Consider the following 62798-nt stretch of genomic DNA (forward strand, 5'->3'; position numbering starts at 1 on the left):
GAGATGATCAGAGCTAGAGAGAAAGGATGAAGCTTTTCCATGTCAGTTCCATATATACCAAAGGGCAAGCAAGGCAGATAGCAAAAAAAGTCACCTTAAAAAGTCACCACAGGAGCCACTCTCAGCCCCTGACTCATGCAAATGTCCCTGCAGGGATGTCTGTCCTTCCAACCAATAAATGGAGCATGTCTTCATGGAGATGTAAAAGATAAACACTTCTCTGTTTAGATTTGAATATATTTTTATTCAACACATGGATGGTGAATGGATAAAATTCACAATAATCAGCATTAAAAAACCAACAAAGCAACCCTGCAGTCGCACTTAAATTTGGCTGTACCTACTGGTCACTCACATTTTTACATACAAAATTTTGTCAGTCTTGCCCATTTCCAGATTAATAGTTATAGACACTTGATACTAACAAAACACACAGTTTATTCACCATTTGGGGGACATTTAGGGTTTTTTAAAGAAGAAAAACAAATCTTTGTCTTTTTGTCCAACAAATTTGTAGCTTGGAGGAACTGAAATGTAATCTCTCATTACCCCATACCCGAGTCACTGCAGTGCAAAAGCTATTCAAATAAATAAATAAATAACAGCAGCAGCCCCAACAAGTAAAACCCAAAACACACTTAAATATCTTCAGAAATGCAACCAAAAGCATTTTAACCTCAGGCTTCAGCCCACAGGGGACAGCTTCTCAAAATCTGAGCGCAGCAGAGTTTGAACTGTTTCTGTAAACCAGTATAAAGCTCTACACATAATTTTGGGGAAGGGGATTGGAATCCCCAGCTAAAGTGGTCCTCCATCCATCTCTCCCTCCCCACACAGGCACTGAAGTTGTGCCAGCACAGCTCTTCTCAGGTTGCAATGTTATTTTTGCCCCATCAGAGGCTGTTTCAGCAGTGCCCCAGGTTCAGCCTGGTTCAGTGAGGAGCATTTCCCATTCCAGGAGGATGGAAATCCTTTCAAGGAACGTTGCTGCACAATTCTGTCACATTTAACCACAGCCCAAGCACAGCACAGATTTTTGAGTTCGTATGTTGAGCATCCTCCCCGACTTACTCAAAATGTGTGAGGTCAGCCTTCCAGCCAGGTGAGTGCAGGGACAGGACCCTCCTAGAGCTCCCTGCAAGGACCTGGCACCTTCCCTAAGTCCCTGTGGGTCTGAGGTCATCCCTGCACCTCTGCTCAGCAAAACAGTGGAAAAACTCAAAGACTGAGCAGGTACAAAACTGGAAATTAAGTGTTGCCAGCAGCTGATGGGACATTCCTGAATATTTTGCAGGGCTTTTAAAGTGTTTTGCTAATCAAGTGTAAAGACTCTTGCACTGTCTCACAAAACTTAAGAGCATAGAGCAAGACAAAGGCCTAGAGCTTTAATAAATACAGTTAAGGATAACACACAGTTTAAATTACCTTATCTTTGTGATCTAGGTATGAACACCCCATACAAAAAAGATTTCTTTTCACTTTGTACAAAACATTAAAAAAAAAAAAATCACAAAAACATTCTGTTTGCAAAGCAGACAGCTGTACAGAGAAATGATATGTTCTGAAGACATTAAACCATCTATTTTCTGGGTAGCACTAGGTACTCAAATGTTCTCTTACAAACTACCACCCACACAGGTAATTTTTCTTCTCTGATATTTTGGCTCCAAATCTGAAACCCAGAGCCATTTGAGAGAGATTTCTGGATATTAAGGCCCAGATCTGACAATGACTTCCACGTGCACACACCAGCACTGAAACCCTACAGAGACCCCTGTGCCAGCTCCACCTGCTCAGTCCTGTGGTGCAGAAGCACAGGACAGCTCACAGCTCTCTGCCACCCCCCAAAAAAAATCCTCTCATGTCAGCCCAGCCTAGCAGAGCAGCACAATTCCTTGACGTTTGCACAACCGTTTTATAATGCCCTGAAAAATCATTAGAGCCCCCACTGGAAATTCTGACTCATAAACTGCTTTTTGCTGCTTAGAACTCCTTTTTTTTGTATAATCCTAATGGAGGACTAACATCTATCCAGAGGATCCGTGAAGACTGCTAAGTGCAGTACACAGGAAGAGTAAATTTTATTTTATAACCTACCAAAAGGCTGGATGCTGTCCTTGGGAAGTAGAACTGTAGCTAAAAACTAATAATACAGTGGGGTGATTATTGTCTGAGCAGCTTCAAATACTAATAGTAGCACACCTTAATAACCAGCTGATATTGTCCTCTATAAAGTGATGCTCTCAGCATACACAAGATGACATAAGAGACACATACTATGCTCACTGACACTGGGACAGTCACTCATACACTGCTAAAATTTCAACTTCCTCCTGCTCTAGCTTTGCCTTGATTTTTGGCAAATACACAGTTCATAGTTTCGATTAAAAACATCCTATCAAAAGAAATAAAAAAGGCACTTGGTATTTCTCTTTGGCTCAGTTGAGGCATGCTGCTGAAACCTTCCCCAAGTCCCCATTTCTTCATCTGGTGAACAGTTGCCATCCTGAGGTACTTAGTCATGTGCAAAAATCAGAGCTCCAGGGATTTGCCAGCTGCTTCCAGCAAACCTGCAAGGCTCTTCACCACACTGAGACTCTTTAAATACAGGATAAGGTGTTTGGTTTTCAGGGAAGAGCTCCATCCATTGGCACACTCCTCATCCCAGCTCTGGTCTCGTAGCTCAGTGCTCTTTGAACCTGGGGAAGAAGAGCAACCAGGCAGGAAAAGCTGAGCTGTGGGGCAGAACAGACACCAGAAGGCAGGATCCAGCCCCTGCTGTGCATTTTTCTATTCTCTCCATCTTACTTCTCCAAAATTCTACAATCAAGGAGCTCAATTCAGATTTTGTGAATTGATTCAATAGATTTTTTTTTCTCAACTCAAAATAAATTCAGAGTCGCCCTCTTCTTTAAAGAGAACTTTTGGAAAAAGTTACATTTTAAATTATTATTAAACACAGGGCAGGCAATTCCCCACCTGCACAATGAAACCCATGGAGGCTTCAATATTTGGGGAAAAAAATGCCACAAACAAGAGACTGTGACAGAGATGTGTTTTCAGATATTTTTCAAAAGAATATGTTCTAAAGGAAAATGTCCATGGCTTGAAAACATGAAACTGAGGTTACTCTTTTCAAACAGAATTAAATCAGACAGAAATGAATATACATAAACCTTAACATGTCCAGTCTATATTTAGGTATTATGGCACAAAGGTTGGAATTATCTTGGAGGTCTTTTCCAAACTTAATGATCATTTATAGTCATAAATATATGGAAGGCTTAGAAATGTGTTTTCAAAGTGTTTATTAAAGAGCAGCAGCCATACAAAACACTTACAGGCTGTGATCTGCATGACACTGAAGTTCCTTCTGGATAAGACGGAGTAAGAGCTGCAAAAACAATCACAAAATCTCCTTTAGTATCATCCAGATAAACAAGAAGCAGAATTATTTATTGTTATTTGGAGAGTTTGTAATTTAAAACATTACTCTGTAATGCTGAACTCAGTTAAAAAAAAAAAAAGAAGATTTACAGATGCTCAGTAATGTTTGGAAGAGGAGCTTTCACAACAAGAAGGCAAGAGGAAAATAATTTCCTTTTTGCATCAGAGAGGTCAATTTCTTCATAAAATCCACAATGGTTTTCTGGTTCCTTTACCAGCAAATGTGTAAAGAAACCAGCAGAGGGACCTCGAGGCTCCAAAAAAAAAAAACGTGTCAGAAAGAAATTCTGGAGCATGGAAGTATTTTAGCTGCTATTTGCAAAAACAGCTCTGTGTATGAAAAGCTTTAATCCCACAATTAGTCAAGGTGAGCACAGACAGTCACGTTTGCTTGTCTGTGCAGCATCAGGGCTTGGAGGAAAGTGATTTTATAAACACAATTTGATGGTTCTCATACACATGAAAGACAGAATTGGAGCTTTCAGGGTTCTTCACTGTTTCAGGTTATGTTATCATCAGAACCTCACTATTATAAATATAAATTTGCTCACTGTTTTAAGTATGAATGTTTTAAGAGCTTAAATATTTTCAGAGGCACAGAAGTGGCCAAGAATGACAGAACTGAACACCACATAAGAGGCTAAAGCCCCCTCCAATGTTTTTATTTCTTGGAGAAATAACATTTGAACACAGTTATCCATATGCTGCACTGCAAAAACCAGGAAAAGCAGAACAGTTATGCAAAAAAGGATTTATTACAACTGCAGAGTCCAACTTCTCAAAACCAGAGCTTTGCAAAGGCGTTTTAATTGATTTTGCCAAGAAATGTGGCACCTTTTAATTTTAATCCATAACTTGAAGAGAAAAACAATGAGAACTTTATCTAGGAAAAATATGACAACTTCCCAAGCCTCACTCTGCAGCACGAAATACCAAATACTGAAACCAGCACAAACCAGGACTTGTTGATGTGGATAAAACTGCTGACTACCAGTGGCAACACACATCACCTATTAACTTACCTAATTTATTTATTTAATTTCCAGAGAATTACTCCTAAATATGAAAAAAATTACTTTTAAAGTTGCATTAGAAAATTACTTTTAAAGTTGAATTTAGGAAAAAAGCCTCAGTTGTAACTCAAAGGCTTCCTGATTTCCTTGTGTCAGGAAGGGAATGGTCTGACACTCTCAGCTCCTCTGCAGGAGCCCAGAGCTCAGGGCTTTGCACCAAGCCACCACCTGTGTGCTCTTTTTTTCCCCAAACATCTGCTCCTGGTTACTGTCAAAAGCCAGGATTGCCAGCTCTTCATCTAACTTACTACAGCTGTTTCAGGCCCCATCTGGAAAATGTGATGTATTAACTTTCAACAGCTTCATTATCAGGGTGATTTTGGTGATACAATAATGCAGGAAAACATTTTTTATGACTTTGATAAACTGGCTTTGAAAGAGAACAGAAGTGATTTTTCTGAGAGTGGAATCTGAGGCAACTTCTAGGTCTAAATATGAAGGTTTACTTGCAATTATGCCTGCTCTAAGCTGCTCAGCCAGCAATTAACAGCTGGGTATCTGCTCAGGAATTGAAGTGCATCAGAACTGATCTGCACTTTTGATTAAAATTAAATGAGAATTTCAAAACAAGCAAATTTGCTGTTAGACTGAAAACCTCCTACACCACTGGAAGGCTAATACAACACAGAATATTGAAAATATTTGAATAGAATATGGCAAAAGGACAATTTGTATTTTGGGATAGTTTAGCCCAGAGGAAATACACATCATCTAAATTTTTAGACTTACTAGCAAGGCACATGCATCTGCCACCATGAGCATGTAAAACACGTTGTTCCAGCCAGAAGGGGAAATAAGGCCAGCCAGAAGAGGCCCCAAAGCTGCACCTAAAATATAATACTGGCATTATATTTTGGTATTTTATATTATATACAGTCAGAACTGTGCAATGTAAGATTCACTGTACTAAAATTATTAAATGTATTAAATGTAGTTATTCTGAATTAAGAGTATCAAATTTTCCACCTAGTTTACTCAGTACTACCTGATGCATTAAAAAGTCTCAGGAAATGCAAAACATTACTGGTATAGATGGGAAGCTGGAGGACTTAGATGTGTGATAAACATCTGCCTTTGGCTCAGCAAAGTGCTCATCCAGTACTGAGCTGAATTTTACTCTTCTCCCTTCCACATGGAGGGCATAAATAAAACATCCCTGATCCCAGGACAGCCCCGTGCCATCTCCTTTTGCTGTCTGTGCCCAGACTCAGTGATCCCCCCCTTCCTCCCACCCTCAGGTGTGGGACCACTGGAGGTTTCAGGTGAACTCTGTGCTATTCCCCATTTCCAAAACTGCTCTGAGCCCTGGTAAAACGTGACCTGGAGAAGCCACTTTCTCCAGAATGCTTTGTTTGAACCTGTCAGAGCTGGGCCAGGGGGCCTTGGCTTACCCACAGACCCTGTCCCATCGATGATTGCTGTCACTGTGGACAAGGCTCTTGCATTCCCTTTCAGGCTTTTATGGGTTCCCTGCAGGACAGAGATGGATTAGACCCATCCTGAGCTCTGAGAAAGCCCTGAGAGCACCATCCATCTCCCACCCCTGCACATGGGATCAGTGTGCTGGAGATGCCCCAAGCACCTTGCAATGTCAGCCCCCCGGACAAGGCTAAGGGTGAAACGGGCACTGCCTGGTGGCACCTTGGTCCTGCCAACACCTCCAGGCCAGGGACAGGGCTCCAGAGGATGCCTGGAGATTCCTGCCCTGCTCCTTTTCCTGTATTTAAAACATTCCTGCATTTAAGACAATAAGAGAGGACTTTTGCCTCTTGCTTGGTGCCCTAAAGAACGAACACATTACAAAACAAACTTCCAAAGTCTCCCTACTGAGCAATGTTAATGTTTCCACATGGCATTTGTGACCTGGCTGACCTGATCCTGCTGGAAGTGCTGGCAGCTTAAGTACCTGGACTTTTTATTTTCACATACCTTTACTTCTGTAAAGGTCTGTGCCAGATAGAGCTTTCTGATGGGAATTAAATCACCAGCTCATGTCTGTCACAGGTACAGATCCTCCAATAATTTAAAAACGCAAAATATCAAAGGGGACAAGGCACCTGTACAGAGGCCTGGCTTTGCATGCAACCTTCAGCTTCAATCTGGGCTATCACCCAGAGTCTTGTGAGTGGTCAAGAATCATTCAGAAGCCTCTCACAAGCATGGCACTCATTCATACTAAAACACAAACCCTAAAACACATCTCAGTGGCTGAGTTCAGCACTGCCTTTCCAGCTCCTTTCTCCTTGGCTTTGGGACAATGCAGCCCCTTCCCTGGTGACCCTGCACAAGTCAAAGGGCTCTCTCTGGAGCCAAATGTCACAGGGGAAGCCAAACTCACCAAGTCAGCAGAGACAGCAGTGGTGATCAGGGCATAAGGGCCATTCACCAGGGCACCACTGATAAGCAGCATCACTGTTCCAAGTTAAAAAAAACAAACGAAATTGTGAGTTGCATGAAAAACTCTTCACCATAACAGGAAACATCACAGCCTATGTTCCCAAGTGGTTTAATCCTCCCTTGGCTCCCCTGACCCAATACAGAATTGGGAAAGGAAGAAAACCAACATCCCTTCCTCTCTCTTTTCATGCTTAGTCCATGATGTGAATTCTCAAACGTACCAGAAGGTGGGGCTGAGACAAAAAGCATTTCCCAGGGTCTTCAATGATCCTGGTAGGTCACAGAAAGGGGAATATTTGACCAAACTGACCACGAGGGCAGGAGTTATTCACAAAATACACCCACAAGTCCCTTCTGTCCTTCAGAACCCTAAAAGTGAACGAGGCTTTTGGATGGGTGAGACACCACTGCCAGCACTTGTGTTTTCATTTCTGGTTTGATAAGCATAACGTTAATGGTGCTGTCAAAAATACTACAGGCAATATTTAAACATCTCTGACATTTGGCACAAGAGATATAAAAAGCCTGTGCTGACACAACAAGCTCCAGAAAGACTAATGACATTAACTAAATCTGTTCTCTTGCCATCCCTTACTCATTTCCTACCTTCCCACTTCAAACTGCAAAAAGCCTGCAAGACCAAATCTAAGGAATTTGATTCCATACTTCCTCCTCGAAGGAAAAGATAAAATAGAAAACAAAGGAAAAAAAAAAAAAGAAAGAGCATCAAAGGTCATAAATGCAAAGTTCATAGAAAGCTAGGCAGAATAATTTAAAAATACTCACCTACAGTAGCCTCAAGGCCCATTTTACTGACTGCAGAGAACATGTAGAGCTGTAAAGAGAATAAATAAGCACTCAGAAGACCAACATACAGACTAATCCTGGCTCCCCATTTGCCCCACGTTAACTACAAGATATCTCAGTTGGTATTCCATGAAAGTTCCAGGTTTTACTAAACCCTTTTAGGCCACAGTAGAATGATTGTTTAATTGGACACAGAAGGAATATAAGGGGTAGGATCCCATTCCTCTATGTCCTTTCAGAAGGAAGGGCTGTGTTATGAGACCACTCAGTTTTAAACTCTCCAACTGCAGCTTCAATACAGCACAGAATACAACTCATGAAAAAATCAAATAAAAATGTCTCTCTCATGTTCATCTGCTGGTTTGCCAACAGTTACAGCTCAGAAATTTTAGCCTTTGAGCAACTAAAATTCTGGCTAACAGCTGAATACCAAATTTTACAAGGCAGTGAAACTTCCCATATATTCTGTAACAAAAAAATACATTAGACTTGTTTGCTTGTTTAGCAAACAAGCTTGTTAGCTTGTTTACCCCAATACACTTGCTCAACTTTTCATGCCAGTTTTTAATCTGTCCTGAACTCTTTACATCCAGGCTGGGAGATGCTGCCTGCAGAACTGTCCAGGGAATGGTGCCACAGCCTCAGCCATGGCTGAGAGAGGGGCAGGCTCTTACTGTGGGTGCTGCAAGCAGCAACATCATCCCGCAGGTTGATGCTCTCTTCTCCAGCCTGTCTGAAATGAGACCTGCCAAAATCCCACCTGAAACAACACACAGGTGTGAGGAAAACATTCAGTGAGTTTTGCACAAAAGGTATCAGTTTAATTTAATGAAACAGAACCCAATGGCTTTTACTGCTTAGTTACACAATTCACACAGCAACCAGTTTTGATCTGAAGACAACAGAAGCAGACACTCCTCATTATTTATTCCAAATATCTAAGGCAAAAAGCCTTTTACCAGGTGCCACATGGCCCTACTGCTGGAGTTCTGGTATCCACTCACTGGTCTCTTAATTCCTCACATGTAATAGAAAACTTGGCTCTGCCCATGTCCACTGCAGCCAGGGAAACAAACCAAACTGTCTGCACTGGCATGCATTCAAAATGAAATGAAAATTTATTCAGTGGTCACCTTGAAAATTATAGAGGAATAGCCTAGTCCTTATTATTGTTATGATCTCCCAACTTTATCACATACAGTTTTATAAGTTTGATATTTTTTATATCAAGAAATAAACAAACCAAAACACCTGTGGCCATTAACCTTTGTGCCCACGAAACCCACACCACTGAACAAACAGGGACAGCTCTCTTAAGTTAGGCTGACAAAAGGATGTATTTTGATGGGTGGTGACCAAGACTCATGGGTCAGAGCTGACAGAGGTAAAAGATTCCATAATTTGACTATTCCAGTCTGTGCTGGACAGTATCACTGGCTGTGAAGGTATTTTACTAGATTTTCACTTTTCAACACAACTCTTAGCTCAGTACCTTTACTGCTACTCTTCTTCAGTAGAAATAATGCATATGAACTATAAAAGATGTAAGCTGTGAATACCAGAGCCTTTCCTGAACTGGTGTGATCAAGAGTGAAATAACATTAAAACTTACCAAAGATCCCACCCACATCAAACAGTGTAGAAAGGTCTCCAGCTCTTTTGGCATCAAGATGCTCTGATGAGAGAAGCAAAATATTTGCCTTATTTCTTGACTATAAAACATGGAAATCCCAGCAGTCCTGTAAGGCCAGGGCAAAGGCATCTTACAGCAGAATTCTTTATTCAGAATAAGCCACAATAAGGTGATGTAAAAGAAATAACAGAAGTAGGTATTCAGCAACACAAACTTGAATGCAATTACTCTCACTGGGAGACATTTCATCACTTTTATAACCACAGAATTACAGAATGGTCTGGGTTGGAAGGGATTTTTAAAGGCCATCCAGTCCAATCCCTCTGCCATGAGCAGGGACATTTTCAACTTAGATCAGGTTGCTCAGAGCTCCATCCAGCCTGAGCTTGAATGTCTCCAGGGATGGGGCACCCACAGGTCCTATGGGCAGCCTGTTGCAGCATTTCACCATCCTCATTGCAAAATTTTTTTTCTTTATATCTAGTCTAAATCCACCCTCTTTTAGTCTAAAATCATTACCCCTTCTCCTATTGCAACAGACCTTACTAGAAAGTTGGTCCATCTTGCACTCTAAAGTATAAAAAAACCATAACATCAGTACTGAACAGATAAGGAACCTCATTTACATTATTTTCTATGTGTTTTAATAGGACATTTCAACCATGTAAAATATTGTTAGAAAGTAAAACTTTTTTATTTGTTTGCAAGAGCCAAAGACCCAGAATTTATGCCTGGAATTACTGAAGATAAGCCAGACACTTTTGTTTGATTTGAAAATGCCCTCCCATAACACTGGATTCATAAACATGCTTGGTGACTTTTACAACTCTCCTGCTACTGCAGCAGAGAAAGCCTCTTTCAAAAGCAGTAATGTTTATTTTCTTATTTATTCCAAGCTTGTATTTGCAGAGACTTGGTAGCCATAATTCTGTACCCCTTTCCTGTAGTACTCACCTACATTTGTGATGTAGAGGGGAAGCCAGAAGAGGAAAGTGTAGCTCACCAGCTTTGCAAACAGGAGACAAAGGGAGAACTCCACGACTCCCTGAGAGAATAATGAAAACAGGGAGTTACTATCTTGACACAGCTATTTTCTTTCACAGACCATTATGAAAATGGTTTCTAGGAAGCATTTAGGCTTTTCTTTTTCTCTCATGAATTCCCAAGAAGCATTCTTCCCCTGAGAGCACTAAGCTTGCACTCTGAGCAGACTCTGGTATTGCACTTACATGTTTCCTTTCAATTGTACTGAACTGCCTGAAGAGAGAACACTAAAATGGTACTGAATAACCTGAGCAGAGAACACAGAAATGAATGTGAAGGATTTTATACTTTTTGGAACACCTGCATCACTTGTTTCCGTTAAATAAAGTTATTATACAGCATTATAGCAGGTTTGGAGTATGTTCCAGAGAAACTGGTATCTTTTTGTCCTCTTTATCTCCTTCCTTCAGATGGGCTCAAGATTTCTCCCCTATTGTTCAGCTCTGTAAAAAGCCAGTAAACCAGTCTGACACAGTTCAGATCAGAATGTGGTAAGAGCACATCACAGACTGAGCAATGACCTGTCTAAAGCTCTAACTTGCTCCATCCTCTTTCCTGCTGAGCACATAAAAGTGCATTTACTGCACAGAGCTGCAACTGAACTGCCAAACTAACTCATCTTCATTCCCTCCACCATCTGATAGCTTCTTGTTTGAAACCTGATTTCTTAAATCCCTGCTATGGAGGGCTGCAGTTACCTTGAGGAACAGCACATAGACTCCACATACTGCTGTGACCCTTCCCAACAACAGGCAGGACAAATACCACAGGCTTTCAGAAATTCTAGGTGGCAGCAGCAGCAATTTTTCACCCACTGCTTCCACTTTACCACAGGAAAAAGAGTTGAGGAACAGACTAAACACTACATGAAGATACAGGAATACAGTGGATGGGTGCAGGATTTTAAAAATATTCTACACGTGGTCCAAATCAATCTGCAGCTGATCCTACTTCTGCATGGAGGCTTCAAGTTGAGAGGACAATCAAAAATGACAGGTTCCAACCTCGAGGAAACTTCCTTTCCTTTACCAGCAGTCCAAATGTTTGGGCTGCCTGAAACCTCTCAGACAAAAGATTTTAAAAATCAAAGCTTTTTAAAGCAATGCTGAGGAATGCAAGAAGAGGAGCTATAGAAGGAAGTTCTGACACACAGAAGCTTATGGACTCAGTTTGTTACTCCACTCTGAACAACTACATGTCATTTGGTTCAGTCAACTTTTAGAACAGACTTTAGGACAGAATAAACTATTTCAGTCAGAAGGGACCTACAGCAACCCTCCTGCCCAGCTGCCAGACCCCTGCAGGGCTGGCACAAGTTGATAAAGTCATTATCCAAATGCCTCTTGAACATTGTCAGAGAGAGATCAGCAGCTCTCTCTCCACCTTCCCTCCTCAGGAAGCTGCAGGGAGCAATGAGGGCCCCTCTCAGCCTCCTTTCCTCCAAATAAATCAAGCCCAAAGTCCCCTGCATTTCAAGACTGTGCTGCAAAGTTAATACCAACTACTGCTCCACCTCAAACTTCAATGGAAAAATTAATTCTGAGGCAAAACGTAATTCTTAAGAGGAGCAGCACAGGCACTCACAGGTATCCTCAGGGCCCCAAGGAAGCTGATGGCTGATGTCCCATGCCTTCCTTCCCCAGTGGCCACAGTGCTGGAGCTCAGGGACACGCTGCAGTTCTCACTGTCAGTGAGTAAATGCTGCACCTCTGGATCCTGCAACAGATGAGAGAGAGAAAAGAACAAAGAAACAAAATACGTGTCAAGAAATCAAACAGTTCCAGAATAATTTTTAAAAAACAAGTACCTATTTTATCACAGAAAGTTACAGCTTTTAAAAATGTCTTGGTGTGGATATCCAGGGTATACAGAGAGAGCAGAGACTGCATTGAGAATACCAGGTAGGATCTGGTTATTTCTGTCTGAGTGCATACAGTCCATAATAGAACCAAGTTTCTGTTCTATTGAAGAACAATTTCAAGTTGCAAAACTCCTACATATTATTAGTACATTCAGTGGAATAAAACAGCTTCTAATCTTCCCTCAGCCCACTACATAAATGTGGTCTTATTAAAGCTGACAAGCTAATGAGTCCTACAACATTGTGTACAAGAAATTCCTACAAGGATACATTTCTGTATAAAATCATGCATTATTTTCTTTCTGTACAAATATTAAGCTTGTTTTTCAGACTCTGTAACATTATCTTTCTGACTGAACTAAGTACAGGTCATCTTTCCATATGAATTATGGACAGTGAGTGCTTTATGTTAAGTAATCACTTATTTTTTTTCAAATCTATTCCATTTGAGCATCGCAACCCCCAAATTATAAAAGCCTGGAGTTCACCAGCATTGCCTAAGTTGTGAATTCTGAGTTCTTTTCTAGTACTAGGATGGATTTTATTCCAAGAATTCCACTGGCTGCTACGAATACTTGTGGAGCAAGTTACCAGTCCACAAGAACAAGCCATCCCAGTGTAGCCAGGAGGGTTTATGTTATTTTTAATCCTCTACCAGACTGAAGTGAACTCTTAGAATAGAACTGGAAATTTAAATCTTACAGCTGTACACAGAAAAAAAAAATAAATCATGCATAAATAGACCTCAGTACTTATTTTCCAACTTGGAAAAAGGATGGGATGTAGCTATCCTCACTTTCACCTGCTTGCTGAGAGGCTTTACCAAGCTGTGTACTTTTCCTAGTTATGTATTCCACACACTGCTTCCTTTCTCCTAATTCTTTAGTATCTGAACAAAGCCTCAGTGAAGAATTAAGCCTCAAATATATATTTGACTGTGGGCTAGAAAGGATGTAACAGCAGGCTGTTCCATTTCCAGTGCTTATTGCAAAGATGAAAACTTTGATCAATATTTGCTAAGCTGATGGGGGAAGGAAAAAAAAAAGTGGTAGAAAAAATTCAATTCTGCTATTTTACACTCAGTGATTCTAAATAAATTCTGGTTTTAAAGAGCATCATTTAGGAGAGGGCACCAGGGAACCATCTGGACACCTGAGCCCAGACACTCAGCATAGCTTTAGAAGCTTCCATGAAGCACCCAAAATTCTAGATGTGATTGTTAGATGGGATACAGGACTTACAGGAGTCCAGTGTCTGGGCTCAGGTGATAAAGCTTTAACCAGAAGACAGAAAAAACATCTAGGGACCTTTGACATGGCCCTACAAACCTATATAGCCCCAGAGTCACCCCATCATCATAAAAAATGATTAAGAATTCAGAATTTATCTTCTGAATTACTGGAGCAACTTCAAAACTTGAACTATTTTAGCAGCACCAATTCAAACCATAAGCTATTAAATTTTTTTAAAAAATGAAAGAGAGAGGAGAAAAAGAGGGAAAAAAAGAAGGGTTTAAGCAGTGAATCTCCCCACTGGATTCTAGATGGTGCCTGAGTATCTCCTGCACAATCAGCACAGCAAACTCAGCCAGGACTGTCTGAGGCAATGCTGCTCAATTCTCAGACAATCAACCCTAAATCTGTTTTAGAAGAGTGGGTAAATATTGCAGTAGAGGTGACCAAAGTCCAAATAACTTATTTAAACTCATGCTGGAAACTTTTGTCGATGATTTGGGGGGTTTTTTTGCTGCACACAGCTAAAGGATAAATAAACCCAGCAGTTTGTGCTTGGCAGAGGTGATGCTGCACAGCCTTGCCAGTTTGTCTCAGAGCATGATTAGGCATATGGAACACTCCTGATCTCTGGGGAAGGATTCATTATCCCACAATTTTGTGTCATTTTTAAAAGCCAACCTAACATAAGCAGCAATGAGCACAGAGGTATTCAGGTCACGCAGCCAAAAACACATTCTGCTTTCAATCACTGCAGATCCTGAGTATTTGCTTCCTTTTTACAGTAATTGCAGAGGTCAATGAAAACCCAGTAAAAGCTGCCATTCCAGTGTGCCTGGGGACCAACCCATGAATGCAAAACATCTGCTGTTTGTAGAGGCTCAAAAGCTGCCTGTGAAAATCAGCTCCAAACAACTGCAACACAACCCCTGTAAAAAGGGGAAGATGTTCAGCTTGGCTCTGACAGGAAAAAGATGTTCTTCTGTCACGGGCAGAAAAATCAGGAAGCCCCAAAGCACAAGAAGGAAAGGGTTTTAATGATTTTATTCATTTCTTTTTAAACCTTGTTAAGGCTCTGTATTACAAACATAGCCCAGCTGGCAGGGTGGAGAGAGAAGGGGGAATATTCCCAGCAGTGCCAGCAATTCCCCCAGGTTCATTGTCCCTCTGTCCTGCTCCCAAGGGACACCAGGCAGTGGGAGAGGGGCACGTTTTCCTCACCCTTTACTAGGCAGATCCTTCACAGGGTGGCTGCAGAGGTTAAAAAGGAAATCTCTGTCCACTCATTTGCTGATTTATGTGGTTTTTTTAGCTTTGTCATCATGATTTAGATTAACAGATTGGTTGGGGTTGGAAAGGACTTGAAGATCATCCAATTGCAACCCCTTTCACTACCCCAGGTTGCTCTAAGCCCTGTCCAGCCTGGCTTTGGACACTTCCAGGGATGGGACAGCCACAGCTTCTCTGGGCCACTTGTTCCACTGCCTTACCACCCTTTCTTCCAGAAATTAAGAATTTCTTCCATAAATTCCATCGAAAGACACTTGCTGATATTCTTACATCTCCCCTTACCTTCCAGCTGGTTAGGAAATAACACTGACAAATGATTTCTGGGCTGAAGACTCTTGTTGGGCAGCTCAAAACAAAAATAAACCCCCTCTGTACTGAGTTTATTAAGCTGTATTGAAGTGTTTCCTTAGCAAAAATTTCAAAACTTTTCTACCAACACTGATTATTCCACCCTCCGAATGCTCATTATTATTCTATGGGCAAAGGATAAAGAACAGGAAGTTTCTATTTTCCTGGAAAAGTCTGAAAGAAGTTAAAAAAAAAAAGTTATCCTCTCAGGATACAGCATGCCAAGTGTCCTGAATACAAACACAAAATTTCAAATGGAAATTTTCAGTTCATGTCCATCACAAGATAAAATGGTTTCTTTGCCCACAAAATGTGCAAGTCCAGAATTCATTTTCTAGTGAGAAATAGCAGCCCTTATGGTTATGAGTTTTAAAGCAAGATTTTTGTGAATAATTGTGTATATTTAGAACTCTCCATCTCCACATATAATCTTGTCAGTAGAGACAGCTTTTGAAAGGAAAACGGAGAGAAGTGAGACTGCAATGATGGGTCACAATATACATAATTTAAATATTTCAAGTGGGCTGTCTTTGAAGTATTTTGCAGCGCATTATTTTTTATAGAATTGTGTCAAGATCACAAAAAAAAAAAAAATCAATTGAGCAAGCCTTGCCATCTCATACAGCTCAGTTTGCATTATTTATGGCAGGTAATGCTTAGTTCCCCTCATCTGAAGTTACATTTGTGTGTGAAGATGGAAGCAGATTTCAGCACCATAAAAACAGGAGCAATCTTTACAAACTGTAAATGTTTTATGTGAGCCTTAAGAAGCCTTCTATACTACTTTACAGCAGTATTTTATATTTCACCTGAAGTTTGCCATTTTCCTTAGCATTTAAGGTCGGCATCTGGATTCTGCACCGAGAGGCACCATTCAGGAAGGTTTTAGAACCCTAAAAAAAAAGAAAACAAACTCTCTATTTTTGCTGCTTGGGATTTTTTTTAAAGGATTACATTAGTGTCAATCATCTCTCTGGAATAAATTTTTGTGCACTGTAACATAAACATAATCCCAACTGGAGCATCTTTAATTTGATGACGAAATTTAATTTGATGATGTGTGCTTTGAGATTTTCAAGTTCTTACACAGACCTGTGGCAATGGACATAAAATGCACTCACAAATTGATCTGAAGGCTGATTTCACACTGGTTTTATACAGAAGAAGTTGAATTCAGAGCACAGTCATGCCCCTCTCAACATCCTTAGCTGCTTTTTCCTCTACTGAACTTACTGACATTGCAAACTAAGCTTTTGCTCTTAAGCAGATGATTCCAGCAGCAACTACAGAAGATGATTTGTTTCATGAAAACCTTAATTTTTCACTTTCCTAATCCCTTTATAAGAGAAGCTCATCCCTTTAGCTTATATTCTAGAACACCATATTCTTTTAGCCCATAAATGCACTGTGTTCTTCTGGACAGGAGTATTGATGAGGAGTCTGAGCACCTCCAGCAAGTTCCAGAAAAAAAATGAGACAAAAAGCTACATTGTAGGCACCAGATGGACTTGCTTTTTATCCTTACTTATTAATAAGTACATTCCTGTGTCAGCTCACACCGAACTGCATTCACTGGAAAACACCATTGAGACCTTTAGTCTAAAAAGATTTACATTCAGATTTGTCTGCTGAATTAAATATACAGCTCTAAAGAAGATTTGCTGTCAGGTATGGACAACCTGTTGCTAAGTCCAAAAGAAGTCCTGTGTGTTCCTCAGGGATGAGATGCTGAAGTGTCCAATCACATATTGGATGCCACATTAAAAAAAACAAACAAACAAGACAGAACAATAAAAACCCCCACAAACTCTGCTCTCTGCTCCAAATAATGCCCTCCTCAAGCTCACCACCACAAACAGAAAAAGAATGCAAATCCTCACTGAACAATCCAGCTCAAAAATCAATCACTGAGTAATTCTTCCCCTCCAAAAAATCCAGAGTACGCACTTCAGTATTTTTTAGACAAATCGCCCTTCATCAATCAAATCCTTCTGAAAAGAAAAAATACTTTTGAGGATAAACTGTGGTATTTCTGCAGCTCAGTACAGAGCTGAGGCACAAGCAGTCTTGGACATGCATTCCTCAAAATAAACCAACAACACTTGAGCCTCCAGGGTCTGGTAACACAGATCTTTAAGTTTTATCTTACAGAAAATCTGGCTCTTGTCAAAAATGTGATTTACAAGAATCCACAGGGAAGAAAATCCATCACCTAGAGACAAGTCATCTACATTTTTAATCAGCAGCTCAGCAGAGGAAAAAATGAATGACTTTTTCATTTGACTGTCAAGAAATAAGATTTACTGTGGTAAGGAGAAAATGTCTAGGGAAAAGGACTAGACAGAGAGGCTGCACATTTAATACTTGGACTTCTTCCTCCTTTTCAGGAGATAAAAACTGCAGCCTGGTATTTTTTAAATGCACAAGCACTTTGCAACAGGAGTTTATGGGAGGGAAGTTTTCTGAGAATGCAAAGTTCAGACAAAGGAAGTTCCTAGAGTACAAAGGCAGGTTTGTACGAACATGATGTAATTATGGGGAAAAAAAGACACAGGGAGAAAAGATGAGAAGTAATAAAACCAGTTCTAAATCACATTTCCCAAAGGGGAGAAAAAAAGTTAAATCTCCTCTTTAACTTCATAAAGGAAGTGCAACAATTCTGAATAAAGCCCACTGACTTCTCACTTGCATTTGTCATAGGTACAGCCCTTCAGAAAGTCAAGATTAAATGCCAGCATTTAAAAGCACTTTATTGTCCTCAAGCATTTATTTGGAAACAAATTTCAGATGGGTAAATCAGAGCCAAGATGAATTCAGGGAAATGAAGCACAGCCCAGGAAACCAGAGAATAAAGAGAAAGAACCACACGCTCAAGGCTCTGTGCCTGACTCTCCATCTGTGGTTTTGGACAACTCAATGAAATCAGATTACTCACCACTACAAACTCTGTGGAAATATTGGGCTCACGACCACGCTGCAAATAAACAGTAGATCAAATTCATCCGAGACAGTGACATCATACAGAGAGGACTGCAATCTCTGAATCTTAATATAAACCCTAAGTCCTTCCCTCCTGCTGAGCATTTATTTCAGTGGTGCTTAAATTTAACTGGCCTCATTCTCCCACAATGAGATTTAGTTTTTAGCACCAGCCAGCAGAGCTGCCTGCACCTACCAGGACATCTGGCCAAAATTACCTGCCACAGCCTTATCAGAAGAGCAAGTGTGTATGTTTAATGCCTCAAAAAAAAAAAAAAAATTCTAACTATTTGCATATTTGCAAAAGCACACAAGTTTGTTCAGGTTGTTATGAGAATGACTGGACAAAAAAAAAAAAAAAAAGACAGCAAGTATTTTATAGCTGCCAAATTCTATCCCTTGTACAACAGAGATGAAATTTTTTTCCTACATTATTACATGAACCTCCCTTCAATTAGCACTCACTTTTCTTTACAGTCAGAAACTGTCATCACCACATCTACATCTGGACACTTTGAATTCTTACCCAATTAATTTCCTCAATTGATAAGGCCACTTTTCTGTGGTGAAGAGAAGCTGTGAGCCCTTTCCACAAGGGTTTAGAATCCTTGCAGACCACTCAGGATTGAAGTATTGGAGCAGTTCCAATGACAAAGCTCCCCAGGACAAGGCAAATCTCAATCTGAGAAGGGCCCAAGGCAAGTGGGGAAGCCTTGTTATAAACTCCTCCCAGATTTCCAGATGTGAAATGGGAATAGGGAAGGAAGAAGTGATGCCTTTTGCTCTGCAGACTGAGGTTTCCAGGGAAACAGAAGGTCAAATGCATCCCACACAGTGAGAGTGAGCCTGAAGCAGTGACCCTGCTGCTGTACTAGTAAAGACTGAATAAAACACTCCTCCTCTTCTGCAACAGGGGGAAATAGTTCCTAAAATATTAAACTTCTGTTAAAAATACCATGGTAAATAGATACTCCGTGTCAGAATTTTCCACAGCAGCTCGCTGAGACATAGGAGCAACATACTGTGCAGAGATCTTTACTTGTGCTTTCCTGTTAAAGTGTATTTGAAACAAATATTTCTTTCCATAAGGCTTAACTGGATATTCTGTAAAAATGATGCTCTGAACTACATACATTTTCCCCAAGGAAAATGGGACTCTGAACAGCAGGCAATGAGAGGCACTTAAAATACTCTCACACTTTACAGAAGTTATTTCTAAGGAATGAAAGAGAAATAAATGAAAAATACAGAGTGTAGTGTGAGCCCACCTTGTCTCACAGGACTAAAGTAAGAATAGGAGTTCCACAGACCATCAAAAGCATTCAAAAGCTTTATCAGAGGTGCTTCATATGAAGAGATAAAAACCATTAACTGGTAAAGAAGAGAACACAGACTAGGAAAGTTGTCTTCAGTCCTTATTCAAGAGCATTTAAAATGTAAAACTCCACTGATCTGAAAACATTAGGTGGCAAAAAAAGAGCAATCAACTCTGTACAATCAACCTGTGAGACTGGCAAAGAAAATGCAGAGTCCACATGAATCCACATGTACAGACAATTTCCATGTGGGATTCCCCTGGGACATTTATCAACAGCCCTGATTTGCCCTCAGACATGGGAAACCTCATGGCCTGCTCTGCCAATCCTCTTTGCCTACCCCAAAAAATACTTGGAAACGTGGCAGACCTGATGGCCCAAGGGTTCCTGGGAGCCAGGAGCAAGAACTGCTCCAGATTTTGGCTGCAGTAGAGACAAACACAGAGCAGAGTCCTGGGGAACATGAACCAAGATCAAGCAGTGAGCACAATCCTGAACAAGCTAAGAATGACATTCTCTTACTGGAGGTTAAACACAGCTGCTCTAACTCATGCTCTCTCTGGTGCCTTTCCTTGCTTTTTACTTTTCTCCAATTCCATTTGGATTGCCTTCCTCCTCTTGGGTTCACAGCTTCACGAGGCAGAAAAGGAATCATCTCACACAGTTAACTCAGGATTTCCTAGGGGAATCTTTCCACCACTGACACAACTTTCTAAAATACTTAATTCTGAGCACACAAAATACCCCAGGAAGATGCTCAGGAAGACTGAAGAAAAGTAAGAAAACTCAAGAAAAAAGCAAAAAAAAAAAAGAGATGAACAGTTTTTACTTGGTTTACTGTAAGATCAACTGTTCTAAGGCTTTAGTTAAAACACATTAATTCATCTCTTGATTCATTTGCTTTATAAGCTCCTGGTTTAGCAGTGAAGCACACAAGACCAATCATTGCCTCAAGCACAGGATCAGTTACAACAGCCTGGCACAAAGAGCCACACAGACAATCTGATTCACAGAACCATCTTAATAAAAGTGCCTATTAGGAGGCAAAAATCAAAAAAGGAAATGCATTTACTTACACTGGATGGTGTGCAGGAGCAACTGACATCTTTAGGATCTGAAATAAAATACCACACATAGCTAATAGTGAAAACAAGCCTAGGAAAGATCTCTTAAAACACTTTCAAATAGAGAAACTTACTGACAATAAACTGACAGTACAGATAAAAAGTGCTACTCTTTTTTGGCAGTCCAGCTAGTTACAGAATTCTAGTTATATCTGCCAAAATGTACTTCTGGGACAGGACAGTTACAGTAAAACAAGCATTTGCACCTCTGAGTCTGCATAGGGACAGGATGGGGCATTCCTCTTTAATTAAAAGTGTCAAAACCTGCTCCATTGCCAGCACAGAGGACGGATGGCAGCACAGAATGTGCAGCCAGGTGGGACCTTCTGCTCCATACACTGAAACCATGATCAGCACAGGGAGCTGATGACAGCACAGTGCTGAACGCTGAATTCTCTCTCTCAGGGGAGCTGCGAGGGGTCTGGGGCACAAACCAGATGAGGAACAGCTAAAGGGGCTCAGCCCAGAGAAAAGGAGGCTCAGGGGTGTTTTATTTCTCTCTGTAATTCCCTGCCAGGAGGGGCAGGGAGGGGGGGTCGGGCTCTGCTCCAGGGAACAGGGACAGGAGGAGAGGGAACGGCCTCAAGCTGGACAGCAGCAGGAGTTTCTTCACTCAAAGGGTTCTTAAATACTGGAAGGGGCTGCCCAGGGATGTGGTAGAGTCCCCATGGAGGTGTCCAAGGAAGGCTTGGAGGTGGCACTCAGTGCTCTGGGCTGGGGACAAGGTGGGCATTGGGCACAGTTGGACTGGATGACCTTGAAGGGCTTTTCCAACCTCAGTGATTCTGACTGGATAAGCTCTTTGAAGGCACACAGGCTCTTCTCCACCAAACGTTCTGGGAAGGAGCTCTCTAAGTACAGCTTGAGGAATGTGAGCCCTCCATGGCTGTGTCCCAGGGAAGCACTCACGTTCAATAAGGAACAGGAAACAAACAACCCCCATGACAGCCACGACGACCCCAGGCACCACAAAGGAGAGGCCCCAGCATGTGGACACCCAGTAAGCAGCAATCAAGGATCCCAAAATATTTCCCACTGAAGTGTGTGAATTCCAGACTCCCATGATCAAACCTCTCCTGCATTAAAAAATAAATAAAATAAAATAAAACACACAAACCCACATTCATTACAAGCATTAATCTCTTGAGAGAAGTGTATCAAAATGGCTGTGCATCTGTGGTGTCAGTGAAATATATCTATGGTTCTTTAACTGATCATTTATTTATGCTACAATCTCCATCTGGCAATTTAAAGGCACCAAAATATTAATAAAGTGTTGTAAATACTCTCTGCATGACAGAATTTATCCTGCACTTACTGGCATTCAAAAACACCACTAGGGCTTGCTATTTCTGGATAGTTCCTGTAATTAAAACAATTACACTGATGTTGCATAGCATGTGGACACCAAGTTTGATGCTTTTGTAATTAAAAATCCTCCTGCAAACACTTTGCACTGATAACCTGATGCTTGCAGGACATGTCAGACTTGTCATGCAGAAGAAAAGAAACTGTACGGGCTATGTGGAGCAAATTCAGTATTTTCTGATCCCATTCTGGACTTGCTGGGCTCTGGCAGAAGATGACAGCTGCACAAGCTTGGCTAAGACACACATCAGGTTCCTGCCTGCCTGGAAATCCCAGATTAGAGCTGCTGCACATCAGCTCCATCTGAGCTAAGGTAAAGCACAAAAATCCCACTGAAGTCATGACAGCAGGGATTTTTTTTTCCCCTTTTAAGTTATGGGAAAACTGCCCTGCCCTCAGCAGGATTTTACCTGGAGCAGCCTAACTTGAACAAGCCCAGATATTTTCCATGGCCTGAAGAAAAGATCTAAGAAGTCTGCTCATGCTTCATGGAATTACAGCAGAATGAAAATAAAGACCAGGTCACTGACATTTAAATCAGAGCCCTACCCACCAGGCCACTCTGTGGCTCTGTGTGCTTTTGCACAAAGCAAGGCCTGAATAAATGTATTTATTTTGCACAGACATCCCAGTCTTGCTCAATATTATATGACAGTTACAATTCTCTGCATTTCCTAATGGGAAATTAGTTTGAGGCTACATCTTTTTAACTATCCTGTGGTTTATATAAAAATCAAATACTGAATTTCAGTACATCCTTCTCTGGAACTGATTAACAATAATGCTCTACATATACCAAGGATGGTACCACAGTAGCATTATTATATGCTACATGCATCAATTATTATCAGAGCCAATGGGTTTAGCATGCAGCTCTTGCAAAATTTATGGAAAATTACTGTATGGTGTGACAACAGAAACATCATGAGTGATCTCTGGGCAGGATTAAGATAAAAAAACCCCAAGCAGATGATTTAAAGAAGGTGATAAAAGAAAGGTTAAATCAGTTGCCATATGTATTTTGTCTTCTAAATTAAATTTTCAAGTTTATGTGTGTTAGAAAAAAGGAATTGCACAATGGTATTTTTTAGTTACACCCTGAAAACTGTTTTGAAACACAAACGAAAACAGGAAATTTCACATTAAAACAGCATAATAACAGCCTTTACTAAGAGTAGTTTTAGACTGTTTATATTTGCAATAATTATTCTAATACAATTCTGAAATAATTCATCTGAAAAAGAGCTACCACTCAAAGCTAACACTACTTTGACATGAGGGAGACAGTTCCAAACCCACAGAAAAATTAAGCAGCATAACAAAGGAAGCTCCTCTCAAAACTGTAACTGCTTTGTTTCACCTCCAAAAAAAAAAACCCCACAGAAACCTAAGAAAGATATTTAAATAGAGTATAATATCACAGCCCAAAATGTACTGATCTGCCAAACCTCTGGATTATGAATCATTTACCTTCCTTTTCCAAACCAGTTGCCAATACATGTAACGACACTCGGCCAACCAGTGGTTTGCACCAACCCATTAGCTATCTGAAAGTATATTAAAAAAAATAAATAAATTAACATTCCCTGTCATAAATCAGGTTCCTACACAATTCCTGCTGAGTGCTGCATTACGAAAAGGAAATCTACAGAAATGCTTTGAATTTAGAAATTTAGTGGGGGATTTTGAAAGCATTTTTTTCCCCTAGGAATAAACAAGTTACAAAGTTTTGTAGATATTCTTCCCTCTACCTACATCTCTATAATTAGTTTATGATTTCAATCACAGAATACTGTAATTCAGTCACATGTTTACCAAAAATCACACTGCTCTGAGCTGAACAGAGAAGTGAATTCCCCACACACAAGCAGCAGAATAACACTTATCTCAAGTTGAGCATATGGCAAGGCATGTTTGCAATCAAATAAAGCAGAAAAAAGACAACTTTATGGGAGACTGGGCAACTTTAAAATGCTTAACAGACATCTGTAAATAAACTGAGAGAAGGATTTAATTTAGTATATCCAGGGTGAAGTAAGAACTATTTCAGCCTCCACAATGCACAGAACTTTAACTCATCTCAACTCCTATAAATTTCCCTCTCTACAATTGCACCATAACCCAAATGGCACAATATAAAACATCACGTGCACAACGAGCATTTGAACATGCAACAAAATAAAACCTCACTCTACCCAACAAAAACCAATGGGGCTGGTGGTGTGAGACCACCCTTGAGTTACAGGGCTCACTGACCACACCCCACAGGGCAGAGACAGTTCAGCCCTAAAGGAGGCATTTCCTGTCCTGGAAAACACCTGGTCCCAGAGGGCTGGGGCAATGACAGGTTATTGGTGACAGGGGTACAGAAGTGCTGTGCCCAGGTTAGTATCTCTGCATGCCACCTTGCTCACTGCCATGCAGATGTGCCAGAGGTGGGACAATACTGCAACAACACAGAAAGCAGCAGTGCAAGGTGCAGACCTGTCCAAAATGGCCCCAGGGCCAACCCTACCCTGCTCCTGACCTAAATTCCATTTCAGGCCAACGGTAAAAATTCTTGTGAACCTGATCAGAGCTCTGAAAAATCTCCCACAGTGAATCTCGTTACATAAGCTGCCTGTTCCCAGCCACACCAGTGTGGGAGACTGCTCATCATTAGCAGTGTAAATGGAATTTTCCTGCAGAGAAAGCCAAGATGTGTCACTCAGGTCTTGACAGACCAACAGAAGTGAACATGCTTCTTTTAAATCTCACCCTCATTTAAGCTTGCAAAGATTTGATCTCTGATTTGACACAGAGTGAAACACATTAATTTGCTTTCAAAGATTTCTTCCACTTAAAAAAAACCAAAAAACACCATTTTTCAAAAATAAAGCCAGGGGGTATCCACTCTATCACTTCTGCCTGTCATCAACAAAATATTCCAGCATTTACATCCTCCCACCCAACCACCATCACCGTGTGCAAGTGAAAAACCCCCAGTATTACCCTAAACAGCACCATGGGAGGAACTCTGAGTGCCTAAATTAACTCTGTGCCTACCTGGGCCATTATGTAAAACCACAGATTATGCACATTATAGAAATAACCCAATCCAAACATGGCAGTGAAGAGGCCACTGGCGAGCATCCCCCCTGTCAGATAGTACCGGATGGGCAGCCGCTCTCCGATGAGTCCACTTCAAATAGGGCAGGAAATAAAGAGAAAAGCCATAATTAAAAATGGAGATCACACCCCAAAAGCCTTCACAAATGAAGAATATTTTGTGTTGCTTAATTCTGGTTGAGGAGAAACTCTGCTGGTAACTGCTAGTTATCTTTGCAGCAGCAAAAGAGCAATTCTTAGCACTTGATGGGGAGAAAGAAAAGCCCCAACAGAACATTTCAAGTTTATCAATTGCTAAGTTCTGACATCTGCACAACCATCTTTCAGGGAGACACTCATCTGGAGCACATTCAAAGTCATTTACTTACAGAGTCATTTTTCAAATTATATGTCTCCAGCTATCTGAAGTGAGACTTGTCTCCCTTGCTAACGATTCAAGTCATGAAGGCCTGGCTTTAGTTAATAACATGAAGAATCTCCAAAGAGCAGCTAAGACTGCACACTTCAGGATGGGTTTGGTATTATTTTTAGAAGGTGTCTGATCCCATCCTTTGACTAAAGAAAGCCAGGACAATCATTTTAACCCAACCAGTGCAATTTATAGACTGACTGGAGATTGATTGACTGATTTACAATCTAGATGAAAAAAAGACAAGCTAGACTTAAATCTGGAAAATATTCCTGCACAAGGCAGTCAAGATTGGTGCAGGTAAAAAGCTTCCTATGTATCAGATTGATATCACTGGGGCTCAGAATCATGTTGGTATTTTTCCCCTCAGCAATCAATTTCTCACTCTCCATCTGAAATTGCAGTAACAAAGCACAATAACCCAGAAGTCACACAGCCTCATAAATAAACAGTAAAGAAAGTGGGGTTTTACCTTAAATACATTCCAACTGCATATGCACACAAAAATGAGTAATCCAGTGCTCCCAGTAGCTGTTTGTAGTTGCTCTTATCTAAGAATAATTTTCAAAACAAATTATCACTTTAAATGTATTAATTACTTCCCAACCATTTTTACATATAACAAGAAAAATGTCAGTGAATGTGCACTGACATTCAATTTTCAATAGACACATCTAGATCTCAGTAAACATTTTACCGATGTTTTATTTAACAAAAAAAACAAAAAAAATAACCCATCTGCCTCCAACATATTAGGAAAATATTGGCAGGCCCATTCCTAAACTCTACCTTATTTAAAACAGCATTTTGGAAGAGAAGAAACATCAGTTATTACCAAGGTGCCCTTTTCTTCTAAGGCCTTAGGCTAAAGAAAATCCAAAAATCCAATTTAACAGACTTGATTAAAAGTGGTAAGATTTGAAAAAGCATGAGGTCCTAACAGCCAAAATGGCTAAAAAAAGAAAAATCCATCATCATAGAGGCTTTTAAACAATCAGCTTAATATCTTGGTTTTTTTTTTTTTTTCTTTTAATGGATAAAGCCTTTTACATTTCATTTTCCAACTATTCACAAAACACAGAGAAGTTCTGCTTAAAAAAACCCCACAGTTCTGCCCTGTAGAGAACAGCCATCATCACACCTCAGTGGGAACTGCAGACAGGATGGAGGGAGAAAAGGGGCTCCACCCTGATGGAAACACCAAGTCAACTCTCAAGGGACCTGAGCTCATAGAAAGTCAGTTTGTGTATTTATTTGCAAAAAATTGCCACAATTGCTATTGGCTTTGAGCACAAAGTCACAGATATTAAAACAAATTCCTTCCTTCAGTGTCACTCCCAGCTTTGCCAGAAAAACACCTGAAAGAACAAGCCTAGAGTGCCATTCCAAAGGGGCAGCTTGGCAATAACGTCCATGGGAAAAGGAGGAATTTGGGCTGAGAAGCCTCCATTAAAAAGTCAATCAATATTTCAGACAAACAAACTCAATCCTCTCTTGGTCCAGGGACAAGAAACACTCCCCAGGTTTAAGTGCATCACACCTGGGGGATTGAATTTTTTCAGCAGACCCTGCAGCAGGAGTTAATACACTGGATTTTGTCCACAGAAACCCCAGAGCTCACATCTTTAATTATATTTGAAGAGAGTAGAACTTTTTTTTAAATTGCTAATTAAAGACTAATTAGAATGTATGGCTACACAGACTGGGGTGGACTGGCACAATGAACAGACTAATCTGTTTCACTGATGTTTCTGGCAGCAATAAGTGTCAAGGAATGATTCAAAGTCTCATTTGAAGTCAAATACTATTAAATTAAAATTTAATTGTTCAGCAGGCAAATATTTTTTTTCTATTCAAGTGAAAGGCCAGGTTCATAAACTATCCAGTAAGTTGTCAAGTCTCTCCTGCAATAAAGTCTCCTCTTTTTCTTCATTAAAATGTAGAGAGAAGTATTCCTTCAGGCAGATAAGGACTCTGCAAAGTTCCAATTTAGATAAGCACCAAGTAATTTCACTTAAAAGATTGCTTAAATTAAACAAGCAGAAAATGATAATGATTGATTTTGTTCTTCACCCTTTTTTCCTAAATAGACATGCTAAAGACAAAAACCATTTTCTGACTGAAAACTGATCTAGTGAAACCATCTCTTAGCTATAACAAGTAAAATATCACTTGGTTAAGTGACTTTTAGTGGCAAAAAATCATAAGGTAAGTCATAACTTCATTTTCTGTGGAGAAATCAGTGAGGACATGGAAAACAAAACACCTCTTTCATGAACATCTCTCACATGTGAAAAAATAGCTAGAAGCAAATAATCTAATTATGAGTATCAGCTCATTATTAGGAAAGAAAAATACAAAACAAAAAAAACAAGCCTTACCAAATGGCTCCCATCCACACTGAGAGGCATTAAATGGCTTTTTGACAGGCTGGATCTGGGCAGCATATTCTTTGTAGGAGTCAAGATCAACTTGACTTGCACAATGCTTATGCAGCTCTCCCTGGAACAGAAAGGACATTTGAAAATGGAAAATTCACCTGCAAATTTGGGATTCATAACTCTCCTACAGCAAGAAATTCAATTCTAGCTTTATATGTAGCTGTGTCAAACCTACCAAAATCAGTAAAATTGTTGGCCCTTATGTGCTGGTTTTGCACATATGACATTTAGTGACATTAATTGCTTGGTATTTTGCTGGGTGAAGTCACCATTACATGCAAGAGTAATGACATGGTTAGAAAAACCATTCTACAGTGAACTGGTGATTCTGACAGTGAGAATCTTTGAAATCCTGCAGTAACATCAAGTACTTTGCCCACTGCTACTCCTCAGTTTTATGCAATGCAGCACTGGGGGATTTGGGTTGTGTTTGGCAAGTTGTAAACACTGAAGATTGAAGTAACAAACCCAGAATTAGAGAATTTGTGTCATCAGCTTCACTGGGAACAGCTACAAGGGTACAATGATGACCACAATGTTCAGCAATACTGGGAACACTCTTGTAAATGCCAGTGGAATGTTCAACTCATCAGTTATGAGAAATTTTTTCAACCATAAGAATGTAAACCTCTCAAGTAGCTCTAGTTAGATTAATTCACATGAATTAAGTGTAGGCATAGCTGTTTCCAGCCCAAACCCCAGACTTATATGCAATGTTCTAGGTGTGGTCCCACTAAAGTTTATCTAGCAAATATCACTGTGTGCCAGCTTTATCAGTCTTTCATCTTGAAGGCATTTCAGGTTAAAGTTTAACCCTGCCTTTCACAAGAGGAAATACTGAAAATGACAACATCCTTATCTGACAGGAGCAGGAGGATGTTTAAATAAGGACACCACCTCTCTTACCTTCACTATACTGATAGGTTTCCTTGAGAGATGGAAGCTGGCATACAGCAGGAAAGTGAGAGAGAAAATGAAAGCTCTATACCTATGATATAAAAGAAAAAAAAATTGAAAATTATTTTATTTAGATTTTCTTTTAGCACCGAGTTACACAAAACCACTACACAATTCAATGATAATTTTAGAATAGTGGAAGACAACTTTTTTCTGTTTTCCAGCACTGAAGAACCACTTTCCCAGTTATGGAGCTTCCCATCTGCTCTGATGTGGCTTTGGGAGGGAGCCTGGTGGCACAGGGAAAGGCAGGACAACGTAGCAGCATCCTGAGCCCACAAAGCTGACCTGCCTGGAGTGCAACCCTCCTTTGGGGGCCATTAAATATCAGCTCAAATTATTAAATATCAGCTGAACACACAGCTAGATTCCACACTTCCCTGTCTCATTGGGTTTTGTGGTATTGCTAGAACATAAATGATGGCTCTCGTAATTGTCAGTTTGGGTAATTCTTTCTTTTCTTACTGCTTTTAGGATTTTACCTTACTTTTGCCTTCCTCTAACAATAGGAATCAGTCATTTCCAGATATGGACAAAGGGACTGATGCTGGAGCACAGGAACAGAATTGAGCAGCTTTGGGATTGGGCAGGAATTCTCCTTTGTGTCTCACTGGGATCCTTGGGTCTTTCTCTACAGTGCAGCTGAATTAAAAGAGCATCTTAATTTCACTATCACTGCAAACATAAAACAAAGATAATAATCTGATCTATTTTATTCCCTATCTGTAGTATCAGTTGTTTAAGGAAAGCATCGTGTGGATTTGTGCTTTTAAAAGTACCCAAAGTGTGTCTGCTGGCTCCTTCTAGCCTTGATCTTAAAATTAACATCCGCAAATGTAAGTGCATATATACACAAATATCTGATATCACACTGCCTGCTACAGTCCCTGATTTTTAATTAATCTTTTTCAATCTTTTTCGCCTTATGAACTTCCACATAACCAGGGTCTTGTTTTATAATTCTGGCATATTCACAGGAAAAAAAAGAGTCATCCCATGAACACAGTTAAAACTGAAATTACTTTGTTCCTGATGCTCAGCTAGTGAAAATGTCATAAAATAGCTCAGATGCAAAGTGCTTTGTCTTTCATTTATTATTTTTTTGTTATTCACACACAATTGACTCAGTATCGTAGACCACATGAACTGATGCCATAAAACTTCCATGATTAGTTTTCCAAAACCAAGAAGAGTTTGATTTTTGTTTGGTTTTGCTGGGGGGGGTTGCTGGTTTTTGGTTTTGTTGTTTTTTGGGTTTTTTTTTTTTAATATTGCAGTAGCAAGAACTAAAACCACAATTGTACAAGTCTGTATAACACATCAAATTACTGGGGAGAAAATACACTTCTGGCTAAGAAAAGAAAGCTCATCTTGAGCACTCCTCCCACCTAGGATCTTGAAAATGCAATTTATTCTTTCAAATACATACATTGCACAGAAAAGAACAAAAGGCTTTATTCTCTAGCACAATTGACTAGTAAGAGTTTGTCTGGGTTTCCCAGACAAAGAATCTCACTTTTTAAATGGCAGCAATATTTATTTATTATACAACTGACTGTATGTTCTTCCTGTATGTACTAAGCAATGAAAAAGCAAAAATTCTGAGCAAGGTAACAGATACAAACTCACACTGTCCACAGCAATGATCACCACTAAAACTCCAAGACTTACCACTGATCCCGTGAGAATGAAGTGATGAAACGAATCCCAGGAGGAAGCTGAGCCATCTACACTAGAGCTGGCACCAGACTGCAGGTGACACAATTATGTACGTGTGACAGCGTTATTTGTTCTTCTGGAAGTCTAACAAAGATTCCCCCAAAGCCTCTGGATTCCACAAATGTGGAATATCTGCTGCTAGGCTGATCTCCTTGCAGGTTTATTTTTTTTTCCTTCTACCTTCAGTCACGACGTGGCAAATTCTTCACTCTGCCTTTGTTTACTGCTGATCTCCAAACAAGAGAAGGTGGTAAGTAAATAGTCTGCTTGAGTTATTGGGTTATTTTCTAATCATAACATTTGAATCAGCAGTTATCCATTTCAGAGCTAAGTAATTAACATCACTAAACTGCACATCAAAAATGCAGTGGAGAACTTTAAGGCTATATAAATTGCAGCCTTCTCTGACTTTTATAATGTATTATTTATTTGAAGAGTTCGGCATGGTACAAAGCAGTGGAGACACAAAGGAAAGATGCACTCAGAACTTGACCCAAAGCCAGCTTCCATCAAAACACTCTGCTTTTGTCCCAGAATGGCTAGTAAGAGGCAACTCCCCAGCTCACAAAGCTCTGTTTGAGCACATCAGAAACATTCATGAGCTTGCAATTTGTTCAAAAAATGGCTGTAGTGTTTCCACTACAATGAGAATGAGAGACTCCTCCAGCTTGAGTGTGAGTGCTGCTAAACAATGCTGCTGGCAAGGCTTGACCAGCACTCCCTCTTCCACCCCATTTCCCTGACCCAGTACCAGCACTGCACAAAGCTCCACACCATCAGAAAGCCTTGGAAAAGGAAAAATCAAGTTTTTTCAGCACTTGAGCTCCCTACACCAGCACAATGGAGAAGGCAGGATCACGTGTGTCCTCAATATACAGCAAAGAGCAAGACTCTGCAGTTTGTTTTAAACTTTCACAAAGCTCCTCTTGTTTGCTCCAACATGACCTGAAGCTCCTTGACAATAAAAACCCCCATACTTTATTCCAGGTACTGCAACAGGAACTGGCTGAACTGCAACCTGGCAGCAGCTCAGGCAGGTGACAAAAGGAGCCATAGGGAAAAGGTGTGACCACAATTCATACACGGAAATCCAGCCACCCCAGCAGGATGCTGGGGACACTCCAGAGTCTGCAGTGACCCCACAACCCTCCTGGCAGCCCTGTTTAATGTCAGCATAAACAACTGTCATGCTCCTGATGGGAAGCTGGGAGGATTCAGGATGAGCTCTCCTGGTAAAACAACAGGAGGTGAGCCAAAGCAAGAAAGCACAACTGCCAAACCCATGGCTGGTGGTCACCTGAGAGTTTTAGGGGCTGCAACAGGGCAGGCAAAGGTGTGAGACTCTCTCCTCTCCTCTGTCCCATCTTACAACAGAAATCAAAGCTGCTCGTCCTCAGCCAGGTAAGTGACAACAAACAGGATTTGCTGTGTCCAAGCAGGCAACTTGAAAGCTTCACCACCTACACAGGCTTTCTCCCCAGGAATAGAGGAACACTACCCCCTCCTTACATAACAGCATATCCTACCAAAAGATCCAGGCTCTGCTCCTTTATGATAACACATTTTTGTCATACTTCTATTTTTTCTAGTGTCCTGGTTCAGCTTGCCACCTCCCTACCCTAAAAGTGAATTGACTTGCTAATCTCGTTTGGCATGTTCCACCTCCTCCCTGGCCCTGAATCAGATTGTGCAATTAATCAAACTCCATTCCCGCCCAACACGAGTTTCCTACCTCCTCTCTGAGGTTGCAGAGGTTAGAGAAAGTGCAATCCTACCCTCTTCTCCCCCCTCCCAACTCCAGACAAAGATCCCCGCCTCTCTTTTAGTCCTACAGCCATGGTTCAGGTGCCTGATACATCAGAAATCCTGCCCTGAGATACAGCTGCTCCAGTAGAGAACATTAACTCATTCCGTGGCCACAAAACTGCCATGTAGGATGAATCCAAGGCAGCAGGAGCATAAAGATAAGGACTAAAAGATGGGATTTTCCCTTACAGCCACAGCTGACTAGTTAGGTCAGATTTCAAAATTCCAATTTCAAAACAACTATTTCTCATCAGTAATCTGTGTTTGGTTGAAATGAGCTGCAGATAGCTCCAAGTGGGAGAAAAAAGGTAAGGAGAAAAAGAGGTTGGCATAAGTAGCTCACAGCAGGAGTGAATTTTTCCTCCAGCAGTAACAGATTCACTTCAGGTTGATCCCAAACCCTATTTCTCCTCTCTCCAAATACCAAAATTATTTCAGCAACCACACCAAGAGAGATGACAGAAATACCTAGTGGAAGGAAACCTGAGAAGCCAGCAAAGAACAAACACCTGAGGTCAAACACTTCCTTAAACGGTTCTCTTAAATTATAATAGGACAGGGCAATTATCAGTATAGCAAAGCAATTGTTTAGCAGGTTACTATTTAACAGCTCCAGTGCAAGCAGGAAAAGACTTCACACATATTACAAAAGGTTTCAGTGCTCAGTGGTCACGCCAGGTTGCACATCTGTACTCACACCCCTCACTCAGCAGTATACTCTTAGGATATAATCCCATCACAAGGACCCGGTACTTTCCCAGCAAAGAAGACTGGACTATCAGCAGCACAGAGAGAACTGCAGCCTAACTCTATTTGACAGGGGTTGATTTCATTTTATGTGCTGCAGGCAGGAACACCTGAGCTCTCATTTACTTGTCAACAACTTGCTTCTGTCTCCACATATATGTAAGTTCCCCTGACATTCATGTGCATTTTAATAAACATAAAAAATATCCTCCAAATGATGCCTTGAAGTTTCAGGTTTCATATTCTCTAGATTCAGTATTGCATTAGTGTATAACTCTGAACTTCATATCAAGTGTTAGCACGTTCTCTTCACAGTTTAGTCAGACAAAACCAAGGATACCGTTACAGCTTCAAAAGTGTAACAAAGTACAAACAACTGCGAATCGAAGAGAGCAATCTGGGAGGATAGGACTTCATAACCTGAAGCTGTAATTGGACAATTAAGTCCAATATATAAATGAACAAAAAAACTTATAAAAGCATGAAAACGTGTGACCCATCATCTCTCTTGGGTGTAGCCACAGCCAGGCTCTTGTACTGCCCAAGGTGTATCCTTGTAAGGCCTCTTAATAAATACCTATTTTATTCCTTTAACACTGTCTAGCCTCTGTTCTAGGCAGCCTCTCAAGGCTCTCACACCTAAGCAAAGAAATTTGTGGCAATAAAACTTGTGATAACAGGTTGTAAAGATGACCTTCTGCTGTAGAATAAAGCAGATTCTAGAAACCAAGCTATACTTCAGAAATCACACTAATAGGCAACAACACATTACCAGCAGTTTACCAATACAATTTTTTATATTTCAGTTTAACTGATGAAGCCCAAGGGCAACGTCCCATTCAATCACTCAAACTTGTTTTTTTTTCTTTCATTTTCAGTAACTATTTCTGCCGATAATGAAACCAAACCTCCGCTTCCTCCCTGCTGTACTGACACGTACAAAGCAATATTCTCTGAAATCGTATTTACCTTTCAAACCTGGTACTGCTCCTTCTCTGCAGTGGCTGGAGCATTCCTTCCTTCCTATTTCAGGGAAACAAGTCACTGGTGAGCGGCTTTTCCCCCTGCAAACACGGCAAACCCTGGATCAGCTGTGCTGGAGAGGCAGAGGGAAGTGAAGGGAAGGTCCTGCCCAGCCACAGCGCAGCTCAGCTCCCCCGGGGCTGAGATTAATTCTGTGTCTGCAGACACCGGGTAACCAAACCCTCCCCGGGCTGTCCTTAAGGGCTCGAAACGCCTTCGCACACACGCGGATCAAATGCATATTGTGCTTAATACCCGGCAGCTCTGCACCTGAGCCAAAACCTGCCAAATCCATCACTCTGCCGCCTTAACTAGCCACGTTCCCCCTGTTTAATACAGGGGGGAAAGGGTTTACCGTGGCTTAGCCACAGAGGAGCACAGCCCCTGTGAGCACACGGTGACCCGCAGGACTGATCAGGGCAGCTCCGGCCATCCCAAAGGTCAAGGGCAGCTGGACACAAGGGTTCCGGCGATCCCAAAGGCCACGGGCAGCTGGATACGAGGGCTCCGACCATCCCAAAGGTCAAGGGCAGCAGGACACGAGTGCTCCGACCATCCCAAAAGTCAAGAGCAGCGGAGCCGAACCGGGGAAGGGGCAGGTACCGCCTTCCCTCGGGACCCACAGGTAGGGCAGGTGTCGGGCTCTGTCGCGGGTCTCCCGGGGCACCAACCTGCGGTTCCACCCCTGAAACCGAGGAGCGCCTCCCAAACGACCCTCCCCGTCCAGCAGGATGGGGGGCTCCGGGCAGCGCCCGGAAAAATAAACGGGAGAAAAACAGACAAAGGGTAGTGGAGCGCCCGACTCCGCGGCCACCGCTCCCCGGCCCGGCCCGGCCGCCGCTCCCGAGCGGCCCCGCGGCCGAGGAGCCGCCCCCGCTCCGCCCCCGCCGCGGGCTCGGCAGGTGCGCGGCCGCCCCCGCTCGCACAGCTTACCCTGGGCTGCTGCTCCCGGCGTCGCTGCTGTCTCCTTCTTCCCTCTCCTGTTCCTGCCAGCCTGCCGAGCCGAGCGGCCGGGCCGGGCGCGGCTGCGGATCGCCGCCCGCCGCCGGAGCTGCGCGGCGGGACCCGGCGGCCTCGGCCCCTCCCCGCCGTGGAGGAGGAGCCTGCGGAGAGAACCCTTCGCTGTAGGAAGAGCAGGGCCAGCAGGTCGGGGAGGTGATCCTGCTCCTCGGTTTAGACCAGGTGAGGCTCCTCTGGGGTGCTGTGTCCAGGTCTGCGCTCCTAAAGACAAGAGAGATGGGGAGCTCCTCTAGTGGCTCTAGCAGAGGTTGCGAAGATAAAGGGACTGGAGCATCTCTGTGATGGGGAAAAGCTGTGGGAGCTGGGGTTGTTCAGCCTCGAAAATAAAGGGACTGGAGCATCTCTCTGACTAGGAAAGGCTATGGGAGCTGGGTCTGTTCAGCCTCGAGAGGAGACAACTGAGAGGGGAGCTCATTAATGTGTATAAACATCTAAAGAAGAGTGCCAGGAGGATGGATCCAGGCTCTGTTTCGTTGATGCTGAGCAGCAGGACAAGAGGAATGGGCAGGAGCTGGTGCCTTGGAAGTTCCACCTGAACACTGACCAAGCACTGGGACAGATTGTCCAGAGAGGCTGTGGAGTCTCCCTTACTGGAGATATTCCAGAACCATCTGGACACAATCCTGTGCCATGTCCAGACATACATTGACATACACTGTGCATTGACAGACATACGTGAAGGTATTTCTGGTGCCAAACGTTCACAGATCACGCAGCAGATCATCTGAAAGCTGAGGAAAACAGCAGGGCTTCATTAAAGAAGAAAGAATGCATTTACTTTAGTTGTCTCCTGGTTTCCTGATCCTGCAGTGTTTCAGAAACCGTGTACCAAAGGTCAGTTTATTTATACAAATGCACGCTTCCTGCTGCAGGTGTATTTCTTCATCACGGCCACTTCACCAGTGCAAAAACTCCTGCACTATTTCCTTCATCCAAGACTGAATAGCTGCTAAAGTTACCTCATGCAGGTTTAAGTTTATCTGTGTAAGTCTGTCCCTTGTAGAGCACCACATGCCTGACAAGCAACCCCCCTAAGGCCCTCACTGAAGTGTCTGATTTTGTTCTCTTTTCCCTCTCATCTTGTACTGCCTGTGCTGGGAATCCCAATAAAAGAAACTGACTCCCAGTGTGACGTTCCTTAGGCCCCACATTTCAAACACTTAGATGTGCTCAGCTTTGCTCCATGATCCCAAGACACCTTTCCTTCACCTTCTCCCAGTCAGTACTAAGGAATTCTTCACCCTTATTTTCACATTTGCAGAATCAGGGTCTCAGAGTTGCACCTGAACCATTACAAATGCAGGTGGGTGCTGTAAAATCTGCTTCTATAAAGCTTGTTGGTGGCAAATGTTGATTCCATCTTTTTTGTTGAGATTTGTAAGTAGTGAATCAGAGATGAAAAAAATCATTTCTCTAAATGCTACAAATGTCCTACTTGGAAAGTTAATGTATTGTTCTTGATTGTCACCAACTTACCTTCTGAGGAGCAGATTTGCATGAATCATGTGGCTGCAGTTCTGCACCAGTACCAGAAGGAACCCAGGCACTGTCTATTCAGACTGGTGCACACACACACACAAGAAAAAAGATTTGTCTTTTTACAGCAGAAAAGGTCAGACTCATCACAGTGCATCTGTATACATGGTTATCTATGCCAAATTATCACAACAACTATTCATCATCATGAGAATTCCTTATTTAAAAAAAACCCTGCTGCTGCCTTCGTCCTTTTAAAATTCCTTAAAGAATGTAAACTTGCTTGAGTATCTTACTATTCTGTACAAGCAGCTTGCAAAAAGCACGAGCCAAACAGCCCCAGAAAACCCTGATATTTTTCATACTTAAAGCAGAAACTGCATCTCCCATTCAAATAAATGTTTCCTGTAATCCATTCCCCTGGCATCACTGAAACCTGCTGGCTGCCACACTTGGCACAGCTGCTGTCTCTGCTATGCCAGTGTGGGTCACCAGCAGCTACAATTGCCAGAAGCCATCAGATAAGTGGGAATTCAGGGAGAGGCAGCAGCAGGAGCTTGTGCTGCTGGTTGCACAACAGCCTCCTGGTGTAGAGCATCACAGAGGGGCCAGAGGTCAGGCAGAGATAAAAGGAGATCTACGTGGTTAAAAAAACACAGCACACACACACAAGTTTTAAAATAACATGTGTATTCTAGAGCCTCACAGAAAAACAAACAGAAATCACGCTTTGCCAGTTGCTTTCCAGAAGGAAACACAAATTAAGGGTCTGGTCCAGGAAATTGTTGTGTTGGGTAGGAAGTGTGGCAGAGGTTTGGCTTTTTAAGCCCCTGGCAGTGTTTGTACCAGAGGAAATAGAAAAGAATGAGTTCTTGTCTGCAAAATCAAACAGAAGTAAAGATGTATGAGTTGGCAGATGCTTTCGTGTGCTTGTGATGGTGCTTCTGTCAGAAGAGATAATCTAATTTCCCACTTGACAGTTAAATTTTACTTCCACAAGTGGTGCTTTTAACTCCTCAAGTCCAGACAAAGCAAAACACTTTTAAGTCAGTGGATGTCAGTGTCATCTTTCCTTCACTGAATAGGTGATGCTGGCTGAGCACAGGTCTGGATGCCAACTACTGCATCTCTTAGCTGATTAGAATATTTATTTTCTTTCCAGAAAATTGCATTAAAAAATATCTTTTATGGTTCATAATTGCACAGATGGAAAAGTTTAATCTGTTTGGCCATGGAGTGATTGCTTTGTCTTAGGGGAATAAAGAAATTCATTAATTATTTACATAATAATGGGTTGTTAGAGTATTTGACTATCTGAAAATCGACATAGACTTTATTCCTGACAAGAAGTAGGATTCTGAGGACTGATACTATCACGTTTTTTGGTTGCCTTTATTAGTTTTACATGCTCTGCTTTCCCAACAGAGCAGCTGGAATATTTTATAAGCAATTGACATCAGCACTGGGTGCAATCCAGATATAACCTGCGATTGAGCTTTGGCAGCCAAAAAAAATTATCCAAAAAAGCCAAACAAAGAGAGGCTTTGAAGGCTGTGCCTGTATTTTTGGGAGTAGATGGGCACTTGGAGGGGCTGGAAGCTATCGAGCTGAGTTAGCACATTATGTCCTGCATGTTGAGAAATTTTAGTGCTGGCTCAGTGCCACACTAACATGACCACAGAATTTCTATGCTGGTACTTTCATTGCATGTATCTTGCCAGAAATCCAGTGGGAATCACCAGCTGGTAGCTTCAGGAAAAGACACCAGCAGACAAGACCACTGGGCCAGCACAGGCTTTGCCCCAGGCAGAACTGGGCAGTACCTGAGTACTAAAGATGACTGATGAAGAAAACACCCTATAACATGTGGAACATGGGCAGGGAGGGGCAGTAAAACTGTATAAAGATGCCTACATAAAAACAGATATTGGTCAGCCCGGAGGAGACAATTAGAAATAACAGCATTTATTTGAAATCTATGAGTTGTCTATTGGACTCTGCCTGCTCTCACTCTTCCCAAGGCTTTCCAGAGGGCTGGAGAGTGGGATGGTTAAACCACCTGATGCTTTCTAAGGAAGGATCTGTTATAAAAGTGGCCGTAGCAGTAGTGGTGTTTTTTGGGGATCTGCTAAAGGGAGCCCTGGGCAGAGCTGCTGCACGTGGCCTGCTGCTCCTGGGATCAGTGGCTCCTGTAGCAGGGATGGAGGTTCCTTGGAGCAGCTCTCACACCTTCAGCCAGCTGCTCACAGAAAAATGAACAAGAATCTTCTGAGAATGCAGAATTTAAAACAAAAACAACCAAACAACAAAAACACAACCAAAGCCAAAATACAGCCAAGCTGTATTATTATTGATGGAATCTGAGAAACATCATTTAGACCATTGTCCATTACAAAATGTGAATCTATTTTGAGGAACTTATCTTGAAGAATTTAGTTCTGCTTCCTGCAGGAAACGGGATCGTTTTTCTTGTTATTTTGCCCTTACTTCTGCTCTTAAATTTCCTGGAGAACTGGGTGGAAGTGCAAGATATGGCTACAGAAACAATTGCTGAGGAGTAAACACAGTGAATTAGACAGGTAGGCTGCTGGCAGATTTCCTTTGTCCTTGCTTGCAGACTTGATCACTGAAGGGGAGTTATATGAGAAGGGAGCACTGAGGCATATTGTAGCAGAAATCAAATACCAGAACCATGGTAAAATAGAAAACAGAGCTTACAGTGAAGCAATTGCCTTGCAAACCATGAATATGAAGAGGAAATACGAAGGTATTCGAGCTGACAGGAATGAGGAGACAGAAAATTAGTCCCATCTACCTCAATAATTTCATTATTTTCTATTGAATTAATTCTGAATTACCAGATTAGGACTTCAGGGGATACAGACAAAAGGACTGGGCTGCTTGAGCTTTATGTCGTTACAAGCTCTGTCTGAATAAAGAAGCCTAGGCTTGGGGTTTTATTTAATGGAAAAAAAACCAAAAAAACCCCAAAAGACAAACAAACAAACAAAAAAAACCCCACAAAAACAAACCAAACAAAAAACACTTCCAGAGAAAAACAGAGAAAATTGTAATATTGGTGCTGCTTTATTCTTACACTGACCATAAGATTTTTTTTTAATCTCATGAATGCCAACTGCTTTCTTTGTATCACTAGTAATGTTGATTGTCATCAAAGTCTTGAGAAAAGACATCAGCAACAATTTCCTAAGATGGAACCAAAGCGACCTCTGTATGTCCCCACTGCACTTCAGTGGAAAGGGAGACCCCTTAGGTAAAAGGAAAAACCTGACAATTTTCCCAGATGTCTGAAGAATGGAATGCAGTCTGTACTTCAAATTGAGCAGTGGGGTTGGAGAAATGTGAGGCAGGATATAAATATAGCAGAATACTTTCCCTTGGATAATCTGCAGGAGGGAAATGAAAGGTCATATTTAGCCAAGAGACAGAAAAAGCATTATCTGCATTTCAGGAATGGCTTTCACACAAACTTAGGTTTTTGAATTGTCCTGCCTTCAGGATATGCAATGTTAATTGTACTTGGAGGAGGCAGTTATAAATTGAGTGGCTAGAAAGGTCATCTGCTTGTTCTTCTGACTTAGTTATGAGCACAGAAAGGAGATATCTTTACTTGGCATACACACAGAGTAAGCAGATTTCATTTTGCAGTAGAGAGCTTAAAAAGAACTGTGTAGAGAGAAGTTCCCATTTTGCAAAGGGTTTTGACATTTCAGAATCTTGCTTAATTGTCAGTTGGATGAAAAAAACCCCAGTATATGGAAGTTAGTGACAGTAAATTCCTCTTTGTCCACTGTTTGTTCTCATGATCTCAAAAAATATTGGAAGTGTGCCTGATGATATTGCAGAATATTAAATAGACCTGAAATGTATATTCTCAAACAAGAACTCCCCTTATGATATTATTCCAATTCCCTACTCCCACATTTTTCCTCCAAAAAGGCTGTTGAAAACAATCTGGTTTATATTTAAGTGTCAGGAGGAGCAGATCTGATTTTATTAAGTTTTTCCTGACAGCTCCTGTTGACACTTTGCTAATATCTGTTACCAGCCATACATTACATTTTTATAAGGAGAAAGATGGAAATTACTGTCTTCTAAGAGAGGAAAAAATATTTCCTTGTCGATTTCTGTTCTTTCTTGTCAAAAGACATAATTCTTCCCAGGTATGCCCTACCAAAAGCATTGAAGGATCACCTGCATCTCTAATTGAGCCCAGAGCAAAACTCTGACTTGAGTGCCAAGGACTGGCCCTCCCAGAGTCATCAACTCTGTCAGGAAAGATTGAGTAATGTGTGAAGTGAGGAAACCAACCTGTGAGTCAGGCAAATCACCTCCACTCGTCTTGTTAATTTTGATGGCAGAAGGTGAAAAGGCAGCTCCCTAGAGTCAAACTGCTGGCAGGGTGGAGAAAAGCTGGCTCACCAAAGCACTGCTCCTGGAAGAAGGATGCATGGTAGGACAGGAGCAGAGATCAGCAAGCTCCTGGAGGGCAGGAATTCCAAAGTGCACTGAGTGGGAATTAAGCAGCATGCTGCCTTTGCCACATCAGAGGCCTTGTGTTCACCCTGGTGTGTTTTTATTACCCCTTTGAAGCAATACACTGATTGTAACATAGAGATCAACAAACAGTCCTGTAGTTTCTAATGTTCATTGTGCAATGTGTGTTTTCAGAGCTTAGTCAGTGCTGGAGGGAAGTGTCCAGGTTGTTTCACCGGTCTGGCACAGCAGTATTTTCCCTGCAGAATCCCTGAACTGCAAGAGTCTCCCCCTCCTAAGAGAGAGTAAAGTCCAAGGAGAAACAGGAGCATAACTGACCTTAAAAGTGTTTTTTGACCATTTCACACTGCAGAGGAGCTGAAAACCAAAAGAGGAGCTTAAAATCAAAGTGAGAATCTGCAAGGCAGGATAAAAGGGCATCCAGGGCTGTCCTCTCCCACAGGAGGCACCTTCTGCATATTGATCAGCCTTTTCCTTCCCTGTGTTGTCTTTCTCTGGATTTAAGCACCTCTGGCAGCAACGGCTTTGGGGTTTAGTCGAGCTCTGGCTCCCTACGGGGCTTCTGTCAAACTCAAACCAGGAGCTTCCTCAGGGCCACTCACAGCTGTGGCAGCTTCTGCTGTTCCCACCAGAGTGACTGGCAGTCGGTGCTGGCAGCTGCCAGCTCAGCCAGCAGCAAGGGCAGACCAGATAATCAGCACAAATTACCCTCTCAGGTCTTTGGACAAATGACATTTGTATACAAGACCAGCAAGACCTTAAGAATATTGGTTCTTTGACAGAAAGGGGAAAAGAACAGGAAAATAAGGATGATAGCAGACCTTCCAGTAGTGACATTCCTGAAGCTTAACTTTAATCTGACATTGAAATACATCCAAATTCAACTAGAAGACAAGAAACTACAAAATAAATTCTTCTTGTCATTAATTATACATAAGCTGTAGCTGTCCTCACAAGTCAGTTTCTAGGTATAGAAAACCTTAAATGATGCCTCCCTCATTTAAGTAAAATGATCCAATTGTAAAGACATTTACTCTATCTGTCACTTCTGGATACCAAGCAGTTTAACTTTTATAAAGAAAGAGTTCTTAGCTGCTTCTCAAGAAAACTGAGCAGCTTCAGACCCTTTCTTTCCTTCAGAACTCTGAAACAATTAGCAAGAACACTTAATGATCATGATTAGTGGTCATCTAGGGGAGTGACTCTGATGTCTTGTCACTGCTTCCTGTTTGTGTCACAGCTGTTCCCTGAGCCACGTCACCTTCCAGGCCAAAAGACACGTCTGGTTATTTTTGTCATCGAGTTTAACAGAGAGCACCTCCCTATGCATTCCAAACATTAATTCCCTTGTTACTTTGAGCCTCAGTGGAAGCTTAGAATGAATTTGTCACGCACAGACCAAGTGAGCACTTTTATAATTAGAGACATTACCTTATCACAGATAAAAGAATTTAGCCAATCTTAGGTGCAAGGGAGAAACAGAGGCATCATCGAGAATAACAGAGAAGGAACTGCACGGACTGTGCTTTAGATAATGTGCACTCATGTCAGCTCTGCAGGAGGTGAGCAGAGCAGTAGTTCGCATATTCTGCAATTGCTTATTAACAGCACATGATGCAAATTAGGCTTTCCTAGTCAAATGCTGGGAGTGTGCAGGAAAGAGAAATGATCATAGAGTTTGGAGTCAATATAGATTCTTAATGCTCTGTCAGCTAACAAAATTTTATTTCAGTGCTTTTAACAGCTTCAAAGGCAAAGTGTTCCCAAATGAGTAACTGGACATTCACTTGGAAGCAGGAGGGGTTCCTATGAAGGTATTTATTCCTATGGAGGTATTTAGCAATAGTCTCTTCCTTTTTCATCTTTAAAATCTAAGATGTTGTTTTCAGGCCAGACCAGCTGAACTACTGGGAGCTCTCAGAAGACTGAGGGAGTCTCAGGTCACAGACCAGATGTCACCAGTTTCAACACACAAAGGGCACTGGCTGGGAAAGGCTGAGGGGAAGAGGCAGAGGTTGGAGGGATCTCTGGAGGTCACCCAGTCCAACCCCCTGCCCAGGCAGGGTCACCCAGAGCAGTGACACAGAACACATCCAGGTGGGTCTGGAATGTCTCCAGAGAGGGAACTCTGTGTCCTCCCTGGGCAGCTGCTCCAGAGCTCTGCCAGCCTCAATGGGAAGAAATTCTTCCTCATGTTGAGGTGGAACTTCTTGTGCTTTATTTCATGGTCATTGCTCCTCATCCTGATGCTGGGCACCACTGAACAGAATGGCACTGTTTAAAAAGGAGCCTGTGCAGCAGTGGGAGGAAATGTTGAGAAGAGTTTTAATCTGTGAAATAGTTAACAGTTTACAGGCAAACTCTGGGTGATGCCATGTGTTAGAAAAAACAATTAAGAGTTTAGGGCTTGCCATACTTTAGTGCTGCCAGACATGGAGAAGGAAGTTAGCAGAGCCTGGGAGGGAAATTTATTGTTGAGAACTGAACAGAATTTATAAACCACATTACATAAAGCAGAGATGCCCTATCTGGGAAAAAGATAATAAAAAGACAGGAAAATGCAGACTAATTAGCATGAGAAGCGAGAAATCAATTACGAATAGAAGACCGAATCCTAATTAATGATGAGAACTATGTGAATTGTAAGCCAATGAACACGAATCTCTTTGCCTACAGGTATAAATAGGTAAGTGCTTTGATGACTGACACGCATGTTGTGGGGAGCCATCCCCATGTTCCTTGGACGCTCAGTCGTTAATGCCGACTGTCTACCAAACAGGTTGGAGAGTTTATTTTTATTTCCCCGTGCTCGGTGGTGGGGTTTGCGGGCGGGGGCCGGGCCCGGACCCCGCTGAGGGGCGGCCCGGCCAGGATCGGATCCCATTGAGGAGCGGCTTCGCCGGGCTCGGACCCGGACCCCGCTGAGGGGCGGTCCCGTCAGGATCGGGCTCGGACCCCGCTGAGGGGCGGTCCCGTCAGGATCGGGCTCGGACCCGGACCCCGCTGAGGGGCGGCTTCGCCGGGCTCGGACCCGGGCTCCGCTGAGGGGCGGTCCCGTCAGGATCGGGCTCGGACCCGGACCCCGCTGAGGGGCGGTCCCGCCAGGATCGGGCTCGGACCCCGCTGAAGGGTGGCCCCGCCAGGATCGGGCTCGGACCCGGACCCCGCTGAGGGGCGGTCCCGTCGGGCTCCGGCTCCGCTGAGGGGCGGCCCCGCCGCGCTCGCTCGGTTGCCACAGCGACGGCGACGCTGCAGCCATGTCGGATCTGGACTCCGAGGATGCCGACGAGTCCGGGGAGGCCGTGGGAGACATCGGGGTCCGCGAGGGCCCGGGAGGAGCGGGCGGACATTGGGGAAGGGAAAGGGAACATCCCCGGGGGTGAGGCGCTCAGTCGGGGCGGGCTGGGCAGAGCTCCTGAGGGGCAGCCCCGAGGGCACGGCGGTCTCGGGAGTGCTGCTGTGGCATTTCAGGTGCCACCCGCCCGGCTTTTAACACGGGTTTGAAACAACGCACCCACGCTTTTTAGTTGTGCCAAGAAGCCTCGGGGTGCCAGGGTCTGACTGAAGCCGAGCTGGAGCAGCTTTCCCCAAGCACCTGTTCCCTCTGATGAGGTTGGATTCTGCCAGGCCCAGTTCTTTAACCATTGTCCCTTCGCGTTTGTCAGGAGTACGAAGGCGATCGCAATTCCGAAGGGCAGCGACATGGATTTGGGAAGGCACGGCTGCCCAATGGTGACACCTACGAAGGGCAATACGAGTACGGTTTGAGGAGTGGACATGTAAGACACCGACCCTGGTTGTGGTTCTGCTTCTGCAGTTTGGGCTCTGTATTAAAACAAGGGTGAGAACTGACGGGTATTTCATTTGTACCAAATGTGTTTCAGGGGACCTACAGGTTTAAAAACGGTGCTCTCTACACCGGGAACTACCTTCAAAACGAAAAGCACGGCAAAGGTGTATTTTTTTATCCAGATGGATCAAAATATGCAGGTAAAGCAATGAGCACAGTTGCAAGGATTTCTGTAGCCAAAAGGACACATTCCCCCCTTACTCCTCCCCCCACAAATGGAAAGAGAGTGTGATTTGGAGAATGTCTTATTTTAAGAAGATACAAGAAGATATGAGATATTTTCCAAGATATATTGCTACAATATATTTTTCTCTTATTCCTTTTTTAGTAATAGTTCCGAGAAGCTTGGGATTTATTTATGGGGATTTATGTTAGGACACTTACTAGATCTATCGTTAAAAAAATAGGCTGCTTATTAGAGCCCTTATTTAGGAATTGGGACACCTGAAGTTTGAAGAAGTTGAAATTCAGTTTCCCCGCCTGCCGGAGAGTACCTGAAACAATCAGAATCTATTAGTTAAGTTTCAAAGGACAATATTTCCCCCCTCATTTCTAAGCTAGGATACAAACCATCTAGCATCCTTCTGAATATATGTGCACCAATACTGACAGGACAACTTCAGCAAATGAGTCAATTAAGGTAGCTCCTCTTTAAATTTGTGTGGAAATGTCACATTATCTAATGCAACTGTAATACATTACCCAATTTAAAGATCGGGCTGGGTTGTTATGTGTTCATAATGATAATAGAGAGTGATAATGGAGACAGATAATTACGGAAAAATTGAAAGGGAGGTCAGGCAGCAGCATAAATACTTGTGGAGAGGAACAGACTGATGAAAAAAGAGCAAGGGACTCTATTTTAGAGTAAGGAGTATTGTAAGGAATAGTGAGGAGTCCCAGCAGTGCCACAGCTGTCTTTTCCTTCTTTAATACTTGTAAGATAATGTTACAAACGAGCCAATGTATCACACAACGAAATAAACTAGATCTCACACTGCTTTTATCCTTTTGTCCTTGAAGGAGACTGGGTGCATGACCAGAAACAGGGCTATGGAGAATATCTGTATGCAAATGGAGACACCTACACTGGAGAATGGGCTAACAACAAGAGGTTTGTTTTGTTCTCACAGGAATGTTTCAAGTCACCCAATGGCATTAAAATGCAAATATTATTTTCAGAGCATGTCTGACTGCAGCAAATTAAATCCGGGGGTGACCTTGGCAATTTAGTCCAGCTTGAGTGGTTTCAGCTGCTTAATTAATACAGTTTTAATACCTTAATTATAACAGCAGCCTAAATTCTTAATATTCACTGGTATAAAACAAAATAATTATCTTCTCCCTAGGCATGGGCAAGGCACATATGTCTATAAAGACACAGGATCTAAGTATGTTGGTTGTTGGGTAAATGGAATCCAGGATGGACCAGCTGAACTTATCCACCTAAACCACAGATTTAAGGGCAGGTTTCTCAATGGAAAGGTAAGTGTGCAGGAATGCTTTCTAGTCATCTGAACAGTTAGCATGGAATTGCCTTAATGTGACCTATTTCAACTTAAAATAAGAAGCTAGGATTCTGATCTTTTGTAGTATTTCCTGTACCATGAGTGTAACACATGAAACTGAATTATTCTGTGGGACTTAATGCCAAGTTTCTTCACAACGTTGCTTTCAAACTGTAGTGTTACTATTGTATGGAATTTGTAGTGAAGGATATTTTACATTTCTGTGCTTAGAATGGATTAACTGTTTAGTTCTCCTGATGTTTTTGTGGTTTTATGCAGCCTTTAGGTCACGGAAAATTCATCTTTGATATTGGATGTGAGCAGCATGGTGAATACATACAACCAGTGCAGGTAAAAGAAATAGTGCAAGTTGTAGTGGGTATCAAAGGACTCAGTAATTCAAATCTATTGTTGAGGAATATATAAAATGCCTCATAGATTGTGAAGTTAAAATAGATCTTGTGAATCAAAAAGGGTGGAAACTCATGCATTCTTAAGAACTAAATGAGGTTTCATTTTGCTTTTTTAAAAAATGTTCTCTACTATGTAAGCTTTGAAAAATACAAGGTGTGATTTTGCACTGTTTGCAGACATTAGTATTTTCTGCTTAAAAATAATCAGGACCTTCTCAAAACATTTGAAGCTTCAAATCACAGAGGAATATAAACATATTTGTATGCACATTTAGCCTCTACTGCATTTTCTCTGAAAACCAGAAAACAGTGTTTTTTGTATTTCTGAGCTGCTTACTGCTATGCATACAAATGGTAATTTCCAGCAGAGACATGTTTGGAAAATATGTCCTATTGTTGTTCTGGTCATGTTAGGAGCTTAATATTTATGGCTTCTAATAATTGTAGGGAGTGATTGGGATCAAAATCTGTTTTCCCTTCTCTATGCATGAATGTTTTGAAACATTTCTGATTGATACCATGCAAAAATAGCTACAGAAGTAAGAAATATATTTTAATATTGCTATTTGATTTCAAGAAAAATTGCCACATTTTAGCTTAGAGTTTGCTGCCTTTGTTGTCTGACACATTAGTTCCTGTTACATACTCTTTGAAAACTCTGTGATGTAGCAATCATTTCTGAAGCATAAAATAATAATCATCAAAATCCTATCAATTGTGATAGAGATTTTCAAAGCTTGGAGACTGTTTTGTTTTTTTCTGGCTAAAAGCAAGAGATCTTCAAATTAATACAAATTCATAGGAGTATCCAGAGTAATGTGTGTTTCCTTAGTTCAGTTGGGAGTTCATGGATTAGTTTTTAAAGCCAGGGACCGTGCTGTCACTAAAGTAAGATTAAATTTTGCCCTTTTGCTTTAGTTGAAGTAACAAATCTCATTTTAAAAAAAAGAGAAGAAATTAGCTGATAATACAGACAATGATTCAATTATTGACTCATATTTGTACGAAAAACATGATTTTTTTAAAATTTAAAAAATATTTTCACATTTCAAAACCGTAAGCTCTGTGCACAACCTTACTGCTTCCTAGATCCTTTCAAATGTCCTCCCTAGGCAAAGACTGAGGCAGAAACAGCTGTTTTTTCTGTCTGTTTCTGTGTGAGACAGACAGTGCAGCATCCACCAGACAGAGCATCAGGTATCAATCATCAGTTGATCAGGGTTCAGAGTGTAGTTCTTGTCCAAGATTTGCAGCTACTGAAGTTCCTCCACCTCTAAATCCCAGATAAGGAGGTTTTGTAGATTAACCCATCATCTTAGTTACTCTCTGTAGGATGAGATACTGGATTTCATTAATTCTCTTCTAGGAAAAAGATGAGGAGGAAGAAGAGGAGGAACCACAATTACCTCTGGAACCAATATGGAAAGTGTCAGAAATTACCAAAATAACACCCTGGTCTCCCCATGATGAGGAGCTGCTACGCCCCAGAGAAATAGCAGAGGCAGCAGGTGCAGTAGCTGAAGAGAAAATTCCATCAGTTATGGGTTTGTTCTGGAAACATCTGGAAACTCCATGCTTTGACCATGGTGACCCTTGTTTTATGGGTTTAATATCAAGTGATGAGAGAGGGGTTTTGTTTTGTTTTGTTTTGTTTTTCCATGATTTTCCATGTATTGAATAGTTGGAACTTCCAAGTCCATTCATAAACTGCACAATATGTTTGTATCTGTTTTATTTCACATAGTATGAGATACAACTGTCTCGAGAAGCCTGTGAGTTATTTTACTCTGTATCATGGCTTATTATACAAACTTGATTATAAACAGAAGATTTTGTGGGATTTCTCATGTGAACAACAACTGCAGCCTTCAGTAGGAGTTAGGAGCTATTACATGAAAACAAAGGCTAAGTGCAAATTTGTAAAATCTGTTTTCTTTGGTATTTCTAATTTCATTCAGTCACTGAAGAGGGTGGGGATCACCCAGCAAGTGCTACAGGAGGGGAAGGTGAGGAAAGAAGAGAGGAAGAAGTAAATCCAAGTCAGGAGGATGAAGGTGAGAGATGGGGCATGTGTGCTCATTCTTTAATTAGCAGTCAGGGTTTGAAATTGTGGATGTCAATCAGCTAAAGCCATGCTGCTGCTGGGAGGCAATGGGAATCTCTGCCTTTCATAAGGAGAGCATTCCTCTGGAGAGATAAACTATGAGAAGTTAAATTCATATACTGCAACAGAACAAATTAAAAGTGACACTTCTGTGCATGTACACTTGATAGCACTTGCAGAGCTGAATTTGTAAGAGATTGCATTTCCAAACTGTTGGGTTTTTTTTTAAACAAAAATGAAAGAAAATATGCCAGATCCTGAGAATTTCAGGGAGTTCTGAGCTCTTTACTTTCATGAATGCAACTGTGTATTCTTAATTCTCTCAATTGTAGTTCAAAAGCAGGCAAAACAAATATGAAGAAACAAATTTTAGGTGTTGTTATGCATTCTGGTTTGAATAGTCTCTGGTTGGTTTGTTTCTCCTGCAAACCAAGGAGATTTGAAATTCAGGTGCTCAGGTTTTCCTCCAGGCTGTTCCAAAGCCTGTTTTAAATATACAATTACAAGAAGCAAAAGGGATGCATCCATGTTTACTCATATTTAGCTTATAAGCCTCTAACTAATTGTGTTCTTTGTATTTATTGTTAAAATTTACAAGCTTGCCTATCTGATATGAAAATATCAGATAAATTTATCCATTTGTAATCAGCCCATTTTACAATAAATCCAAGACAGTCACTGTCTTTAGGGATTAGAAAATCTCTTGAACTATATGAAAATGCCTGGAGGTGTACACTAAACGTTTATGTCAGCTCTTGTAGTTTTCAGTTTATTTCCTTTTAATTTTCACCTCTCAAGGTGCTCTCCAGCTTCAGTGCAGAACAAGCAGCTGGCTGACCCGATGTGTAGGACTGACATCTTACAGGATCCCTGAGTTGGGGTCAAATCCAGCTGAAATCTCAACAGATTATAGCTCTGCTTTGGATTTGGCAAAAGTGCATTGAGCCTGGTTTGTCTCAAAGACCCTTAAACTCAAATAACCACTTGTATTGGACTTGATTCTAATAAATTTTCTGGCCCACCACAACAAAGCAGTACTGGTTTTCCCAGGGGCTTTTCTAGGGTGTTTTTGAGAACAAATGAGATCAGGTATCTGTCAGATATGCAACAGAGACAGATACTAATGCCTGAAAACACAGCAAGTGATAGATGTACACCAAGTTCCCCCCAACTCTTTATTTCCAGAATCAAGGAGTTGGATGATTTTAAACATTTTTCAGCATAGGTTTCCATCCATAATTAATGAGGCAACATATTGTTCACCTTGTCTTTATGTTTAGCAAGATTAAGTTACAGGAAGAGGGAATGATTTGAAGAAAATATGCATCCTGTGAAGAGCAGATATAACAAAATCTCTTTTCTTTGCAGCCTGGTATTCCCTGCCCCTTTACCATAATTCTTTTTCCACAGAGAAATTCCCTCTTTCTTATTCTGCATTCCTTATGATATCATCTAACCAGGAGACATTCTTTGGCTGTTCAGAGTTCCACAGGGGCTGTCTGCCAGCTGACAAACAATGTAAACAACTTCAGTTGAAGTATTGGCATTGAAAGGCAGCCAGTGAGGACTGAAGCAGACAGCAAAGTTCTAGAGTTATGTTTTAGATTACTGAGATTACTTTCCAGTGTTTTGTAATAAAATGCATCTCTATGCTCTGTCTTTCCTTCTACTCCCCAGAAACTACTGATTTAGGAGGATGAACTTGAGAAAACAGAGGAATTGGGTACAACTGAAAGAAAAGACCCCAAAAAATGAAATTTCAAAGTAGATAATTTAGTGTGGTAAGCCTGCAATATTTTTATTTGTAAAAGGGTGTGTTAAGATGCTTTGAATAAACATTTCTGTCAGTGTTGTCTGGAATGTGTATCTTTGGACCTTTTATAATCTCAGAGTCCCACAGCAGCTTCCTTTATTCCATGTAGCCAGTAATGAGGTGTCAAATTCAGTGTGGAATTATTCTGGATTCAGGAAGCTATGAAGCTGTGTTCTCACAACTTAATCTTCTACTGCTGGTAGCTGCTGTCTTTTTTGAACCCTGCCTGTGGGCACAGAGACCTGGGGGTCTTGCTAGTGAAGACAGAGGCAGCAGTGGACTTCCCAGTTCTCTCCATTTTCCTGTCACTAGGGCACCATTCTAGGCCTATGCTTTCTTTGTTTATTTTGCTGCTGTCCTTGCATCTGTAGAAGCTCTTCTTGTTGCCCTAAATCTTCCCTTGCCAGTTTGAACTCCAACTGATTTTTTTATCCTAACACACTGGTGCAGTGTTTTTTAATTCTTCATTTTTAGGCTGGTTTTCTTTTTGCTTTCTGTATACTACTGGTTTGGTTTGGTTTGGTTTTGGTGTGTTGCAGCTCAGTCCCAAGATCCTTCTTTACCATGTGTCTTCCTTAAGCTGTTTCAAGCCGATTGGGATGAGGAGATGGCTCTGTAACAAATTCCTGGCCACATCATCATAATGAACATCAGTGATAAGCTCTTAGCAAAAAATGTTGTCTGTAAACAGAACAGTTTCATGCATTCAAGCAGCTTCTTCTCATGAAGGAAAACTCTCCTCCAAATTTTACCTTTCTGTCTGTATTAATGAGCCCTTCATTCATTGGAGAGTTCTGGTTATGTGAGCTGTCCCACTGTGTTTCAGTTTTCCCAAGGATGTTACCATTCTGCATCTGAAGCAATTCCTAGTTCCTCCTTTTCCCAGTGTTATACATATACTCTAAGGCAGGCTCCCTTTTGAGTTGTTTTGTCTTCATGATGAATATCTTGCTACCATCACCCTGCTCCATTTACGTAGCAACCCTGAACTTAATTCCTTAATGTAAGCAGTTCTTGCCATCCTCCAAGATCCCAAGTTTCTCCTCATCAGATTCTCAAACCTGTTGGAAGACACACTCTTCCTTTGTTGCTCAAAGAGGGATCCACAGTGATTAAAGCTGAAGCAGGAGCACCATGCTCCTATGGCTACTGAGGTAGCCAAGAGGTGGCAAAGGCAGCAACTTCACTGGCCCTGTTCAGCTTCCTGTCCCCTGCAGCTGTGCTGAGGGTGAGCTGGATCCACTGTCTGTGTCATTGGGGAAGCCATTCGAGAGCCCCAGGGCCTCTCTCAGGTGGAAGCAGCTCCTGGATGTCTCTGCGCTAGAGCATGACAGAGCTGGAATAGGACAAAGGGAACCCCAATTCCCAGCCACCCAGCCCTTTGGCCAGCTGGCTGAACACCAGGCCCTCAATGGGCACTCAGTGATGGCAGTGGGTGGCTCAATCCTGACTCTGACAGAGACTGAGGAGGAGGAGGCCTTTGTCAATGAGGAGGAAGAGTAGGAATCTGACCTGGATCATGAGCTTTCCCAGTGGGGAGATGTTAGGAGCTACCAAGAGGTTTCTGACTGGGAATGGTCTCTTGAGCAAGAGCTCTCCCAAGGAGGTGTCAGTAGCTGTGGAGAACTCTCCAGCTGGGATGAGGAGAGCAGGAGCTGTGCCAGGGAGAAGCCCTTCACTACCAAGAGTTTTCTGACTGGGAAGAACGCATGGAGCAAGGGCTGTCCCAAGGAGCAGTCGGTAGCTCCCAGAACCGTCTGACTGGGAAGACTGTTGGCCAAGAGCTTTCTGAAGAGAAGGAGTTAGAATAAGAAAAGCAATGAGAAGAACAAGAATTACTAAGATGAAGAAAAAGAAATACTAGTAATAGTAAATAAGAATAATAAGATGAAGAAAAAGATGAAATTGTAGTAGTAGTAAATAATAATACCAAAATCCACACCTTCTAGAATCACAGAATGAAGGGGAGGGCCTTAAAGATCATCTAATTTCAGCTGATTGTCTTCTCTCTCTCCCCCCCTCCCCTTCCCCCTCTCTCTCTTTCTCTCTCTCTTTCTCTTTAAGACCTTTTGCTATTTCTTTCTATATCTCTACCTCCCCTTTCTTGTTAAATAAAATCCATGTTAAATAAAATCTGTATGTTGTCCTCATATGGTCTCCTTTGCACCTTCACTGGGGCAGAGGCATCTCTCCCTCATGGGCTCTTACAGCTGTGCAGGTCCCTTCCAGCTGCAAGCATTCCAGGATTCTGTCAGCTCCTCGCTTCCCTTTTCTTCTTGCCTCTGCTTCGAGCTGGGAATGTGCTTGGGAATGTCCAGCAAAGAAGCCTTTGCTGTCTGCTCTGGGAGCCCACACGGCTTTGGGACCTTGTCACCTGCACCTGCACAGCAGAACCAGCACCACAAGAGCCTCGGGAATTCCCCTCTGTGGTCCATGGCACACACTGCAATGGTCTGGAATTCCAGTTTCCAGCAAGGAAAAGATGTTCCTGCCCTTTAAGTTAAAGCTCTTAAATGGCTGAAAGCCAAGTGGAGCAAGATCTTACAATGATATTTTCCTGCCAGCCTTCATAACTTAATCAAGGTTGTTTTAGCATGTGGATTGGGAAAAAAAAAGGAGGGTCTTTGACTGGGAGGTGCCACGGGTAAAGACAGACACTATGAAAAAAAAACAGAGCAGGCAAAGACAGGAAGAAGAGAAAAGACACAAATAGCACTAAGCTGAAAAGGTGGCACTCTGAAATTCAAAGTGGAACTTCCTGAAAAGGAATGGGACAGAAATAAAGAAATCTGAAACTTTTGTTTACTGTGCAATTTCCTCTCTTTATCACAAACCTCCTCTGTGATAACAGCAATCATGCAGCTCAGTTTTCAGAAAGTCCTTAGTTCTGAATTGATGTTGCAGGCTGCAGACACAATGAAACATGGAATGGGCTTTCTCCTCCTTCTAGTTACTTTGACATCCTCAGGAGAGGAGGCAGCAGGGAGAAAAGGGCAGCTTGCATTCACCCTTCAATAGGATATGGGGCAGGGGGAGGGAAGGTGTCATGATCTCGGTAGCTGTTCCCACTGGGATGTGAAGGCTGATCCCAGACCCCCAAAGGTAACATTAAGGGGTACCTTCATGCAATTGCTGGATATTGAGGGGCAGTGTGGCAATTTTATTCACTGGGCTTTGTAATTCTGCCACAAGCCAGGTGAGTAGGCCTCTGCCTCCTGGAAACAAAGATTCTGTGGTCTTTCTTTTTTGGAAGAGAAAGCCAGGCCCATTGATAGCCGAAACCCAGTGCTCAGAGATGATATTAGAAGGGTTCTTTATTGCATGAAATTATGTGGAGGGCTGTTCACATAACTCATTGCAGTTGTCGCTTAGTGTGCAAACAGCATCACTCAGTAACACTGAGGGAAAGGGAAACCTTTTGTTATATGAAAACCAATAAAAACTCTGAATTTGACGCTGGTGTCTTTGCCGGGCCGCTGAACACCTCTCCTGGCCCAGTCTCCGAAAGGAAAGTTCCCCTCACAGGGGCCTGGGCACAGCAGGGGCTACAAGTGCCCAGGGCCGGGGCTGCTCCAGTGCCAATGTCAGCACTGTGCCACTTCCAGTGGGGTCGGCATTGAAGGGGTGCCGGCTGTGGCCCTTTGTGACACAGGCCCGTGGTGTCAGGGCTGCTGGGGATGCAGGACATGGAGGCCTTTGTGACGTGGCAGAGGGGCAGCTAAGGGGCACAGAGTCCTGGCGTACTCAGTCCCAGGAGAGCCGCCCTGTCAGGAGGAAGCAGCTCCCCTGAGAGCCTCTGTGGCAGAGCAGAATGCAGACCCTCCCAGAGGAGATGAACCCCAACTCCCCCCCTGCCATGGAGCAGCCGGGCCTGTGCATGACGCCCCAGGCGACGGCCAGCCGCGGAGGGAGAGGGGACGGAGGAGAGGGAGGAGGCCCTGCCCCACACAGTCCCTTATGCCCCCCCAGCCCCTGTTGCTCCCCCAGTCCCGTTTCCCCCCCAAGCCCCTTGTGTCCCCCCAGTCCCTGCCCTGAGGGGCTGGAAGCCCTCGGGGAGCAGGGAGAGGGGGCACTAGGGGGGACAGAGCTGCCAGGGCCACACACCCAGGAGTGTGACTTGGCCACAGAGGAGAGGCAATGGGAACCCTACTCGGGCCAGGAACTTCCCCAGTGTGAAAATGAGAGTGTCCCAAAGCTGTTGCAATGGGAAGATGAGAAATGCCAAGATCTGTCCCAACTGGAACTGGAGAGAGACCAAGAGCTGTCCCATGGCGAAGATGTGAGATGCCAGGAGCCTTCCAAAAGGCAAGATGTGAATGGCCAAGAACTGTATGAACAGGATGACAAAGGAGTCCAAGAGCTGTCAGAAGGCGAGTTAGACCCAGAGCTGCACCACTGGGAATGTGAGAGACAGCAAGAGCTATCCCAGTGGCTGGACATGGGAATCCAAGAGCTGTCCCAAGAAGAAAACAGCAGTGACAGAATGTTTCCCCAGTGGGAACCCTTCATTGGCCAAGAGCTCTCCGAAGGGGAAGTCAGACAAGTCCCAGAGCTGTCCCAAAGGGGACACAGGAGAGCCATAGAGGAGTTGCAGGAGGGTTGGGAAGTGATCACCATCCGCACCATCTGGGTCAACCCCAAGTACCCCCAGCTCCTGCAGGACCCCGACACTGCTCCCCAGGACTCGGCCAAGGCAGCAGCTTGTCCAGCCTTGGCTGAGCAGGTGCAGGCAGCAGGGGCACAGAGCCAGGGCCCTGCCCTGCACAGCCCCTGCTGCCCCCCAGGCCCCTCAGCTCCCCAGGCAGGATCCCAGGCCCTCAGGGAGCAGCCGGCTCCCCCCAAGGAACGCCCGTCCCGCTTCAGGCGGGCGCTGCGGGCGCTGCGGGGGCTGTTCTGCTGCCCCTGCCTCAGGCCACAGCCAGACAATCCCTGACCGCTGCCAGCGCTGGCCCGGAGCCTGCCCGCTGTCACACGGGCTGCCTTGGATGTCCAGGGGTCAGGGACTTCAGTTCCTTGTCAGGAGAATGGCCTGGCTGAGGCTTAGGGCTTGAGAGGCGCCAGGGATGTCAGAGCCAAGGGCGGGTGCACAAAGCCCGGGGAGAAGGAGCTCCTGCTCACAGGGGACACCAAGGATGCCAAAGTGACAGCCACGAGGACATCTGGCAGAACTTCCCAGATGAGGACAAAACTCATAAAGCCGACTCAGCAAGTGTGCTGAAATCGGCCCCAGCTGGGGAAAAGGAACTTCTGGCACAGGGAGACGGCGACCACCAACTCCTGGCCCAGTGTCCCCAGAAACCCAGAGAGAAAAAAGAAGAGTCAGATTGAGCACAGAGGAAGACTAGTTAGCATAAGAAGCAAGGGAATCTTTAAACTAGTAGAAGAAAAGTATCATTATTGATATATTAATGCCAAGATACTAATATTAATTATTAACATATTGGAAATTAATATTATTCAATAATAAGATTTACAATTACATTAATATTTAATACATACTGAAAAATATTATTATAAAATACAAATATAAATATTGTGTAATATTTAATATTTATAATGTCTAGATATAGTAAATATTGAGAAATAATGTATGGTGAATATTGGGAGATAATATATGTAATATATAGAACATTACAGTTATGTATAATACAAATGTAACATCCAAATTTTTATCTATTATACTACAAAAATAATAAAATAATTTAAAAATAAATAATGTGCGAATTTAATAAGAGAGCCATATAACTGGTAGCCAATGAACATGAATGCCTTTTTTTTGCTAAAATGTATAAATAGTGACAAGTTTTGATAGTCCCTGTGCTGGCTTTGTGGATTTGCCACCCAGCACCTGTTTCTGTGCAGAACTGTAAATAAAGGAAATTCCTGAACTCTGTGTGGGGATTGGCTTCTTGCACACGGGCTGAGAGAATCCGTTTCGGGACAACAGCTTTGCCCTGGGCGCATTGCTAAAAGCTGCTGCTTTTCCGGCCGTGCTCACCTGTGCCTGGCCCATCTCGGAGCCAGACGGGCGCAGGCAAAGCAGCAGAGATCTGAAACTCGGCGGCTGCGCCGTCGCTGCGCCCAAGACAATCCCACGTCAGCCCTGAGAGCCTCTCTGGGAACGAGCAACAAATCCCAGAGGGCTCCTCTCCGAGCCGGCTCCAGGAGTCCCTGGACCGAGGAGCTGTCGTCCAGCTGTTTGGGGAACCTGCTGGGGCTCTTTGGACCAGCTGTGTGGCGTTCCCAGCGCACGCCCGGCAAGCTGAATTCCCGCACAAGGACAAGGGCGGCTGATTTGGAGGTGTCCCTTGGCTCCTTAAAGAATCATTTTTTAGTGTTGACCTCCTGGCTGAGTGGCCAAGAGAAGCCTCCTACAGCGACACCTTCTCCCTTGCTTTGTCCCTCGGTCCCTTCCCAGAGGCTTTCAGGCAGCCTTGCCAACTGCAGCTCTGGACATTCCAGCCCCTCCAGTACATCCCAAGCTCAGGACAGTGCCCTGCACACTCCCAGGCCTTCCCTGCACACTCCCACACTGCAGTGAGGCTTCAGCTGTCTGCAATGGGGCCTTGCCTGTTTGTCCACTCGCCACGGTGTCCTGCACAGCCCACCTGTGCTCACACTCCTGCTCTGCACACAGCCCCTGCTTGCACTCTCACACTTGTGTCCAGCACACCCATCCCACGCACACATCCCTGCATGCCCCCACCCCTGTGCCTGGCCATCTGGAGGGATGGGGCACTTTGGGGTGGGCTTCAGGCTGGAGATGGAGCTGCTGCGATTATGATGGAACTGGATGGTCTTGCCGCTTGTACTGGGTTGAAAGCAAAACCAGTGAGAGACTCCAAGCCAGAAATGCAATTTAATAGGTAGAAAGAGAAAAAAATAGAATACATGCAAGAGTACAAAAGAAAACCACTGAGAGAGTCAGGATACAACCTGACACCCTGTCAGTCAGGGTGTTGGTAGCAGTCCCATTCAATGGTGGCTGCAGTCCTCCAGCAGTGACAGATGCTTCAGTTGAAGCAGTGCTCCTGCAGAAGGATGCAGATTTCCTCCAAAGGTCCAGCGATGATGTGAAAAGGTCCGATTTTCCTGTGGGATCCAGTGGACAAAGGCTGCTCTGATGTTCCAAATCTCCGTTTTCATCTAGGTAGGAAATGCTTGGCTCCTCCCCGTGGCTGGAGCATCTCCCAATGGGATGATGTCATTTTATCAGTCATGCACTGGGACTCAATGGCCCATTAACAGAACATAGCTCCCTGGAGGAAGGATGGGATGTGGAAAAGATCAAGAACACTGCCTCACCTGGTTCTTAATAGATGGCCCATAAACAGAGAGTCTCTCCCTCCAGAGATAGGGATCACTGCCCCACCTGGTTGCAACAGATGCTGATAGAATATATCGTTTTGGGCACATCTTTACATTGTAACCCAGGACACTGGTCTCTTCCAATCTTGATGATTCTGTGACTCAGCGACTTCCCCAACCCAGCTGCAGCACCTTGCACCTTGAACCTCAAGAGGTTCTTGTGCTTTCACTTCCCAAGCTTGCTCACATCCCTCTGCATGGCCCCGTCCTTCTACAGTGTCACTTGCCCTGCTCATCTCTCCCATCCCCTGTCAATGTGCTGAGGGTGAGCTGGATCCACTGCCTGTGCCATTGGGGAAGCCATGCAAGAGCCCCGGGGCCGAGGCAGAGCCCTGAGGGACTCCCCTCATCCCCCACTGCAGCTGCACATGCAGACAGTGCACAAAATTCCTTTGCCGTGTCCATCTGGCCAGTGGCCCAAATAGCCCAGCTTCCAAAGCCAGGGCTCTGCAGGCTACGGCTGGGGCTGTCGGGTGGGCCAAAGCCTCACAGGGGCCTGGGCACAGCAGGGGCTACAAGTGCCCAGGGCCGGGGCTGCTCCAGTGCCAGTGCCAGCACTGTGCCACTTCCAGTGGGGTCGGCATTGAAGGGGTGCTGGCTGTGGCCCTTTGTGACACAGGCCCGTGGTGTCAGGGCTGCTGGGGATGCAGGACATGGAGGCCTTTGTGACGTGGCAGAGGGGCAGCTAAGGGGCACAGAGTCCTGGCGTGCTCAGTCCCAGGAGAGCCGCCCTGTCAGGAGGAAGCAGCTCCCCTGAGAGCCTCTGAGGAATAGCAGAATGCAGACCCTCCCAGAGGAGATGAACCCCAACTCCCCCCCTGCCATGGAGCAGCCGGGCCTGTGCATGACGCCCCAGGCGACGGCCAGCCGCGGAGGGAGAGGGGACGGAGGAGAGGGAGGAGGCCCTGCCCCACACAGTCCCTTATGCCCCCCCAGCCCCTGTTGCTCCCCCAGTCCCGTTTCCCCCCCAAGCCCCTTGTGTCCCCCCAGTCCCTGCCCTGAGGGGCTGGAAGCCCTCGGGGAGCAGGGAGAGGGGGCACTAGGCGGGACAGAGCTGCCAGGGCCACACACCCAGGAGTGTGACTTGGCCACAGAGGAGAGGGAATGGGAACCCTACTCGGGCCAGGAACTGCCCCAGTGTGAAAATGAGAGTGTCCCAAAGCTGTTGCAATGGGAAGATGAGAAATGCCAAGATCTGTCCCAACTGGAACTGGAGAGAGACCAAGAGCTGTCCCATGGCGAAGATGTGAGATGCCAGGAGCCTTCCAAAAGGCAAGATGTGAATGGCCAAGAACTGTATGAACAGGATGACAAAGGAGTCCAAGAGCTGTCAGAAGGCGAGTTAGACCCAGAGCTGCACCACTGGGAATGTGAGAGACAGCAAGAGCTATCCCAGTGGCTGGACATGGGAATCCAAGAGCTGTCCCAAGAAGAAAACAGCAGTGACAGAATGTTTCCCCAGTGGGAACCCTTCATTGGCCAAGAGCTCTCCGAAGGGGAAGTCAGACAAGTCCCAGAGCTGTCCCAAAGGGGACACAGGAGAGCCATAGAGGAGTTGCAGGAGGGTTGGGAAGTGATCACCATCCGCACCATCTGGGTCAACCCCAAGTACCCCCAGCTCCTGCAGGACCCCGACACTGCTCCCCAGGACTCGGCCAAGGCAGCAGCTTGTCCAGCCTTGGCTGAGCAGGTGCAGGCAGCAGGGGCACAGAGCCAGGGCCCTGCCCTGCACAGCCCCTGCTGCCCCCCAGGCCCCTCAGCTCCCCAGGCAGGATCCCAGGCCCTCAGGGAGCAGCCGGCTCCCCCCAAGGAACGCCCGTCCCGCTTCAGGCGGGCGCTGCGGGCGCTGCGGGGGCTGTTCTGCTGCCCCTGCCTCAGGCCACAGCCGGACAATCCCTGACCGCTGCCAGCGCTGGCCCGGAGCCTGCCCGCTGTCACACGGGCTGCCTTGGATGTCCAGGGGTCAGGGACTTCAGTTCCTTGTCAGGAGAATGGCCTGGCTGAGGCTTAGGGCTTGAGAGGCGCCAGGGATGTCAGAGCCAAGGGCGAGTGCACAAAGCCCGGGGAGAAGGAGCTCCTGCTCACAGGGGACACCAAGGATGCCAAAGTGACAGCCACGAGGACATCTGGCAGAACTTCCCAGATGAGGACAAAACTCATAAAGCCGACTCAGCAAGTGTGCTGAAATCGGCCCCAGCTGGGGAAAAGGAACTTCTGGCACAGGGAGACGGCGACCACCAACTCCTGGCCCAGTGTCCCCAGAAACCCAGAGAGAAAAAAGAAGAGTCAGATTGAGCACAGAGGAAGACTAGTTAGCATAAGAAGCAAGGGAATCTTTAAACTAGTAGAAGAAAAGTATCATTATTGATATATTAATGCCAAGATACTAATATTAATTATTAACATATTGGAAATTAATATTATTCAATAATAAGATTTACAATTACATTAATATTTAATACATACTGAAAAATATTATTATAAAATACAAATATAAATATTGTGTAATATTTAATATTTATAATGTCTAGATATAGTAAATATTGAGAAATAATGTATGGTGAATATTGGGAGATAATATATGTAATATATAGAACATTACAGTTATGTATAATACAAATGTAACATCCAAATTTTTATCTATTATACTACAAAAATAATAAAATAATTTAAAAATAAATAATGTGCGAATTTAATAAGAGAGCCATATAACTGGTAGCCAATGAACATGAATGCCTTTTTTTTGCTAAAATGTATAAATAGTGACAAGTTTTGATAGTCCCTGTGCTGGCTTTGTGGATTTGCCACCCAGCACCTGTTTCTGTGCAGAACTGTAAATAAAGGAAATTCCTGAACTCTGTGTGGGGATTGGCTTCTTGCACACGGGCTGAGAGAATCCGTTTCGGGACAACAGCTTTGCCCTGGGCGCATTGCTAAAAGCTGCTGCTTTTCCGGCCGTGCTCACCTGTGCCTGGCCCATCTCGGAGCCAGACGGGCGCAGGCAAAGCAGCAGAGATCTGAAACTCGGCGGCTGCGCCGTCGCTGCGCCCAAGACAATCCCACGTCAGCCCTGAGAGCCTCTCTGGGAACGAGCAACAAATCCCAGAGGGCTCCTCTCCGAGCCGGCTCCAGGAGTCCCTGGACCGAGGAGCTGTCGTCCAGCTGTTTGGGGAACCTGCTGGGGCTCTTTGGACCAGCTGTGTGGCGTTCCCAGCGCACGCCCGGCAAGCTGAATTCCCGCACAAGGACAAGGGCGGCTGATTTGGAGGTGTCCCTTGGTTCCCTAAAGAATCATTTGTTTTGGTCATTGTCCTGGTTGGTTGGCCAAGAGCATCATCCCACAATGGTAATGCACAATATTTTCTAACAGATGTCCAGAAGTATGGTCACTTCAGGTGAAGAAATGTCACTTTTAATAAAGTAATTTTCCACGTAATATTCCATGCTGAATTGGCATATGGGAGATGTTAGATACTTTACTTTCTCTTCATCATCACTCGAACATCCATTATTTTAAAGGCTCAGGATGTCAGATTTACTACAGATAAAAATCCCAACTGAGAAACCAGGTGGGCTTTCTTCTTCACAACCAGACATGGATTGAGCTCAGCTATGGAGAGGGCACATGGTCCTGTGGCTGCCCTTATTGCTGTGATCCTGAGAGGCAGCACTACAGAACACACCACAACTTCCTCCCTTTCTCTTTTCCCTTCCTGCTGTCCTCCCACCCATTCCTGGAATAGATGATTTTAGATGATATTAGAAACTCTACCATCTCTGTTCAGGAATGTTCTTAACTTCTGGTATGAATACAACATCCATTTACTAGACATGACTTTTTGGAACAGTTGAATCTTCCAGGGTAGGAGCACCTTTCCATTTCTTGCTTTCTGTACAAGGTTATTGACTTTTCGAAACAAACCAAGAACCTGAACTCCTGACTGGAGCTATTGCCATGTAAGTATCTGTAGTTTGATGCAATTCTCCAATGTTGTAAAGCTGTCAGATGTGCAAACTGAATTCCTGACTGCTAGGGGGCTAATTAAAATTCTGCTTGTGAAGCTTGTGATTCTGCTTCATTTGTTTGCCCTTCAGTCCTTCCCCAGGGGCTCTCTGGTGCCATCACCACCAGCAGCTCTGGACACTCCTGCACCTCCAGTACCTCCAAAGCTCCCAGCAGTGTCCTGCACGCTCACACACAGCCCTGCACACTGACACACTGCACTTAGGTCTGAGCAGGACAAGGAACATTGCTGCTGCTGTCAGAAATCATGAACTTCAGCAACTTCCCTCCAAGGTGTCCTCCTCCACTGCTCCACCCAGCACAGCCCCTGACATCCCTCCACCTCAGGTTCAGGCTCTCACATCTATGGAGTTCCAGCGGATATCCCATTTCCCCTCCTTAAAAGGGAGCAGTCTGCACCCCTCTTCCTGCAATTCCTTGGACACGGCACCTGGACCACCACACACCTCCCCCAGAGAAGGAGCCCATTGCCCACAGCCCTGGGAGAGGCTTGGACACAACATCCCCCTGCCCAAACCCTGTCTGGGCTGTCAGCAGCGTGGGGCCAAGGGAGATTTCTCCAGGTGCTGGAGATC

The 62798-nt window shown here is 43.4% G+C and overlaps 2 protein-coding genes across 4 annotated transcripts; one reads left to right on the forward strand and one right to left on the reverse strand.

Moving 5' to 3' along the window:
- Positions 1-223: 223 nt before the first annotated feature.
- On the reverse strand, positions 224-35196 carry SLC37A1 (solute carrier family 37 member 1). Of its 2 annotated transcripts, XM_014876781.2 has the most exons (21): positions 35063-35196; positions 34076-34170; positions 30506-30779; positions 28784-28865; positions 27818-27938; positions 25909-25987; positions 24965-25100; positions 23390-23466; positions 21461-21627; positions 20504-20541; positions 15942-16025; positions 11986-12117; positions 10312-10402; positions 9337-9399; positions 8399-8484; positions 7704-7752; positions 6859-6932; positions 5912-5990; positions 5250-5347; positions 3342-3394; positions 224-2699 (listed from the first exon to the last, which is right to left on the reverse strand). In XM_014876781.2, exons 3-21 carry the CDS (start codon positions 30559-30561, stop codon positions 2684-2686), a joined length of 1581 nt encoding a protein of 526 aa, XP_014732267.2. In that variant the 5' UTR covers positions 30562-30779; positions 34076-34170; positions 35063-35196; the 3' UTR covers positions 224-2683. The 2 variants fall into 2 exon arrangements, with proteins under 2 accessions (XP_014732267.2, XP_088016579.1); XM_088160453.1 differs by lacking the exon at positions 15942-16025.
- A 9154-nt stretch (positions 35197-44350) lies between these two features.
- RSPH1 (radial spoke head component 1) lies at positions 44351-50878 on the forward strand. Of its 2 annotated transcripts, XM_088160455.1 has the most exons (9): positions 44351-44460; positions 44809-44922; positions 45028-45133; positions 46017-46107; positions 46343-46478; positions 46781-46852; positions 48281-48422; positions 48873-48968; positions 50696-50878. In XM_088160455.1, exons 1-9 carry the CDS (start codon positions 44401-44403, stop codon positions 50716-50718), a joined length of 840 nt encoding a protein of 279 aa, XP_088016581.1. In that variant the 5' UTR covers positions 44351-44400; the 3' UTR covers positions 50719-50878. The 2 variants fall into 2 exon arrangements, with proteins under 2 accessions (XP_088016581.1, XP_014732222.2); XM_014876736.2 differs by lacking the exon at positions 50696-50878 and having other exon boundaries at positions 44355-44460; positions 48873-49172.
- The last annotated feature ends 11920 nt before the right edge of the window (positions 50879-62798 follow it).

The sequence above is a fragment of the Sturnus vulgaris genome, chromosome 2 (assembly GCF_052056855.1).
Source record: "Sturnus vulgaris isolate bStuVul1 chromosome 2, bStuVul1.hap1, whole genome shotgun sequence".
Classification (NCBI taxonomy): domain Eukaryota; kingdom Metazoa; phylum Chordata; class Aves; order Passeriformes; family Sturnidae; genus Sturnus; species Sturnus vulgaris.

Bases quoted from the DNA above. Each gene is read 5' to 3' on its own strand.
- RSPH1 (XM_014876736.2), top strand. From the start codon at position 44,401: ATGTCGGATCTGGACTCCGAGGATGCCGACGAGTCCGGGGAGGCCGTG. The intron at 44,461-44,808 runs GTCCGCGAGGGC...CGCGTTTGTCAG, and splicing joins AGGCCGTGGGAGACATCGGG to GAGTACGAAGGCGATCGCAA. The intron at 46,853-48,280 runs GTAAAAGAAATA...ATTCTCTTCTAG, and splicing joins AATACATACAACCAGTGCAG to GAAAAAGATGAGGAGGAAGA.
- SLC37A1 (XM_014876781.2), bottom strand. From the start codon at position 30,561: ATGGCTCAGCTTCCTCCTGGGATTCGTTTCATCACTTCATTCTCACGG. The intron at 27,939-28,783 runs GTAAGAGAGGTG...TTTCTGTTCCAG, and splicing joins AACCTATCAGTATAGTGAAG to GGAGAGCTGCATAAGCATTG. The intron at 8,485-9,336 runs GTAAGTTTTAAT...GTGTTGTTTCAG, and splicing joins TGATGTGGGTGGGATCTTTG to GTGGGATTTTGGCAGGTCTC.